Source organism: Fusarium coffeatum (genome assembly GCF_003316985.1).
Source record: "Fusarium coffeatum strain FIESC_28 chromosome Unknown BRIP53273_contig_125, whole genome shotgun sequence".
Taxonomy (NCBI): Eukaryota; Fungi; Ascomycota; class Sordariomycetes; order Hypocreales; family Nectriaceae; genus Fusarium; species Fusarium coffeatum.
The window spans coordinates 74-64,504 of NW_022157918.1; the positions used below are offsets into that span (position 1 = coordinate 74).

The 64,431-nt window shown below is 47.8% G+C and overlaps 15 protein-coding genes across 15 annotated transcripts; 8 read left to right on the forward strand and 7 right to left on the reverse strand.

The window, feature by feature from the left end:
- Positions 1–809: 809 nt before the first annotated feature.
- On the forward strand, positions 810–2,422 carry FIESC28_05791 (uncharacterized protein; the record flags this gene model as incomplete). The annotated part of the gene is made up of 2 exons (XM_031159936.1): positions 810–1,197; positions 1,245–2,422. The coding sequence occupies 2 exons, from the start codon at positions 810–812 to the stop codon at positions 2,420–2,422; spliced, it is 1,566 nt and encodes a 521-aa protein (XP_031015938.1).
- Positions 2,423–3,259: 837 nt separating this feature from the next.
- FIESC28_05792 (uncharacterized protein) lies at positions 3,260–4,396 on the forward strand (the record flags this gene model as incomplete). Its single annotated transcript, XM_031159937.1, has 2 exons — positions 3,260–4,161; positions 4,210–4,396. 2 exons carry the CDS (start codon positions 3,260–3,262, stop codon positions 4,394–4,396), a joined length of 1,089 nt encoding a protein of 362 aa, XP_031015939.1.
- Positions 4,397–4,476: 80 nt separating this feature from the next.
- Positions 4,477–6,466, reverse strand: FIESC28_05793 (uncharacterized protein; the record flags this gene model as incomplete). The annotated part of the gene is made up of 2 exons (XM_031159938.1): positions 4,477–5,513; positions 5,560–6,466. The coding sequence occupies 2 exons, from the start codon at positions 6,464–6,466 to the stop codon at positions 4,477–4,479; spliced, it is 1,944 nt and encodes a 647-aa protein (XP_031015940.1).
- A 1,291-nt stretch (positions 6,467–7,757) lies between these two features.
- On the reverse strand, positions 7,758–13,753 carry FIESC28_05794 (uncharacterized protein; the record flags this gene model as incomplete). The annotated part of the gene is made up of 3 exons (XM_031159939.1): positions 7,758–9,149; positions 9,346–10,000; positions 10,059–13,753. 3 exons carry the CDS (start codon positions 13,751–13,753, stop codon positions 7,758–7,760), a joined length of 5,742 nt encoding a protein of 1,913 aa, XP_031015941.1.
- A 1,653-nt stretch (positions 13,754–15,406) lies between these two features.
- Positions 15,407–17,014, forward strand: FIESC28_05795 (uncharacterized protein; the record flags this gene model as incomplete). Its single annotated transcript, XM_031159940.1, has 1 exon — positions 15,407–17,014. One exon carries the CDS (start codon positions 15,407–15,409, stop codon positions 17,012–17,014), a length of 1,608 nt encoding a protein of 535 aa, XP_031015942.1.
- Positions 17,015–17,429: 415 nt separating this feature from the next.
- On the reverse strand, positions 17,430–18,767 carry FIESC28_05796 (uncharacterized protein; the record flags this gene model as incomplete). The annotated part of the gene is made up of 1 exon (XM_031159941.1): positions 17,430–18,767. One exon carries the CDS (start codon positions 18,765–18,767, stop codon positions 17,430–17,432), a length of 1,338 nt encoding a protein of 445 aa, XP_031015943.1.
- A 1,024-nt stretch (positions 18,768–19,791) lies between these two features.
- FIESC28_05797 (uncharacterized protein) lies at positions 19,792–22,959 on the reverse strand (the record flags this gene model as incomplete). The annotated part of the gene is made up of 3 exons (XM_031159942.1): positions 19,792–20,908; positions 20,961–22,347; positions 22,392–22,959. The coding sequence occupies 3 exons, from the start codon at positions 22,957–22,959 to the stop codon at positions 19,792–19,794; spliced, it is 3,072 nt and encodes a 1,023-aa protein (XP_031015944.1).
- Positions 22,960–23,614: 655 nt separating this feature from the next.
- On the reverse strand, positions 23,615–25,283 carry FIESC28_05798 (uncharacterized protein; the record flags this gene model as incomplete). Its single annotated transcript, XM_031159943.1, has 3 exons — positions 23,615–24,968; positions 25,017–25,092; positions 25,139–25,283. 3 exons carry the CDS (start codon positions 25,281–25,283, stop codon positions 23,615–23,617), a joined length of 1,575 nt encoding a protein of 524 aa, XP_031015945.1.
- A 747-nt stretch (positions 25,284–26,030) lies between these two features.
- Positions 26,031–27,790, forward strand: FIESC28_05799 (uncharacterized protein; the record flags this gene model as incomplete). The annotated part of the gene is made up of 3 exons (XM_031159944.1): positions 26,031–26,317; positions 26,366–26,515; positions 26,563–27,790. The coding sequence occupies 3 exons, from the start codon at positions 26,031–26,033 to the stop codon at positions 27,788–27,790; spliced, it is 1,665 nt and encodes a 554-aa protein (XP_031015946.1).
- Positions 27,791–28,300: 510 nt separating this feature from the next.
- FIESC28_05800 (uncharacterized protein) lies at positions 28,301–29,339 on the forward strand (the record flags this gene model as incomplete). The annotated part of the gene is made up of 3 exons (XM_031159945.1): positions 28,301–28,364; positions 28,417–29,111; positions 29,163–29,339. The coding sequence occupies 3 exons, from the start codon at positions 28,301–28,303 to the stop codon at positions 29,337–29,339; spliced, it is 936 nt and encodes a 311-aa protein (XP_031015947.1).
- A 29-nt stretch (positions 29,340–29,368) lies between these two features.
- Positions 29,369–31,176, reverse strand: FIESC28_05801 (uncharacterized protein; the record flags this gene model as incomplete). The annotated part of the gene is made up of 4 exons (XM_031159946.1): positions 29,369–29,598; positions 29,649–30,622; positions 30,685–31,054; positions 31,107–31,176. 4 exons carry the CDS (start codon positions 31,174–31,176, stop codon positions 29,369–29,371), a joined length of 1,644 nt encoding a protein of 547 aa, XP_031015948.1.
- Positions 31,177–31,497: 321 nt separating this feature from the next.
- On the forward strand, positions 31,498–33,168 carry FIESC28_05802 (uncharacterized protein; the record flags this gene model as incomplete). Its single annotated transcript, XM_031159947.1, has 2 exons — positions 31,498–31,615; positions 31,673–33,168. 2 exons carry the CDS (start codon positions 31,498–31,500, stop codon positions 33,166–33,168), a joined length of 1,614 nt encoding a protein of 537 aa, XP_031015949.1.
- A 167-nt stretch (positions 33,169–33,335) lies between these two features.
- Positions 33,336–36,172, reverse strand: FIESC28_05803 (uncharacterized protein; the record flags this gene model as incomplete). Its single annotated transcript, XM_031159948.1, has 2 exons — positions 33,336–34,306; positions 34,348–36,172. The coding sequence occupies 2 exons, from the start codon at positions 36,170–36,172 to the stop codon at positions 33,336–33,338; spliced, it is 2,796 nt and encodes a 931-aa protein (XP_031015950.1).
- A 1,526-nt stretch (positions 36,173–37,698) lies between these two features.
- Positions 37,699–39,766, forward strand: FIESC28_05804 (uncharacterized protein; the record flags this gene model as incomplete). The annotated part of the gene is made up of 3 exons (XM_031159949.1): positions 37,699–38,657; positions 38,716–39,103; positions 39,179–39,766. 3 exons carry the CDS (start codon positions 37,699–37,701, stop codon positions 39,764–39,766), a joined length of 1,935 nt encoding a protein of 644 aa, XP_031015951.1.
- Positions 39,767–53,567: 13,801 nt separating this feature from the next.
- On the forward strand, positions 53,568–54,867 carry FIESC28_05805 (uncharacterized protein; the record flags this gene model as incomplete). Its single annotated transcript, XM_031159950.1, has 3 exons — positions 53,568–54,348; positions 54,427–54,438; positions 54,491–54,867. 3 exons carry the CDS (start codon positions 53,568–53,570, stop codon positions 54,865–54,867), a joined length of 1,170 nt encoding a protein of 389 aa, XP_031015952.1.
- Positions 54,868–64,431: the final 9,564 nt, after the last annotated feature.

Here is a 64,431-nt window from a genome sequence, read left to right on the forward strand (position 1 = left end):
CAGTATGGCAAGCTCATGCTATGACTGATCATACGATAATAAAAATGAAAATAAACTTGGCAATTGTGATAAACTTGAACGGACAACTTGGCAGATGGCAAAAGTACAGATGATCGCATTTTGACTGTTGTGATGTTGGATGTTGCACTTGAGAATAGATTCACGAAACAATTGAAGATGCATGTCTTGAAGAATTAATTAATTATTTGGAGTCAAGGTCAATTGAGGAGGCATACGCTTAGAACTAAGCATAATTAGGCGTAGACCCAACCACTTATCCTCATCAGGCCATGTCCCCGAAGCCTCAACCGCGGCGTGTCCTCCCCTTCAAGAGCCTCAACCTGAGCCGCAGACTAAACAAAGAGCCTCACCAACTCCAACGCCAATTTTGCCTCCAACATCAGACATCATCACTGAGATTTTAATCCGCGACCAGAATGACGGTGTTTTTAAAGTACACGGACTTGTATCCGGGGGATCGTCAACGGTAAGACATTATCGGCCAACCTCATTATATGGGGCCCCAGATTTGAGGGACCGGACCCTCCATCCCCAGTTTTCAACTCTCATCCTCGACGCTGTTTTTCTTGGTCCCCCGGACTTGAGGCTTGGCTTGAGGGGGATGGGATGGAGAACGGACGGTGACCGCGATGCGGGGTTTTAGACTGTTTCTGTGGTTATAAAACTTGGGTCCCGTTTTACTCTTCGTCCTGTCTGTGCCTCTCATCCCTCTCTGCCCTTTTGCTTTGACTATCTACTTGTTAAGCATACCCGGGCCACCTCCTCCAATTCTTTACTTCTTATTCTCAATGGCTACTCCCAATGAGAAAGTAGGCGGTGACGCTCCCGTCGCAGCTCCTGCACCCAACACCACAGGAGATGTCAAGGCCGATGACGCCTCAGCTATTGAGAAGGAACTTGCGTCCGTGGAAGAAGGCTACATGAAAGATGAAGGCCGACTTCCCAGTCCTGAAGAGCAGATTGATGCTCTGGGAATTCCGAACTGGCGAGAGCTGGAGAAGAAGATTGTTAGACGTCTTGACATGACGCTCATGCCTTGTGTTTGGTGTCTTTACTTCTTCAATTATCTTGACAGAGCTTCTATTGGTCATGCGCGATTGAGTTCTTTTGATGCGGACTTGGGCCTTGTCGGATCCAACTTTTCGTCTGCTGTTTCTATTCTTTCTCTCGGTTACGGTAAGTCGACTGTCAATTTATCAGTGTGACTGCGCTAACAATTTTAGTCCTTGGTCAACTTCCCAGTAACATGCTCATCACCAAGATCCGACCCAGTATCTACCTCTGTCTCATGGCCATTGTCTGGTCTGGTGTCAGTGTTGCTACTGTCGGAGTCTCATCTTACTCTGGTCTCATGGGTGTTCGTTTCGCTCTCGGTCTTGTCGAGGCTCCTCTTCTTCCTGGTGCCATTTACCTTCTTGGTTGCTGGTACACAAGAAAGGAGATTGCTTTCCGCATGGCTATTCTTTACTCTGCTCAGACTATTGCTTTCTGCTCCGCTGGTCTCATTGCCGCGGCCACCTACGCTACTCTTGAGCAAGCGCACGGTCTTGCAGGTTGGCAGTGGCTTTTCATCATCCTTGCCACTGCAGGTGCTGGCTCTGCTATGATTTGCATCTGGTTCATCCCCGATTATCCCACCTCTACTACTGGAAGTGCGATGTGGACTATGACTGAGGACATGCGAAAGGTCGCTGCTGCTCGTGTCATTGCTGATCGACCTTCTACCACCGAAGCCAAGACTGGTGCATGGGAAGGACTCAAGCTTGCTGTCCGCGATCCCAAGCTCTACATCCTGACTCTCATGAACATCACCATCTCCGCTGCCTACGGATTCTCCAACTTCTACCCTTCAATTGTTCGTGGTCTTGCCGCCGATTGGGGTTACGGTCCTGTCATCGCTCTCGTCCTTACTGCACCACCCTACATCTTCGCTGCCATCGGATCTTACATCAACGCGTGGCACTCCGACAAGGTCAAGGAGCGAGGTCTGCATTACGCCATCCCCGTTGCTGTTGCTTGTTCCGGTTTCATCATCTGTCTCGCAACCACCGACGCACGCGCTCGTTACGGTGCTTCCTTCATCTACGTGGGCGGTATGTACATCGCCAACCCTCTCATCATGGGTTATGTCAGCGGTGCCTTGGCCAAGACACCCGAGAAGCGAGCTGTTTCCGTCGCTCTGTGCAACTTGTTGTCTCAGATTGGTAACTTCACTGCGCCTTTCATGTTCGTTGCCAAGGAGGAGCCTCGCTACATTAGTGCTTTCATTGGTATGATGGCATTTGGTCTTGCTTCTAGTGCTTGTGCTATTGTTCTCAAGATTTGGCTTACCAGGTCCAACAAGAGACTTTTGCGGGAGGCGCAGAGGAATGGTACTGTTTACCAGCCTTATTCGACGTAAGCATTGGGTCCAGACTCCGTGCGCTGGAAGGTCATGGGGTTTGGGGTAGGAGGTTATAAAAGAGGTCAATTAGTATTGGACTTGGTCCATATGGAAAGCGTTTGCTTGTGGAGATGAAGGTATCAATGAACGACTATGTATCTTATGAATAAATGTCTGCCTTCTTTCTCAACTATTTTTGATGATATGTGACATGTTAATTCCTGGTGAAACCTAACCCTGCTGAGGTCGATACTGGGTTTGAAGTGTTGACAACCAGCTGTTAATTCCTGCATACCATCACCTTGTCGCTGTCAACTTTATACATTCAATTTAATTTTTACCCGATCCATTTACTTCAACAATCACACTCACTCTCATCAGCTTATCTCACAATGACCACAATAGTCGCTCCATCAAAATTAATTCCATTATCTCAGCAAGCTCACAACGTCACACCACATAATATAATAATGTCAACTGATATGACTACATTCTCACCAAATCCCGTCAAAAGACCTTAACATACCACTACCCAAACCCCCACGCTTATATCCGTCCCCAAACCCGAGTCTAGACTCTTCTTCCCCGCATTCAAAGTCGTCCCATCATTCGTGGAACCCTCTCATGATCGATCTAAACCAAACACAGTAATCCGATCAGCCCATCATCACACTTCATTTATACTTTGTGACTTCGCATTGCCATCTCTGGACTTGTTAATGAGGGGAACCTGGCATCTGCGTCACGTTTACAGCTTCGTGTTGCCGAGGGGGTGATTGTTTACTGCTTGCATAAAACCCCCTCTTCTCCTCTGCAATCTGTCTTCTACCATTTACTCATGAACTGAACTTCAATATGTCTTCGCAATCTATCAAAGCTGTTCGCTATCATGGCCAAAAGGATATTCGTCTAGAATCTATTCCTCTCAAGCCTTTGGAGCCTGGATCGGTCCGCATCGCGCCTAAGTTCTGTGGTATTTGTGGTACAGATGTGCACGAGTATCTTGGTGGCAATAACCTCATTCCCAAACCTGGCTCCCCACACGGCATTACTGGCGAGACAGCACCACTTACTCTGGGTCACGAATTTAGTGGCATAGTTGAAGAAGTTGGCAGTGAAGTCACACGTCTTCAGAAGGGTGATCGCGTTTGCGTGCAGCCTATCATTTACGACAATGAATGTGGTTCGTGCAAGCGTGGTCTCGTGAATTGTTGCGACAAGAATGGCTTCATTGGGCTGAGTGGTTGGGGTGGAGGTTTGGCTGAATCAACTGTCGTCCCGCAAGATGCTGTCAAGAAGCTCCCCGACAACGTCTCCCTTGAAGTTGGCGCTCTTGTCGAGCCGCTCGCTGTCGGATGGCACGCTATCAAAATCTCACCATACAAAGAAGGTGACGCAGCCTTTGTTGTGGGCGGCGGACCGATTGGTCTCGCTGTTGTTCAAGCTCTTATCGGACGAGGATGTAAGAACATTATTCTTAGCGAAGTCAGTTCCAGACGACGAGAATTCGCAAAGAAGTTTGGTGCTCATCACGTCTTCGATCCTACGAAAGACGATGTCGTGGCGAACGTTAGGAAGTTAACGGGAGGAATGGGTGCAGATGTTGGTTTTGACGCTGCGGGTTCGCAACATGCCATTGATGCGGCGTTTGATTGCTTGAAGGCTAGGGCGGTATTGGTGAATATCGCTGTGTGGGAGAATAGGGCGCAGTTGAACATGAATCAGATTGTGTTCCGAGAGAGATCTTATGTTGGATGGTAAGTTGTCCTCAATGTGCCAAGGGACCAATGCTGACAGTTTTGTAGTGCGACGTATGCTCTTGGGGATTTTGAAGAGGTCATTGATGCTTTGTCGAATGGCAAGATTACACCTGAGGGAATGATTACTAAGGTCATTAAGATGGATAAGGTTGTTGAAGAGGGTTTCTCAACGCTTATTAACGACAAGGATAACCATGTCAAGATTCTGGTGGATGTAAGTGCTGGGGTATAGCGAAAGACGAGTCTTTAGTGGTGCTTGATACATTTATTCATTCTAAATCTCGACCAACTTGATACCATTTTTTGCAGCGCCTAGTAATCGCTATCGTCAGAGGAAACCTCCTCGACGTTAATACTAACTGCCATCTTAGCGTCCTGTACCCGCTTCATCTGTTCCATCCGAGCAAGTTCTTCAAACTTTCTCTTAACATCATTCCTAGGGACAGGCGCTTTGCAGAGACCCAGCTTAGCCAAGGAACCCCAGAACAAAGTGTGCATATAGTAGTACAGGTTGACACCACCAAGGTAAAGCACTGGTATAACGACCATAGGGACGTTGCCAAACAGTCCGTGGCGGCGAGAGATGGTTTCCCACAGCTCACCAGTAAGAGTCTCGGCAGCGCGATCAGACTTCCATGGTCCGACGAGGCGGAATTTGGTGTTGAAGGCGGCACCTCCAGCCCAGATCCACGGTAGTCGCCAGCCCTTGGGTGTATAAAGCGCGATGCGGAGGATATCTGTGAAAGAAGGAGCAATGTCCATGTCCTTAGCCAGCTGGTACGCGTAGCTATCGTGCTCAACGCCATATGTTACACGAGCACTGGGAGCGTGAATCACACGGTAATGCCACTCGTCATCCTTGAGGAGGGGTCGAGGAACACGGTTGAGAAGATGAGTGGTGAAAAGCATAGACTGCATCTCAGCCAGAGGAGGAATAGCGCCAAAGCCAGGACGGATAAACCCAATGAAGCCGATTGTTGGATCATCGGTAGACCAGATCTGACGAACGTGCGCATCGTGAGATACTGGGTATGCTTCACGACCAGCGTTGTAGTCCGTATTGAGGAAAGGAAAGTGTGGAACATAGCCAGTTGCCAGAATAACCATGTCTGGTTTAACGACTGATTTTTGGATGAGTTTCGCTTCTGGACGGCCAGTGTCTGGGAAGTGTGCTACTCCATCAGGTGTAAAGTGCGATGGGAAAGGTGCGACGTCGATGGTGCGCTTAGCTGGTTTGATGGCCGTGTTGAAGAAGAATTGACGGATGCGCGTCGTTAATGGCCATTGTGTCGGTCTCCAAGGGGTGGAAACGTTGTTCTGGATACGTTGCCAGCCCTTGTTCCAGAATACTATACTAGTTAGCTATGTTCCAACAGGACAAGTAATTTGACTTACATCTCGAGGCATGGAATCGATCACTAAAGACCTGTCCAACCCACTGATCCACACCATACTCTGAACCACCACAAATCCAACACCCAGCAGGCAGAGCCAAAAAGTGATAATAGTCCCAGACAATCATGGTATCTCTCACCATAGGATGAACATACATGCTATCAAAAAGCGTGACTTGACTAACATCAAGCGGCAACTGCGGTTCTTCGAAATCTTCATCGCCGAACAGCCACGGCAAGAATCTTTGACCTGGTGCACGTTTGGGCGCTCCGATCCAGCCGTCGCGGTGGCAGAAGACTACGCGTTTGGTAGGTGATGTGATGGCGAGATGGCACATGTCGCATCCTGTTTCGCCGCTGCCGAGAACCATGATTGTTTTTCCTTCGCCGAGTTGCGATCGAGTTTTGAAGGATGATGAGTGAACAACTTCGGGAACGTGCTCGATGCCAGGGATTGAGGGGATGTGCGCTTTTGAGTGGACGCCTGAGCAAATAGCGATAGCATCACACTCCCACTCTACCTCTTCCCCATCAGGACCTTTATACTTAACAACATGCTCACTTGTATCTCCTCTCCTTATCCCAATGACAGGTGTACTCAGATGGATATCCTTCCAAAGATCAAAATGCGTGGCATACTCCTCAAGATACTCCCTATATCGTTCCGAAGAGAAAAAGTCATTGTCTTCAGGGCGAGGACGGAAGTCGGAGAATGTAGTTAGGAATTTGGACGATACGAGCTCGGCATCTTCGTAGACGTGGTGGAAGAAGACGCCGCCGAGTTTATCGTATGATTCGAAGAGTTTGACTTCGAAGGGTTCGATGGAGGGGAAGTGGTTGTGTGCTGTTTTGAGGGTTTTGAGTTGGACGAGGCCGGATGGGCCGCCCCCGATGATGGCGACGCGCATGTTGAGAGTATCAAGACTATCGATGCACAGGAAAGAAAAGAAGAACTAAACAGAATATCTAGCTTCGATCAGTCGTCCCAGACGTTCTTTCAATAAAAGAGCAAAAAACAGCAGAACAGAATCCAGGGTCCAAAAGACAGCGCATCAACCACCTCTTAATTTCCCTCCATCCCTACTAACCGATTGGTCTTTAGTCTTCACTCGGAGCATTAAAGAGGGGAGTGTGAGTTACATGACTGACGTGGAGCCGGACCATTGCTCCATTGCAGGATTAGTTCCAACGGACAAACGTTAATGTGGGTTGGTATTGTGGGTTGAAGTTATACTCGGTTAGGAATGGGTCGGTAGTGTTAGCCAGGCTTGTTGTTGTGAACCGGGATTGCCGAGCGAATGGCGGCAGTTTTTAAGAATCACATGTTAATCGGTCATTGGATGAGCTAGCAACTGACTTTTGTGTTATTGAGGCTACTGGAGATGGTGTCAACATAGGAAGGTCGGTCTTGAGATCGAGTTGACTGATTACTCAGTAATGGTTATGGTTCTCAATTGGCTGTCTCGGATATGACCCACCACGACCCGGGGACCAGGGTTCAGGGTTCCGGGTATGTCAAAGGCGGGTAAATGATTCCCGTATTTAGACAAATGGAAAATGCATGTGAGAACTCTCTGTCATTTGCATGAACAATTAAGTCAAAAGTTCATTTGTGAGACCCTTTTATTGATTGGTCGAAAAGAATTGTGGCTTCAACGTTGAGTGAGACGAAACCTTCGCCGCGTCACGTTCAGTCATTGAACCAACTCGGATCAAAATTGAGCTATAGCATGGATGAAAGCAATCTGGTAAACGTAACTTGCTACATGGAACCCAACTGCAGACTCGTCTCTCAACCAATTAGCGTCCGGTATGGTGTAGTGGCTAACATTTCGCGCTCTCATAACCTGAGGGATCAGTACCGCGGAGCCCAGGGTTCGATTCCCTGTACCGGAGTTTCTTTTTTACATTTTGCCCGCAATCGCTGCTCTTCAATTGGTCAACTCCACCTAGATAAACTTTCAACGCATACAAACAGGACTGCGGAAATGTCCACCAATGTTTGAATATAGGATCAAATTAAGAATATTAGCTTCTGACACATTGAGGTTGGAAACTAATTTTTTTAGGCAACGTAGTTTACGTATTAATTCATTTAAAGCTAGAAAGTATGATAAATTCTAATTACGCAGTTTCACAGTCATTTCTTCATGTGTATTATTATCAAATCCTCAACCCTGATAGCCGCGACACATCAACTCACAATCGAACACCTCCGAACTCCCTCGCCATCTCCTCAATTTCGACCGCGTGCCTTACCCCTTCAACCGATACATGATTCCTCCCACCAATACGAGCACCACACTCTGGACACAATGCCACCTCCATCGCCATGCCGCAGTTGTTGATAGTAAATGGGTGACCATTGGCGCAGGTGTACCAGTGTCCTGTGCCGGATAACTCTCCCATCGATGCCGCGTAGACTTGTCTAAGCTCCTCGGCTGTGACGGGACGGTATACCCCTCCGTTCAAAGCTTCCTCGGCAACATCGATATCATTCTCGAGAGCTTTGGCGGACTGGTTCTCCTTCACGATTCTTCTCGCCTGCTGAACGTGATCAAGGCCTTCATCTCGTAGTTTTTCTAGTGCACCAGGGTCGGATGCCGGGGTTGGCGATGGTGTTTCAGCTCCAGGTATCGCGGGGTTAGGTGGTGTAGAGGCGAGCGAACGGGAGAAAGCACACAATTGAGCAAAAAAGATATGACCCTGAGCCTCTTCGCGTGGGTATACCGCTTTTTTTGCCCCTTGGATTAAGGTGTCGCAATCGCGCATGAAGGGTGATAAATCGAGCTTGACATTCAGCTTAGTGAGATATGACTTCTGGTCAAGCAAAAGTCGAAAGAAATCAGAGAGGATTAGCACATCGCACTTCAACAGTAAAGTAGAAGCGAGAAGCGATCCTTTCGCTTGGATAACAGATTCATGGTAGTGAAATTCGCTTTGCCCGCCATGGTGGAGGTTGGTGTGCCTAACCAGGTCTGCAACACGCTGGAATGGCTGTTCTTCCTTTTGGACTTTGCTGGTGTACGACGCGACGTCCTTCCGCATGTTGAGCATGGAATCGTATCTCTTCTCGGTGTATTCTCTCAAGCATTGTAGCTGCCTCTGTCGCGAACCTCCCATTGTCAAGTTTCCGACTGCTCCAGACTTTGGATCCCGGATAGCTGTCGGCTGCATAGCGGCAAGGTGTTCCTGCTCGGTGATAAGCTTTGCGGCAAGTAAATGATACTTGGCATTAGACCAGGAAATGAACTTCTTCGTAGCCTCGTCAAGCATAGCCCGGCGCACAATGCGACCGTATCTTGAAATGCTACGGAGAGGTCCACGACACGTCGGACAGTTTTTGACGCCCTTATTTTCCATAGCGAACGGCTCTGAACTTCGTAGTATCAGCTCAGGGATACCATTAGTGTCGAGCTTGTAGTGTGCTGCCATATCCATTTGTCCATCCATGGATGAGACAGTGAGGAAGTGGCCACAGTCTGGGAAGATGCAGGGTTCTTGATCGAGATCTATCTCTTGATACTCTTTCATCTCGAGAAAGTCAACACAGACAGATTTCACCTCATCTGTTGCACAAACTTGGCAGAACTTCGAGGTCGGGCAAACTTCTCCACAAAGAGATGGGCCTGCAATGATTAGCGAGGGGACGAAGGTGCAAATCACAAGAATCACTCACACTGATGACCACACTCTAGTTTCATCTCGCACCTTAAAGAGCAAGGCACCCAGTTACAAGGAGCAGCACACGGGGCCGTACACCTGGAGTGAACACATCTTGACTCACAGGTTGCCTGCGCACAAGGATCACAAGGCTCGCTACAAGCCTTGCTACACCTCGAGTGGCTGCACCGTACTTCGCATCGTTCCTTGCATGGCTGACAAGGTGCATCGCCGTGACAGCTCTGAGAGCAGTTGTGTTGACAAGTCGAATATTTTCGGCCGCAGCGCTGGTTGCATATGCCGTGGTTTTGTTCCGTGATCTTTCCGTCTTTACGGGTGTTGCAGCGAAAGCAGCTGCTGGTACAGCTATGTCCACAGGTGCGATGATTTCCGCAGGCAGAAGTACATTTGTAATCGGAAGTAGTGACGTCTTGGTGACAATTGACGCGCACTTTATGCTCACAGCCTGGCACATCCTTCGTGACCATTTCCATACAACGGACAGCCGCTGGATCTTGGGCTTCCCAACATCGCGGCGAAGATAGTCGATGCCCGCAAGGGAGCAAAATGGCATTCTCCAGTTTGACAAGGCATTTATTGTGACAAGGGTCTCCGCAGCGAAGAGGACAAGCGTGGCTGCATCCTTTTTTGGGACGTAGACAGGGTGCAAGGCACTTGACAGCATGATGCAAAGTATCTGAGTGGCATCTCCCAGTGCAAGGATGCCCACAGGCCAATCTCTTGTCGCATGCAAGCGTACATCCACTTTCTGGAGAGAACTGCAAGAATTGCTCAGGACTGGACACGCTTATCGGGGTAGTCGGATGTCTGGCACACTGCAACTCGAGCTTTGTGCCCAGGTTCTTCTCGGAAGCCAATATCTTCATGACACCTGCCCACATTGGAACCTTCTTGTACGAGCTACTGTTTCCTATAATGTACATTCCATGCTTAGCGCGCGATAGCAGAACATTAATGCGATTCGATGTTTTGAGGAAGCCGCAGTCTCCTTGGGCATTACTGCGGACCAAGGATATGACCACAACTTTAGCTTCCTCTCCCTGGAAGTTATCGACAGTCGCAACTCTGACGCTCTTGAGGAGAGTTGTTTTACTGAGAGGAACACCCCGTGGTCTGCCAGTGCCACTGCCCTCGTCCTGAGCGGCATCGAGTTCATCTAAATCCCGATCATTGATGTGAATCTCAAACATGGATTCCATCCTACGGCGCAAAAGCTGTAGCTGTCCAAGATACGGCGTGAGAACCGCGATGTCACCTGGTTTGTACGCGCCTTGCTGAGAGAGGTGGGAGACCAAAGCAGCGGTCATGTCAACTTCGAAGCTATTGGATCGGGACGTGCTCTGGGAGCTGTTGGTCTCGTCCGCATTTTCAGGCTGATCGTGGTGAAACCAAAATAGACGACGCTTCATACCCATGACTTGAGGGTACTCAGCTACAGCGTCTGCATCATTGAGCGATGGATACAAGGTTGAGCGAACTAACTCGGCAATTGAGGGGTGCATTCGTCTCTGAGTCTCGAGCATACTGTAGGGAATCCGCAAGTCGGTGTCATGGGGAGGCTGAACCAGTCTCTCGAATAAAGACACGTCGAGCGAGTATTGTTTACCGCGAGGGTTTGTACTCTGCAGATCGTAATTCTGTATCTGAGGGCGAAGCTGCAGATGATCACCGATAAGGATGGCATGCTCAATGGAAGGTAAGAGTGCAGTGAGAATATGTCCCTCGAGAACCTCACCGGCTTCTTCGCAGAGCATGACCTTGCATCGCATTTTTCGAAGGAGGCTCAGGTTCCTGGCTAGACCAGTCGTTGTGACACCGACAATATCTGCATCGTTCAGACAGCGCATATCGACGTCGCCACGGATTTCGTCTCTGTGTCTGACAGAGTCGTTGTAATCTTGATTGAGCCTGGCGAGTTTGGCTATGATCGGATCTCTGATTGCTTTGATCCAATAACGATGGAGTAGAATCCGTTCATGGTTGTTCAAGCTGTTTAATTGAGCGCGCTTCAGGTGTTCAATTGGTCTGGGGTTTGTTGCAATATGTAAACCGCTTTGAAGCCATCGATCAATGACCATCTCTGACTGGTGAATGACCGTCTGCCACCCGTCCTGATCCTCTCCAAATAATTCAGCATGCTGTCTAGGATACTCTGAAGCCAACAGGAACTTGATTGCCTTCCAAGACTGGCAGTCAGCAAGTTGTTTGAGCAATTCTTTTCCATCCTCGACATGTTCGCGAATATCCTTTTCTGCCTCCCAGAGACTGCTCTTCTCCGACTTGGTGAGGGGCATTCCTCTGGCGATGGCGCGCAAGTTTAGATTCTGGAGCCGTTCCGATTTGGACCGAGATCCAATTCGAATAATTCTTTTAGTTCCGTCATCAAGGAGGTGCTCAAGGAGCTGATCCAAAGCGTGATTAGTGTAGCAGACACATAGAATCGGGCCAAGCTTTGCGGTCTGTTTACTCTTCAGAAGAACTTTGATGATCTTCTCGCCAGTGAAACTCTTGCCTGTGCCTGGAGGTCCCTGTATGAGAGATAATCCCGTGGTCAGAGTGTTCAACAGCGCAGCAGACTGTGTCGGGTCGAGGCTGGACTTGAGTGAGAGCGCCTGTGGGGTTATTGGTGACCGTGGGTCAATTCTGAGAGGAGTTTTGTCATTGGTAAGGCAGCTCAGATCGAAAGTAAAACCGGTCTTTCGTGCATACTGCGGTAATCCAATGTCAGCGTCAGATGGCGTATCATCTTTAGGCGCTAACAGGTTTGCGAAAGGGATGTTGGGCTTGTCATGCATCTTCTGAAGAGCTGATAGACTGTGCTTAAACGAGTCGAGCAAAACTCCAGGAAACTCAACCAGATACCTCGGTGGGTGAGACTTGATATCCTGATACCATTTCAGGGCTAGATTTATGTCGCTTGTTGTCGGGTCCACAAGCTTGAGATTGACAAAAAGAAAGTCTGCATCGCTTGAAAGATTTCTCACTTGATCATGAGGAGCATGACCTTGGTCATTGTCGTTGTCAATTTTTCGAGCATCTTTATCGTCTTTAGACCTCATCGTGGTGTCGGATACAACACAGAACAGCATCGAACCGGCGACATCGAACAGACATACGAGCGCTCCCGCTTGTAATCGCTTGGACTGTGCCCACCAATCTTTTCGTTTCTTAGCATTCAGCTTTCTGACGACTGGAAGCTGGTGGCAACAAATGGACATCTCCAACCCCCCAACACGGTGGAGATTGACGTCGATAGTCAGAGGGTTCTCGTAGGTATACGTTCTGAGAGTGTTGGACTGCCGACCTTTGGTGTGTTTAGGGTCTCGGGCAATTTCTAGTACGTCGCGCACAGCATCTCGGAGCTGACCGACAGTGTCCTCTCTGATGAGGCGGAACTCTCGATCGAGGCGACCACGAATCCCCTTGACATGCCAACTGGAGGGGTTGTTGGTAGGAAGATATTCCGCACGAGGGGAATTGATCTCATCGTAGGTAGGCATGATTTTGATCTTGGTGATGTCGACATGATCATTGTTGTGGCGAGGTCCATCAGCAGACAGTGTGCCTGGCAAATCATGTCGGAGCACAAAGTCTTCCCTTGTGAGTAAGACACGACGACTAGGATCCAAGACTGGAATATCCTTGCCGGTACCTAATCGTTGTTGCATGTAGTCGATATACTTGGAGGCTTGTAAATGAGAGAACTCGTCTTTCTGACCGTGGTTACTCTCTACGATCTGAGCAAAGAGCTCGACAAGCCTGTCGCATTCCGAATTGACAATGTTTCTGGTGTTGCAGTCGATGACTTTGGACAGCACGCTGAGAGAAAGCGCTAGTACCTCCATCTGGGAATCATTCTGCGTAGGACTTAAGGGTCCAGTGACAAGTCCAATGATGAAGTTGAAGGTTCTGACCATGCGTTGGCCTCCAACTCCCAGTATGCAGTTGAACACGTCCGCGACTTGCTGCTCCAATACAGTCGAGTCCACCACGCGAGGGTGCGTGATGAGGGTGAATAGAGGTTTGACCTCAGTCTCCCATAGAGTGGCTTTTCCCGAATTGTCAGCCCGTGGAATGTGGACATCAGCCAGGTTCCGGATGAATGCCAACCCAGCGTCTTTGGCAAGAAGCTTTATGACATCCTGCACAGCGCCGATGTCACCGTCCATCATCTCGAGGCCTAGCTGGAAGAATCGGCTGACAACAGCAGTTGTCAACTCCGATGAGTTCCAGCCTAAGTCCCCCAGGTTCAGGATTCTCTTCCATTGACGTAGTTTCCCATCGGGAGCAGCGCCAGGAGGGTGGGCCGAGTTCAGCTGCGATGTTCGTAGCGGGGTAGAAGCGTCGTGTAGGAACTTGCAGCGATTACCGAACTTGCAAGTCCCCTGCTTAAAGTGAAAGCAAGGCTGGTTGGGGTTTCGAGTCCGAAAGGCGTGAGGAGCGTTTCTGGAAGCGTTAGTGCTTATACTGTAGGTTTGTAGAAGGACAGCTTGCCGCTGGATGTCTGCCATCTCGATCTAGCGTATAGACTACTGCGCGATAGCAATGGGAATGGATAAGTATGACAGATCGAAGGACCTTGAGATAGAAAAAAAGTGAGATCAGTGTTGCGGTTTCTCTCGGTCGGATGCTTGTCGGGTGGTACGTTGTATCATCAATAAAGTGACGGAAAGAAGCAGAACGAAGAGGAACGAGATTCACGGGAAAGTGCAGTCTGTCAAGTAATTACAGAAGAGGGGAACTCAATTTTTAGGCAGTCATGGTGCCCAAATGTGTGTCGCGCAAGATGAATGGCTAGACAAGACATGTTGGTCGGCCTCCTGCATGTTACGTCGGTTGGCCTCCAACGTATGGTGTTGGTCGGTCCCCTGCTGATAATGTTGGCCGCTTCAATCACAATGTGTAAAAACATCCTAAGAATTCGCTCTTTCCATTGTGACTGTCTTGTATTTCCATACCCTATTATTGCTTCCTGTACTGATTTCCGGACATGTCTCGCTTTTAATCTGATTTCGAGGGCCATGATAAAAAACTACGACAGGGGCACTGTAGCTGTATGCCACATCAACAATATTGCCTGATCTTATTCACTCATCATTCTTCCCAAAGATGCCATCTGGATTCTAGTCCATGTAGCTGTTTTCAAGCTTCTTTTGGTTTAATAAATAGGGAAGCAAGAAAAGGAAGCATGACGGCGTGAAGTTTGTGGCTTACAACTTTAGCTTCAATTGGCTACAAGGTGGTTCAGAAAACAATAGTCAAGGCTGAGCTGGGGCTAAAATCAATAGTTTTGCGGATAAAAGGTAGAATGACTCTTGGCAATTAATTCTGGACAAAGAATACAAGAAGATGACTTTTTTCTTTCTCTCTTCCAGCTTCGCTATCGATTTTGACTTTGTCACTCGTCCATAGGATGGTTTCCTCCTGACCGGGACCTCTACTGCAGCCAGCGAGGCCACTATTTGGTCCAATAGCGAAACGATCGCGACTGCAGAGAGCCAGGTAGCCACTTTGGCAACCAGCGAAATTTCCCATGAGCCAACCACTGTCTCCATGAGTCAAACCACGACAGAAGAAACAACAGCCTCGACAACCGAATCCACACTTACACCAGTCCCTCCCTACCTTCGAACTGGTCGCCCGAAGCCAATCGATAGGCGATGTTGTCATGCACACCGACGGCCGTCAAGTCCTAGTCAATACGGGCCATTTTCCATCTTCATGGTCGAGTTCAATCACCTACGACGAAGGTACAGAGTATCTCGTCATTAGGCTGCGTAGCTTATTTGCGAGTATGCAACGCAACGTCCTTTAGAGTAGTTACATTAATTTTTATTTTGCCTGTAATATACCCGTATAGTATTACAAACTTGCGACACGAAACCATTGAGATGAATTGAGCTCTTTTCTTTCTGGTCATTTTACTAACAGACCGGCCCGTTGCAATGACATCTCATTGTTACACGAGGCCATAGTGAGGCTGTGATCATGGCGTCGCTGGCCCAGCCTATGAGACGCTGACCAAAGTGCAAGTGACAATCGCGACCCCGCATCTGACATTATATGCCTCTCAGCATCTCGACTCAATTGCCTTCATCAATTTATGGTTTCGCAGGAAATTCCCGACTAAAGATTTCAAGCTCTATACGGTTGTTCAGGCAGAAATGTGGCTCATAAACACCTCCACAATTAAGCTCGAAAGAGCCAATCCCGACGATTTATCCTCAATGCCATACGCGATCTTGTCGCACACATGGGGCAAAGAGGAAGTCACCTTCGAAGACATGACCCAACAAAGCCCACCCACTCACATATCAGGGTACATCAAGATCTTGAAGACTTGTGAATTGGCACGACAGAAAGGCATTTCTTATGCATGGGTCGATACATGCTGCATCGACAAGCGTAGCAGCGCTGAGCTAGCAGAGGCAATCAATTCCATGTTCAGATGGTACAAAGAAGCAACTATCTGTTTCGCACATCTTGAAGATCTAGAACCTGTTAGTGAGAGCGGTGAGGATTATTACCAACTATTGCGTTATTGTAGATGGTTCACGAGGGGTTGGACTTTGCAAGAGCTCATAGCTCCGGAGCAGCTTGACTTTTATGACAGTGCATGGGGTTTTAGAGGAACGAAAGCAGAGCTAGGTCGGGTGATCTCTGGAATTACCGGTATTCAGATGGAAGTGCTGAGGAACACAGCATCTCTTGAGGATATTCCTGTAGCAAGACGCATGTCATGGGCTGCTAGCCGAAGCACAACAAGAGTGGAAGACATCGCTTACTGTCTTCTTGGCATCTTCGATGTGAACATGCCCATGATGTATGGCGAGGGTTTAAAAGCTTTTGAACGATTGCAGGAAGAGATTATCAAGCAGACGACTGACATGTCCCTCTTCGCATGGAAGGCGAAAGAATTGTCGCAAGAGTATCGTGGTATCCTAGCTCAGTCCCCCGCCGAATTCGCACACTGCCATCATCTTTCTCTCGCGCCGAATATGAGGACTGGCTCCGAAACAGCCATGACAAACAAGGGTCTCAGGCTAGAGACTTGCTTGGGCACTGGAGATATCCTCAATCTGGCTTGTCAACTACCAGATCATTCTAATGTTAAGCGCAACATAGGTGTCTATTTGACAAAGACGGCGAACGGATATGTCCGGTCTGCCCCTACGTATCTTTTTGAGTCGAAGGACACACATATTTGGGCTGGCGCGCGTCGGAAAACCTTTATACGCAAACGCGTCACCCCGTTTGTGTCTGAGAAACTGCAACTTGACTTGGCAATGAACATTGTTATCTGCCTAATTGTTAGCCCGGGATACAAGATACATACATTTGCTGCAAAACCGGCGGATTTCTGGGATGAAACTGGCCAATCCTTCATCACGGCCAATCATCCCAGCTTCACCGGATTTCTAGATTTTCAGGTTTCTGATTCTTCTGGTTCTTTTGTGTCAGACCGAATCATTGTGGCATGTGGTCTGAGGAGCAATATCAAGGGCTTAGGTTCATGGGCGGCCGTCTACTCAGCGAACCATCAGGACTCAAAAGCCATTATGGATTGCGTCAACAAGTATTATGGGTCGTATGGAGATGAGCTATATCTACAGGAGCTCCGATCGAGGATCCCTACCTGGGATGGCGATTTGGTTCATCAAGTCAGTGTGCCTTCTAGTGATGGGTTGCATGATCTGGTCGTTTCGGGAAAGGTGCACCAGAGTTCGAGGGATGGGACCAAAAGTATCCGGGTTACTGTCCTAGGTCGATGATAGATGGAAGGCGACGTCTCGAAATGGATCGCAATCTTCCTCTCAATCTCACGTGCCGTGACACAACCCAATGGTATCATTGACAGTATCATCTGCGGGAAATGGATCACAGCGAATGTAGACAAGATGAGAAACAAAAGATATATATACTGAGTGTAAAAAATAAAAATGCTATTAAATATAAAGTCGCATGCATCATTCTAAAATCATAAAAAGTGTAATCTATGTAAATGGCTGTAGTCGTGAGACATGCACCGCCAGCTCGTGTGGCGCGCGTTGATATTTCTGTGCTGTGTAGGTAATATTGCTCCATGTTCTTAAAGTGGAGGGAAAGCCTGCCTCGACAACGGGAAGAACAGAGTTCTGGTGATAATCCAAGTCGCGATGGACTGGTGGTTAGTAATGGGGTATCTGCTTATTGCTGCTGCTGCTGCTCCTCAGTCTTGCCAGCCTCCGCCTCAACAGGTTCCTGCCCGACAAGCGACTCCAGCTTCTGTCGGAACGAGTCATCGTAGTAACTCATCACCGAAGAAGCGCGATGCGTGGTATCAATTGATGTTCGCGTCGATGACACAGCTGGGTTGCTGTCCGTGGAGAAGATACTCTCGCGACCGCGCGCGGAGTTGTAGGTGCTCGAGTATGTGCTTGAGTGACTGCTAGAGTACGTTCGTGTAGGCGCGAGAAGGTGCTGCTTGTTGGCGGCGGTCATGTTCTTCTTCTCAAACATGGCTAGCTTGTCGGAGACGCTGCCGGCTCGCTTGGGGAGCTCGGCTAGGTCTTTGTTTGGTCGGTCGTTGTTCTTCTCCTCGAGGTTCTTGATCCAGGAGAGGCGGTCGCTCAGCTTGGAGGGTTGTTTGGGTTTGAGGCGGGTTACAGATGTGGAGTATGGGGTATCAGAGTTGTTGTTGTTGGTGGTGGTGGTGGTAGAAGGTGGTTGCATGGCTGTAGGAGCTGGGGCTGGAGCGACAGGCTTTCGCGGGATGGATTGGCTAACGCGAGGTTGAGGCTCGTCTTGGGGAGTGGTCGTGGAAGTCGTTTCGGTCTTGGTCTCGTCGGCTCGTGTAGGTGATCGGTCGACGATGCGAATAGTAGATCGTCTTCTATGCTCAGCAGTCCAAGGAGAAGATTCCTGGAAAGAAGATGGAGAAGCGACGTCAATCTTGGTAGTGGTGTCGTTATTAGAAGTGGCAGTGTCGGAGGGTCCTTCATTTGATGCTGGTGCTGTAAACATCAACTCCAAAGGCAGCGACTTGCGCTTGGTGCGCTGGGCAGGTTGGTGTATTAAATGCCGAGGCTCAACAGGTCGACCACGATCCAGCACACTGCGCTCCTCTGTGGGAGCTGTGTCTGAGGCAGTAAGATTTGCCAGCGCCGAAGCACGATCTTGCTCCGTCTTGAACAAAGCGGAGACATCGCCAATAGTCAAAGGCCTTGAGATATCCTTGGAGATACGACCTCGCGATCGCGGGGATTTTTGTGACTCGGAGAGATTGATGGCGGGGAGGGTAAGCTTGTCGTGGGAGGTAGCTGAAGGAGACTCGACGAGCCAGCTATTGGGAACGTGAAGGCCGTCGAGGACATTTGATCGGACCTCGAGGGGTTTGAAGTTGAGTTCGTCATTCTTCTCGTCAATGTCGATTCTGGTCTTTTGTTTACTGGGTTTTCTTCTGAGGATGAGCGTCGAGAACTTGTGAGCCAGAGGACGCCATATTGGCTTGTTGTCGCTGGATCTGACCATGTCGTAGCAAACCATAATTAATTGATGATAGATAAGATAGATAGAAAGAATAAATTGTTATATTATTAAGTGTAGGTACTGTAGCAGTAATAGCTGCTTGAGAAAAAAAGAACCGTTTGTTTACTTTTGGCGTGGCTGTGTGTGTGGAAAAAAGAGGAATGGAATGGGGAATTGTTTTGACAAAAAGGGGCGAGGAATGTGCTGCATTGTTTCGCTTAGGCGTTACCCCTTCATTGTTTCATTTCGCGTGTGTATTCTGGAGACGTTTTACTAGAGGGGGAATAGTGTCGAGCTTGTTCCTGGTAGAATGCGGGGCTTAGCGCATAACTCTGTGCGTCATTTGTTATGCTTTGCACCGGTCACGCCGATATAACGGTTGGAGGAACACTCTGGTAGGTGGTCAAGTTGTTTGGGATGAGGCAGTGGTGATACTTGATACGATACAGATATCAGAGGTGAAGCAACTAAAACATCAAAGCAACAGACATTTACAAACTGAGACCAATGAAGATATGCAACAAAGTGGGGCATATGCATACCTCGGTTAAAACATCTTCAACAAATAATTCACAGTCTGCTGTGCATTCAAGACATGTCATTCCAGAACACCCTAGAAACAAATCATCACCGTCGTCTAGCGAATTACTTCGTCTCACAGTCATCTCTTCTAAATGGACATGTCATCTCTTTTCCAACCAAACACTAGTCTAGTGATCAATTGCATGGAATGTTTAATGACTGTCAATCTTGTTGTCGTCCAAGCTCCAAATAATTCACGGTGGTCAGCCCTACGGTCGCAACGATTGACCCTGTTCATCCCGTATTAAGAGCGACCAAATATTCGATCTGATCGCATGAACATCTCAAGTTTAAATGCAGATGAGTTCATCGATCGATCTGTTCAAAGCTTTGAGTGTCATGGTGGTTAATTACCCTGAAGTGATGCCTGCTTGGCACACCAACCTAGATGAGGATCATCGCGTAATCAATCACTGTGACGAAATGACATTAGACTAGATTAGCTTAGAACTACCCTATTCTAGACTCTTTCCAGAACAAATTCATAACTGGTAGCTTCCACCTTAACCTTCAAGTCTTCCCTGACACCAGGCCCACAAGTCGCGCTTCCCACACCAGCAACCTTTGCACTCAAATTCAACAGGGTAGCTTCTTCCCTCACGAGATCAACCGGATGTTTCGCCTTCTCAATCGTCTCATCCGACAATCTTGTGCCTGCCCAATTGAATGTAGCTTCATCGCGTCTCGTAGCTTTTATTCCACGTCCTTGCGCGTTTGTGATGCGTACCCAGCGCGTGTCCATTCTGTTACCGTTACCTTGGGGTACGTCGTACGGTACTTCTAGCGCGTCAATTGTAGATGAGTAGATTCCAATTGCTTGGGAGGTTTGTTTGTCGGGGTAGGATTCGCCTGGTCCGCGACCGAAAAATGTTACCTCCGAGAAGGTTTTGGGGAGGCGGAGATTGAGACCGATGCGGGGAATGTCCTTGGGGAAAACACCTTTGGGTGTGAGATTGAGCTTCATTGACAAAACACCCGACGAAGAAATGTGGTAGTGAGTAATAATGTCGTAGCCCCATCCCAGAACTGGAGGCGCGAGATACGTCACCGTCTTGACAGTAACTCCATTGCTATCTTTCTGCAACTGGAAAGATCGCAATTGAGATGTCATTCGATGAACACCATAATCCTTCCACACAGCGACAGCGCTATCTTTGTCATTATCCGTAGGCGCGCGCCAGAAACAAGGATAAATTGCTGCGCGTGTTTTCGCGTCGACTTCAAGAAGGTCAGACCATTTTGTAATGTAGCCTCGCACGCGATCGAATTTGACAGTCCAATCTGCGCCCGAGATTTCCATCTCGGTACGAGTCTCCTTGACGTTGACATCTCCTGTGGTAATGACAGGAGCCGGGATGCTGGGTTGCTGATTGATGGAGAGTTTGTGCTGGAACCATGCTATCTCGTAACCGGCGGGCGCCCATTGAGCAGCATTTTTGAGTGTGAAGGAAATCTTCAAGAAGACTTCTTCGTCATGGTCGCGATATTGATTGAGATCAATTGAGAGAGGAAGCTCAGCAGTTTTCCACGGCTTCACGTCGGGAATGTCAACCTTGCCACTCTTAAGCACCGTCATTCTGCAAAAATCCACGTTAGCTCCATCTCAAAAATCTGGATCATCAAACTTACTTGTCACCCATCGCGACAACATCAAACTTCCCCTCCAAATGACCCAACCCAATAAAATCATACTCATTCGTAACAGTTACCTTTCCATCCAAAACTTCAAACCTAACAGGCTGAAACACCTTCCTCAATTCCACAAGACCAGGCGTGGGCTTATGCTCACTATCACAAAGCCCATCCATAACAAATGTAGAATCATTCGGCTCATCGCCAAAATCTCCTCCGTACGCATAATACCCATCTTTGTGCAAAAGGCCGTGGTTCGCCCACTCCCAGATGAATCCACCCTGGAGACGCTCGTATTTTCGGAATGCGGCCTGGTAATCGTCTAGACCACCTGGACCGTTACCCATCGCGTGCGCGTATTCGCAAAGAATAACGGGTTTCGTCCACTTGCCATCTGTAATACCGTCTGATTCGACGTGGCGCGACAGACGTTCTTGGTCAGGATACATGTACGAGTACATATCCGTCAATTGAGCCTTGATGTCGCCTTCGTAGTGAATAAGACGATCATCCACACTTCGCGCGTATTCAATCATGGCGACATGGTTAACACCGTAAAAAGACTCATTGCCCAACGACCACGAGAAGATACACGGATGGTTCTTATCTCGTTGAACCATCTGCACCATTCGATCAAGGTACGAATCGCGCCACTCCGGATTATCAGAAGTAAACTGCGCAGCCTTGGGAAAGAACTCTTCTTTACTTCCCTCATAGTCCAGATACGGTGCTGGCTCAACATGTTGCGTAACAACGTCGTAAAAACCATGACATTCGAGATCAGCTTCGTCCATGACCCAAAAGCCTAGTTCGTCTGCAAGATCGTACAGCCAAGGTTGGCCTGGGTAGTGGCTTGTTCGTAGGGCGTTGATGTTGTGCTGTTTCATGAGGATCAGGTCTTGCTTGACGAAGTCGTAGGGTACGGCGCGACCGTGGATTGGATGGTGATCGTGTCTATTTGTGCCGCGGAGGAGAATGGGTGTGCCGTTTACGCTAATGAGGTTGTTCTTCAATTCGATTTTGCGGAAGCCGACGTTTTGCGTGATTTTCTGGAGTTCCTTGTCGCTGGGGCCGATGAGGGTGATTTCGAGCTGGTACAGATATGGACTTTCGGCTGTCCACTTCTTAGGGTTCTTGACGGCAATCTCAAGTTTTTGCGACGAAGAATTGTTGGATAAATCCTTTGGAGTCCTGGCTACTTCGGTCTCACCATCGCGAAGAACGAGAACGAGCTCGAGAGGCGGACAATTGGCAGAGCGATCCACGGTCGCGGTGAAGTCGAGAGTGGCGTCCTGGTATTTCTCATCAAGATTCGTCTTGACGAAGAAATCTTCAATCCTGGCAGTTGTTGGAAAAGCCAGTAGCGTGACATCGCGAAAGATACCTGCTCTCGTTAGATGCATGTAGTCATAAAGGGAATAAGCATACCTGATAACCACCACTGATCCTGATCTTCAATATACGACGCCTCGCACCACTGATAAACTCTCACAACAAGTTCATTCTCACCATCTTTCTTCATAATACCCGTAACATCATACTCAGCCGCATTCCGACTTCCCTGCGAATACCCCACAAACTGCCCATTCAGCCAAACATGATACGCACTATCAACACCATCAAACCGAAGTCTAAGCTGCGACTCACTATCCCAATCACTAGGAACCGTAAACTTGCGTCGGTATGTTCCCGTGGGATTTTCAGTGGGGATGAATGGTGGTGTAGAGGGGAAGGGGAATTGAACGTTTGTGTAGTGAGGATGTCCGTAGCCTTGAAGTTGCCAGTGGCCTGGGACAGTGATGGAAGACCATTCCTCAGTGGAAGATGAGTCCTTGGGGTAGTCTGATGCTTCGAGGGGTGTGGGCGCGTATTGAAAGTCCCATGTTCCGTTGAGGAGGATGTGAGTTGGTGGTAACCAGTAAGCTCTCGCCGGAAGACGGTTTCTCTGGATTACCTCCAGGTTTTCGTAGTCGGGCTTCTCAGTAGATGCATCCATTTTGACCTGCAATTGAATTCAATAGATTTAGGGTTTTGCTCGATTGTCGCGGGGTAAGACATGATCCTGTTAAATGTTCTATCCAAAGACCATGTAATGGCGCTTACAGTGCTCCTCGCGCTAAGGTAGTGGATTCAGCGGGTGAACTTTCGGGGAAGTGATAAGACGAGGTCCACTTTCACCGGCGTTGACCGTTTGGATGGGGTAATATTCGGACCTCGGCCATGTCTCCGGGTTTCGGAGCCGATTAATTTTTGACTCGGTAGCAATTCTTTGAGAATTCTCTGGCAGGTCAAATTGCGGGCTCAATTCAATTGGTGTTGCCCACAGCCACTGAATTCTAACCATTGCCAACACACTCACGCGCACATAAGTCTGCTGTGCCGTAGCATTTCTTTTTATTTTATTCTATGGTAGTCACGAGATGAAAATATCGTGTAGGTGATATAATTAGACAGTGGTAGGTGGGATTGTCAATTGCGCGCTTGTTACACGATGTAAGTGTTGACAATAACACATGCGTAGATATAAAGGCGTACTCAATATGACTTCAACAATTGGCAGACAAAATCGCGTCATGGTGAATTGACAAGAGATTGTTAATTAAATCATTTGATCATACTAACATACTGCAAAATTAAACTAATACTTAAACCTACGCAAGAGCAGAACGCTTCTCAGTCTCAATAACATGAACACCCTTCTCCGTATTTCTCAGCACCTCACCAACAAGCCTATCACCCATCTCGGCACCATCCAACACCAAAGCCGTCTCCTCCAAACTCAATCCCCTTGTCTCAACAAACAAGAAATAAACAACAAGAGCCTCTACAGCAAGCCAAACATCATACGTGATGTAGTACTTCCACTTGGCATTCTCAACACCAATTGGATTAGCATATTGGTTGAAGATAAGCGCGCATGCGACGAAAAGGTTGTAGAGTACAAGACCGCGCGCGCGTAGGTTGAAGGGCAGAATTTCCACGACGTATGTTACTTGGAGAACACCCCAACCAGCGGTGAAGAAGACGTTGAAGAGGAAGATCATGGCTAGAACACCCTTGGCAATGCCACTAGGACCACCGGTGCCGTCTTCGCTTACGTCGGTTGATTGCTCGTATGTTGCTTGTAGGGCTGTCCATGTGATGTATGTTGCCAGCGTACCGAGAGTTGAACCGAGGAACAGAGTGCGTCGGGGGATTTTGTTGACTAGGAGTGAGAAGACGACACCCCAGAACAGACCCCAGATTGTCAACAAGGCGTTGATAAGGGTTTGGGTTTCTTGCGATCGGTAACCAATTGAGTTGAGGATGAGAGTCAGATAGTAACTGATCAAACCGTTACCACTCCACTGACTGAAAAATCCGACCGAGAGAATAATAAAAAATCGACGACGGTTTCCCTTGGTTTTGAAGAAAGAGAGATAGCTAGTCGTCGCCATAGCTTCATTCTCAAGACGAATCGCAGTACGGATTTCTTCCATCTCAATCGCAACAGCAGGATTACTGCTATCGCCATTGGCATGGTACTTGACCAACAACATCTCAGCCTCAGCATCCCTCTCCTTACTAACCAACCATCTCGGCGACTCATCAATGACAAAACAAAGACAAATCTGCAACACACTCGACAGCGCCTGCAAAATCGACGGAATTCTCCACGCCCAAGAATTTCCAATTCTGAACGTTCCGTACGTGATCCACGCAGCAGACAAAGCACCCAGACCCCAAAGAGTGTTGTAGATGGAGACCATGGGGGCGCGCTGCGTGGGGTATGCTAGTTCCATGATCAGAACTGGCGCGGCTGTGATGTTGAGAGCAAGACCGAAACCGAGAATGCCGCGGGCTGCGATAAACATTCCTGTGTTTTGGGCGCCGCCTTGGAGGGCGACTCCGATTAGCATTATGAAGGCGCCTACGACGAGGGCTGGGCGACGGCCAAATTTGTCACAGAAGCCGGCGCAGAAGGGGAGGGCTGCTAGTTGGCCGATGTTTTGGATGGCGTTGAGACTGATATGTTAGTTAATTGTTTGAAGAATTTATTTGGAGTGAACTTACATGGCGAGTCCTTGGGCATCGGGATGGTTGAACGACTCTTTCCAGGTATCCAGGCTCTGAAGGCCATTCATCATACCTAATTTGTTAGTCGTTGAAAATGAATGGGATGTTGGGGTACTTACTTCCATCATAACCAGTCGCATAACTGGAAATAAGAGACAAACACAAAATAGCATTGAGTTTCAAGATCCCCTTATTCCTAAACCAACCAAACCAGCCAGCAGCCAGCTGGTCATCCAGAGCAAGAGTAGCCTGTGTTTGAACCATCTTGTCAAATTGAACAATCTTCAAGTTCAAGTTCAAGATGTTTGAAAAAAGAGGGGAGACAAGGTAGTATTATCTATCAATGTCTCTCTGGTGGAACCGATTTATCCCCGCGATAGGGATTGACACTTATCCCCATGGGGGTCTCCGCTGTGCACGCGACCTGTGGCAGGGGATATGGGGGCCGGTGGTTTGGCCGGTGTTTACCGGGTGGTGATACGAGTCGGGGAAGAGAGGAGGGAGATCAAGGGTCCTGTGGGGGCCGAAGAACCGCGGGGATGGGTTGCTAAATTAGTTAGTTTGATGGATCAATTGACTTTGCATTATTTAATTTATTGCCATCAATTTCATCTGAACTGATTCAATGAGAATCAAGTGATAAGGCATATCGATTGCCACGAGGAAGATTGGCTATCTTCTTATCTTGACAGACACTCAATGACTGGTTCTTATCCCGATATGCAGGGTCAAGCACCTTTGACAGCCGAAACTGGGGACCGGTATCAAATGTGGAGAGCGACAATGGCCTGTTCCTTAGCTCGTACAAACGAACCATGCTAGTCATGTACAGATTGCGGGGGAATCCCAAGATGGGAAGATTAGTCCGGCGAGTGTTTACCGGTTTTGCCCATCACAATAACGAATGTCCGAGGCATAAGAGATCAATTCAATTAAGAGGTGTCGAAGTCCCATCTTATTTGTCAATTGGACTTTATCAATTGTTTGCATATCTTTTGTGTGGCATCAATCATGGGTCTTCTTACACTGGCTACTTCTCTATTGGCGCTTGGCTCAACAGCCACCGCAGCCAATCTTTCCCAACGCAGTAACAACCACAAGTTGACTGCACCCGCACAAAGTCTATTCGACTACTCCATGCAAGTATCGGATTCGCGATATGATGCTAGCTATGGATATGTCTGGTATCAAGATAACGGTCAATGGTCTGTTCGTTTTACAGCTTGGTACATCGCGGGTCTTTTGCATCGTGCGAAGGGTGATGATGTCAAGACTGCTGTTAAAGCAATTGAGAACGTGTATGTCAATCCATGTAAATTGATGGGCAACTAATTGACTTGGCATAGCTTGGCGAATCAATTGAATAGCGACTTTGATTCTGCTTGGTATGGCACTTTTAAGCTTGCGCCTGATGAGCCTGATCCTACGCCAAATGGCATTTTGTATCCTCCCTCCATCTACGGGACATATGATCCCAATTGGAGAGAATTCGTTGGGTAAGTATTTTGCATCGAGACTCAATCGCCCGACTAACAATCTGCAGCACTCAATTGATTCAAGTCGTCGAGGAATTTGGCCATCTCCTCCCCAAGGGCCTGGAATCCCGCATTGAGAATGCCCTTGAAGCCGCCGCAATCGGCGGTATGCGTCGCAACGGTTCTTACCCCCAAGACGACAACCTAATCCTCGGCTACTCCAACCCAGCCATCATGCGAGCCCTCACAACCGGCTGGATCGGCAAGCGCAAGAACAACAAGGAGCTCATCACCTTTGCCAAAGAGCAAGGCGACGATCTCCTCAAGCTGTTCAAGAAGGATGGTCAGAACGTGCTGGCCGAGTACAACGCGCCGAATTACTACGGTATTGATATGTGGGCTCTTGCTGCGAATATCGCATACGGACCCAAGGATATGCCCATGACCAAGAATTCCAAGTTTATTCTTGAGAAGCTTTGGGATGATATTGCGGCGCATTATAATCCTTACCTTGGAAATATGGTGGGACCGTATGATCGTGCTTACAGTCGCGATGCAAACACTCATTCTCAGATTCTTTCCATGGTTCTTTGGGGTTTGTACGGGCGTGGTGTTGGTGGTCAACCACCGCTTGGAGAAGGTGATCTTCTATACGATGTCGCACAAGGTGCTGCTATCGCTCTGGTCCTTGATGTTGTTGCGCCTACTGTTTCCAAGAAGGCGCAGTCTATCATCAAGACCAAGGGTAAGTGGAAGGGCACGCGATTCATCAACAAGACTGTCTACGAGGAACTTGACTCCGAGACTCCTCGTCATGTTACATCTTGGCTTAGCGCCGAGCTCATGATCGGTGGTCAGACCGTCGCTGAGGAGAAGAACCGAGGAAACCAATACGTTCCCGCTATCGTTCAATGGGCTTCAGACCCCGAGCACAAGCCCTACCCATACATGGGCTTCTTCTCACTCTACCCCAGCGCCTCCACGCTGAGCGCCAAGGCAGGACCCAAGACGCTGACGGTTTCTTATCCCAACACTACGCAGGAGGGCACTGACATTTTCACTTTTGCACTGACTGGCATTCCGCCGTCTTGGACACTTGGAAACAAGAATATTGTTACGGGATTGGAGAAGTTGCCTTGTTTGGATGTGAATGTTACTGCGCCGGGGTTGGAGAAGCAGGATGTTGTTTATGGTGCTACGTTGAGGAATCATTGGATTTACAATATTTCGTATGTTGTTCCTGAGGAATTCAAGGGAGTTCCTACTGTTACTCTTGATATGGAATATACTTGCTAGAAAATACTGGCATAGGACCTTCTTAGTTACCCTTCGAATATTTTTGAGTAAATAATTTATAAACTTGTTGATTGACAGGATATCGCACGACAGCATTAAGATTCATTCACAGATGGCAGTTGTCAAACCGTCGTCATTCAATGGCTGTATTCTTCCCCAGATTCAGCCAGAGGAAGTTAGCTGCAGGTAGTAAGTCCTGGCCAACCAACTCAATGTCTCAAAATGACCGCATTATGCCGGACTCAAAGCTAGGCACATCACAAGCAATCCGCCGGTAAAGTTCGGCCATTCTCGAAACTCTGTCAAACAGGATAGTGGTTATGCTAGATAGACTCACTTACACAATATGAGTCAAATGGTCGATGACGCAAGACGTGTTGAGATCGATAGTATAAGACTTTTGCATTCATAGAAAAACTTGGCCAGTGTTATTGCAGACTGTTCTCAGTACCATATCCAGTGAAAACTTATCTTATCACACCATTTTCTCTTGCCTTGTATCAATTCAATATGCGTCTAGTCATTCGAGACAGCCCACAAGAGGCATCCTATTACATCGCAGAGTACATCATCAGTAAGACGCCGCTGCAAAGGTTCTGTCATCACACAGCTAATACATCATTAAGGTCGCATTGTCGCCTCCAACGCCTCAGAAGAAAAGCCCTTCGTCCTCGGTCTTCCCACCGGAAGCAGTCCAATCCATATATACAAAGCCCTCATCGCCGCATACAAAGCCTCAAGAGTATCCTTCCGCCATGTAGTCACTTTCAACATGGACGAATACGTCGGTTTACCTCGCGATCACCCGGAGAGCTATTATTCCTTCATGCACCACAACCTCTTCAAACACATCGACATACAAGAAAAGAACATCCACCTTCTCAATGGTAACGCACCAGATCTCTTCAAAGAGTGTCAAGAATACGAAGATAAGATCAAGTCCTTTGGAGGTATTGAGCTGTTTCTTGGTGGTGTAGGAACAGATGGCCACATCGCTTTCAATGAACCAGGATCTAGTCTGGCCAGTCGCACGAGGGTAAAATCTCTTGCGTATGAGACGAGGATCGCGAATGCGCGATTCTTTGATGACGATATTAATGCTGTTCCGGATATGGCTTTGACAGTTGGTGTACAAACTGTCATGGACGCTCGAGAAGTAGTCATCATCGCGACTGGTGCCTCCAAAGCTTTGGCTTTGCAACAGGCTGTTGAGGGTGGTGTAAGCCATCTTTGCACATTATCTTGTCTCCAACTTCATGCCAAGAGCATGGTTGTGGTAGATGAGGATGCTACTCTTGAAATGAAAGTCAAGACTGTTAATGTGAGTCCTCCCAATTGCATTTCATAGAAGGAGGTGGCTAATTGAATCTAGTACTTCAAGGGCGTTGAAAAAACGATCAAGGAAAAAGAAGTCTTGGGACAACTTCCTCCATCGCCAGCTCTCTCCGCCGATGATAATGACGATGGTGACTTGAAGCCTGATAACATGGCCTCTCGTATATCACCCACTACACGAGTCCGATCCGTCACTTTTCCCATCGGCATGTAACCCGCAATCAATACCCACAGAAGAATATCTCAACCAGGAAATTGGATATGTTGCAAATTGACCTGATCAAAGATCTGCCAAGTGTAGTCGAAGCTGGGATCCATGACCGATGGATGCGCTGGTTGAACATACGAGAAATCAGGCGTGCTGACTTCTTGGAGGCTTTCTTCCAAGCGCGCGATAAGTTTGTCGCAAAGGCTTGGTTTTGGCTCATTCTTTTGTTTCAGGATGTCGAGATGGAGTTTGATGTTTGTCATGTCTGCATAAGAGTCAGTTTAGAAAACAACCAATTAAAGAAATTTCGCTTACCCTCCATTTCTCCAACGCCACCTTGTATACCTTGCAGAACGATCAAAGCAGCCCAAGTAATAATGATCAAATCCCAATTGGACCAGATTGAATCATCATGTTGATGCAGCTTAAGGGTCGCGCGAGCTGACAAAAGTAATTCTTCTTGCTCATGAGATGTAATACTCTGCGCCCATAAATTACCACTTCTAGCAGGATGGTAAATTGACAGTACGAGAAGTCGGTGTAAAACATATTGTCGGAGAACGAGTTTACTGCTTTGATCCGGCTCTGGTGTCTTGCCATTGAACTCCACCAACCAATCGTCTAGCTGTTTCGCCCAGTCTCTAATGAGTACACCGTCGATAGCTGTGAAGCTGGTAGTAAAGTTTTGATTGTCAAATGGTGAATCTTCGAAGCATGACCATATTGTTGGCAACCTTCGTCCCGTGAAGTGACTAAGACCTGTGTGCATCATACGTGATAACTTGTATAGTTGATCGAGAGGGGACATTCGTAGTGTAGCGAGTGGTGCTTCAATGGGTATGACTGGATAGGCGAGATGAATTGACGAGTGTTCGAGGTCAACAATTTGTATACCGCTGAACAGCTTTCGCCATTCCCTCGAAGTGTCGTCGACGTGCGCAGGACAATAGTCCAGCATTAGTCTATAGCCCACAGATATCCAATTGCCAGTCTCTCTTATGTTTCCTTCCGTAAGTAGACCGGCCAGTACTATTCCAAGTACAGTTTGGAAAGACCATTCTTCGCGAGATACAGAAGCCTCGATGGGTCGTCCGATCTCACTACATGGAATGCTCAATTGAGCAATAGCTGTGCATAGGACTGTGAAGAAATGAGGCGCGATGTCGACCATATCTGGTGGACCTCGTGTACTTGAACAGTAGAGTATAGAAGCGAGTAAAACGGGTTGCGGTGCTGAGAATGTCTGTTTGTCGGGCATGAAATGCAATCCGGGCATTCTATCATGGAACCTACAGCACCGAAATGTTATTCATAAAGCAATTAACCAATGGGAAAATAAACAAAGACGTACGATGACCATAGTGACTCCACAGTATCGCGGTGCCATATTTCAGAAGGCAATCCACTGCAACACCTCTGCAGCTGTAGAATCGCATTCCAAAGCGGTCCATCACCAGCCTCAGGCGATTGTTCCTGTACACCAGAAAACATGTCCATACTCATACTACTCTCACCCATAAGACCCAATCGCTCTTCAACAATTTTAAGTCTCGAAAGAACATTATTCTTGAACTCTAGATCCAAAGGTTCAGACGCAGATGGTAATTGCGCTGCATTCGCCCTAGGCACAAAAACACAAGGCAGACCTGCGCGACGACATCGTCTGCACGTTTCGTTATTACCCTGAATAACGCATTTCATCTTCTGCTTGCGACAATTGACTAGGATCTATAATTAGCGCATGACATCTACAAGGGTCTGCTGTGTACGTACTGCAAGCCTTGCGCGCTTTGAGCGCTCCAGACTCGTCGCTTTGATGCCGGGAATCTTCGCCGAAAGTCATTGTGCGTTTTGTTTCTGGTCGTATGTCTGCGAATGTAAAAGTGGATGATGCGGGGGAGAAAACAGCGGCCAAGTGGCCGGATATCACCTTGTATGTTTCGGTTGGTGGTCTAGTACTAAAGTGGCTGGGAGCCGAGGTTGGCCGGAGTTCGGACCGTACATCGCCGGATGTGGGGCCATACTTTTTCAGGATACGGCGATTAACATGGCTCCGGAAACTTTGGCAATTTTGGTGTTAGTCCTTTGGCACTTGTACTCTGCATTCTCCAAATACCGTTCATGTGATGTTTTTGTCATTTCGTCTCAGTGATCGGAATTAATTATGTTGGAAAATGACTTTGGAGATGGCCATTTGGCGACCGTTGATTCTATCATCAAACAACTTGAAATTGATGGTGACAAAGTTCAAAAAATCACGAATCACTTCGTTCAGCAAATGCGTATGTTTAATGTACCTCTTCAATATCGTCAATTGTCTTGCTAATCAGACCTATCAGAACATGGTTTAAAAGCCAAGCATTCTTATCAGATACCTTCATTCGTCACAGAGATACCAACTGGCCACGAGAAAGGATTGGTTCTCGCCGTTGATCTTGGTGGTACGAATTGTCGCGTCTGTGCTGTGAATCTACATGGCGACTCTACCTTTGATGTGTTTCAGAGAAAACACATTGTTCCCCCCGAATTGAGAGTCAACGAAAGCTACAAGCCTCTCTTTGAGTTCATCGCTTTAAAAATTGGAGATTTTCTACACGAGTATGCACTCGAAATTCGGAAGGGGGATTTGAAGCAGCAGACTTTTAAGCTGGGATTCACGTTCAGCTTTACTTGTGAACAAACTTCATTGTCTCAAGGTACACTCGTGCACTGGGATAAAGGATGGGATATTCCAAGCGCTGTAAATCAGGACCCTTGTTCTTTATTACAAGCAGCAATTGACGAAATCGCGTTGCCAGTACGTGTGTGTGTCTTGTCGAATGATGCTGTCGGGACGCTTCTCACAAAAGCATATACTGCGAAGAAGTCCGACGCCACGTTGGCAGCTATAATCTTGGGCACAGGCACCAACGCTGCCTATGTCGAACAAATCTCACATATTCCAAGACTGGGACTTGATGAGAAGACAATGGAGAATGGAGTCATGGTCATCAACACAGAATGGGGATCTTGGGACGATGAACTGGCGGTTCTTCCTCAGACGCGTTTTGACAAGCTGATAGACCAGAGCTCTTCCGACCCTGGGTGTGGTCTGCTAGAAAAGATGGTCTCTGGTATGTATTTGGGCGAGCTATTACGATTGATGCTTCTCGCATTGATTGAAACAGGAGACCTCAGTCTTACCCTTGATGAAAACAGCCCGGCGCATCGACACATGGGTATCGAAACAGCATTCTTGACAAGGATTTCTGCATTCACAGCAGAAGATACGCAAGGTGCACTGGCATACGTGACGGAAAACCTTGTGACGAAGGATGCGACAATAAAGGACTTGCGACTATTGCAGACGCTCGCGAATGCAATTATCATAAGGTCTGCTCGATTAGTCGGTGCAGGTCTTGCAGCAATTCTTATCCAATCTGGAAGACTGCAGCCAACAATTTCCACACCGAAAACGACAACCATAACACATGCGCAAGAGATTATCGCAAAGCCAACCAAGCAAGGAAACAATAGTACAATTTCCTCAGTCGTCAGATTCATCAAAAGCCTTTGCGGTTGCATCGCGCCCGACGCAGAGCCGTCGCTGCCCACGAGCAAATCATCATACGAGTCGGAAGAAATGGTCAACTCGACAGTGCTGATGGATGAGGAAATTAATGTCGCTGTTGATGGCTCATTGTTTGAGTTTCATGCAGAGTTTGAGAAGTTAATGCGTGGCGCGCTAAGAGATGTTGCGGAGGTTGGACGGTCGCATGAGGGAAGGATAAAAATAGAGCTTACGAAGGATGGATCTGGAACGGGTGCTGCGCTGATTGCGGCTGTTGCCAATTGATGATGGAATCAAGTCTAGTGCATTATTCTATCAGAAGTTATCTAATGAGACAACAGCTATATTAAATTCCCAGCATAGTTTAGACCCTGATACTTGTACTCTCGACCGCGTATGTTCTCATGGCATTTGCCCGAGTTCTTGTCTTGAAGATGCTGCCTGTCAAAAGCTTACATAGGCCACGGCTGCAGTGGGTAATCCTTGTCTTTCATCTGCTGAAGGGTATCGTCGACCGACCGCACAGGAGAGAGGATACGCCCCTGTGACTCGAGATATTGATCCCCTGACTGGATGTCATAAATTCGAGCCACACGATCAGCCTCACTAAGACAATCGGGTAGCTTGACAAGACCCAGGTCGCGTGAGAGGAACCAGTACTCCCATACACCATGCCCCATCTCGATACACCTATCACTAACTTTGTCCAATGTATTTTGACGGTCGTGAGGTAGACCTGGATTGAAGTCGCACCGCAAGACGTTTGAAGACTGATTGACCAGCTGCATAACGGCTTCCTCGAAACCAAGTTCTGAAGCGTACGCAAACTTGCGTATCAAACATCGAACTGCTTCATTCGATTCATGTCTTACTAGACCTGCTTTGAGACTGTACTCCCAAGCTTGAACGCGAGCAATGCTACCATGGACCAGCTGGTCAAAAGCCTTCGTACAGAAATCTGCATATGGACCCGAATCCAGTTGCAAGGAGAAAGAGTTGGAACGAATGCCAGCATTAGCCACTGAAAGAGCATCAAGTAGCCAATATGAGAGGTTCGACACAAATCTCTCGCCAACATATTTCGAGGGCAGCCCTCGGAGAAGACCGTTTTGAACAAGCCTGATGGGTGGATAGAGATCCATCATACAGTCGACGATGCTAACGCGACGCTGTACATTCAAGTTGGTGTACTCCCTCAGCAGAGGAACCAGCCCATGGCCATGAAGCGACACTATATTGACTGCGGGGAGGTCTTCGTGCAGATTAATCGTACGGAGCTGCTTGCGTTGATGATGCGGTAGTAGTCTAATGAATCTGATAGCGGCGGCAGCGGCAGAGAACCTACTCCTCTCGCGGATGCGAAGATGAAAGTCGACTGGAGGGTTCTCGTAATGGTGAGGGCAATGAGTTGTACCTACGACCTCTATAAGGTCCTCCATGAATTGATGAGCTCAAGACAGGCACGGAAGATGATGGTCAGATAAGCTGCAATTATCTCTCGACCTAGCTTGAGAGCATCAGCAGGGATAAGATCGACACCGGGGGTCTTCTTCTTATTCAGGCCGCTGATGATCTTCTTGATCTCCGTGTCCCCCAACGACTTATCCATTTTAAGGACCTTGCGATCGGGTGGTAAATCTGGCAAAGGAACGACTTCTGGCTTGTCATTATTGGCCCATATTGACTTGGCCATCAGAGCGATCTTGGCCTCGGGAGTAGAGTGCTTGTCGCCGTGCGAATCGAAAAGTGCGGGCATGTTCTTGATGATTCGTGGCTGCGATCGCACTTTGCCAATTTTGACTGCCTGCCAAGTCCCGTTTGGAGACTGCGCAACCTTATCAATGAAGGTTTTCTCCTTGTCCCTGTCACGTTTCAATGCTTCGCGATACTGTTGTTGTGCGACAGAGTTTGGGATGGTGTGAGCCGGAGCGGGAGCAACACCATTACCATCGATAACCTGCCGTTCGGGGAGAGACATTGGTTTGTCAATTGGTGGTGGGAACGCCAAACTCGTTGGGACAGTCGTGTTGATGGCATGCATTATTGTTGCCGTAACATGCTTGAGCTGTTCCTCAATAACCGCTGGAGTGAGCTTCAGCTTCTTCAATTCTTCAACGTTGAGTTCTTTTTCCAAGATCGCGTTGAACTCCTGCTTGTCCGTATCCTCGTAATGGAATTTGAGTGTATCGTCGCGTTCCACTTGCAGATCGAGGATGGTTCGTATCGGATGATGGTCGGTGTTAGGCCAAGGATTGTACAGGCTGCGTGGGCTTGCCGTGGCACCGTCTTCAGTAGGCTTGGGTGGGAAAACCGAGCATGACTTGACGGAACTCTTCAGTGAAGAGCTGACAAAGGTGAGGTAGATGCATGAGCGAGTGACGTTGTTTTTATTCTTCGCAAAGAATGTCTCGGTACCAGGGTCTGTGGCCAAATCCATACCAGTGGCCTGCATACCTTCATGAAGCGTTCTTGATGTACCTGAGACAGCTGCGGGATCGCCTCGGTAAAGTGAGGCAGACCAGGACGGGTGGTGAAGGTTGAAGTCGCCCCTCACAATATCACGTCCAGATCGCGTGGTTGTTGCGAGCAGTTCTTCAATGTGTTCGATCGTCATGGCCTTATCCGGCTGGTTGGGGTTGTAGACAGCATGTATGGCGAGATCTCCTCCATTATCTCCAAGAGCAAGATGTAGAGTTGCAACCATGCCAGCATTCTTGCCCTCATGCCACTCAACATTCCAAGATTCTCTTGCGATGGATTTGTGAACAAGGAAAAATACTCGAGCCATTTTGACAGGAGAGCCTTGAGATTCGTCATCGGCAGGATTTGAAGACTTGGGCTTCCGGCCTTTCCCTCGACCCTTCTTGAGGTGTCGATTTGGGTCGTCTGGGTTGTCGCTTTCAACAAGTGCGCGATCAGCCTGCATCTCGAGATGGTATTGCCCTGTACTCTTCCACGCGGCCCGCGTGGAAACGTCGCAACCGATGATGATGTCGGCATGTCTGTTTGTAGATGCCTGGAAGTCGAGAAATAGTTTCTCTCGACCACGAGAACCCTTGAAGTTGGCTTGATCGAGGACAAGGCGCCTACTGCCAGAGGCCTTGTTCACTTCCTTGTGCTCTAGTCGAGCAGCACGAGTCGCCCTGGCAGCTAGCTTGGTTCTGGGTTTGTTTCCAATAATGGAAGATGTGGTGGTATATGGTGGTGGTCGCAAAGAGGATTGAAGGGTGGGGATAGCGTTTGGAGGACGAATGAAAGCCCGAGGACCGTTTTTGAAGCGGATAATCATGGTCGTCTCATATAATGAGTTAGCAGAAGGATCCAAGGTCGGATTGAGAGACGAGATAACCCTTACCGTGAAGCTGCAGCGGTGTAGCAGCAGATGTATTTCTTAATTGCATTGAAGGGTATAAGCGGTGACAAATGAGAGCTCGTGGCCTGTACAGAAACCAGTTCGGGACAGGGAGTGACTTAGGGTAGGTTGGAGGGAAGCACTGGCCGGCAGTTTAAAGGAAAGCCTGGGGTAGTGAGATCGGTGTTTGGGCGGTGCCAAAGTAGTAGGAGAAAGGATGTTGGAGTAGTCGGGTCATAAAGATCGTAAGAGAGAAAGAAAAAAAAAGATGGTCTTGTAAGAGAGATAAGAAATCAATCAGCAGAAGTGATATGATGATGAACGATGGTAGAGAAGTAATAATGCTATGAAAAACATATAATGAACTGAGAGTAGGAAAAACGACGCGCCCTAGTAGAGGTGGGAAAAGAAAGTAGTGGTAATGGAAAGAGATGCATTGGAAAAATACATGATGTATTGGATGAAGAAGCGAGAGTTGAGTTGGGAAACCATGCCGTTTCTAAGCTGATTCCTGTGATAAGTGTCGAACCTGCCTTGTTAATTCGAAGTCACACCCTCACACAGGAAAGAGACAACATCAGTCGATGTTGTTGTCGACCTGTGTTTGCCGCTCTTGCCAAGTCAGCTGGCTTCTCTTGGAGTTCACGATGCTGGCAGGGAGTAAACACAAGCATAATCCCTAGTCCAAGTAATAGCGTGAGCCTCGAACGGTCGGCATCTCTTCTCACTCCACTCAGGCGTCATGATTCCATTCCATCACCAGGGCAATATGGTTGTTTACCACTATCCCAGAACATCGAATATCACCAACATGGTTCATTGCCTCTTGCTTGAATGGAGGGACTTACACGCTGGGGCCTAATCGGGAAAATTTGTCGTAATGTGGAGCGATCTACATTTTGTTAATTTCCCTTATGGAGTCCTGCGGTGCACCGATAATTATAACCCTGCACGTGTTCATTGCAGGGTTTAGCGAGGAACCTAATCCGCTGCCAAGTTAGTGGTTACGCTATTGATGCAGGGATACTGATGCAACCTTGCAGCTGCAGATCAACGAATGTTTGGTACACCAACAGCAATCAATTGAAGCAATTCCCAAATTGCAATGTCGCACTACACATGGCACGTAGATTAATTGATTCCGAGACTGATGGACTCCAAAAGACGGACGCAATTCTCGGGCGACCTGAGTTTCCCTGGCGACACGTCTAACAGGCTCTGTGACATTCAGCGACAATTGTCGGAACCTGCCCATCTACTGACGCTAAGCAGGACATGTATGTCCGCCTTCGGTTTGGTCTATCATTTACCGTGACGACAGTATCGTGCCTCGTCAATGTCGCTGCATAAAATAGTATGAGATAGCATCTCGAGAAGTCCCAAAATCTTACACAAGACATCTCAATCAACCAGCTTATCTTCAATCTTTACTATCCTACCTTTTACTATTCTACCCTCTCAATATGTCATCTCTACCATCCTCTCAGACCACCATGGACTCACCGGACCCTGCATTCAATTATCCTCAAGGACTGGAGAAACTATATATCACCTTTCTCGCGCCCCTCGTGGACGAACTACGTCGGCTGCGTCTTTCGCAGGAACAACACAGCCAGCAAGTAGCAAGCCTTCTGTCACTGGTCGAAGATTGCAATGCCTGTGCCCACGAACCTTCCCCAGCCTACGAGACGCAAGAAAAACTCGAAGCTCTTGATCAGAAACTGGAAAGCCTCAGTTCCCGCCTCGAGAACCTCGACATGGGAAGCGTCAGCTTCAGCGGTACAGACAAGACATCACTCGTCATGAATGAAGTCAAAGGTCTCCGCGATTATATGACCGACTCCATGGGTGATATCCAGTCGCGCCTGTGTGCGCTTCGCGAGGATCTCCCCGAGCCAGAGGAGCACAGCATCAAAATTATTATTCGAGATCCTGCTGAGAAGATCGATAGCATGACAGTACAGGAACGTCTTGACGCTGTTCGTGAGCTCGGCAATGCTTTCGCCGATGTCATTTCTGTTCAGTACCACAATAATGGCGGGCTAGTTACTCCTGATGCAAAGCGCCGCGACGAATGCTTTCTCCTCATTTATTTCGGAGCGTTTGAAACCGAACTTGATGCCCGAAAGGACATGAGTGGCGTTCGCAGTGCTTTTGAGCTCACCGACAAGTCCACTGTGAAGCCTCCAATTTATGTCGTCGAAATTGAGAACGGTTTCCAGAAGGGAGCAAACCTACCTGGCGTATCGCCACAGGCGAAACTGGAAAGCATTGTAGACGGCGTCTTCCCTTTCGAAATATACGGACATTTGAAACCCGTGTCTTCTTTCAACCACTGGTATCTGGAAACGGAAAGTTTGCAGATCGTTATGATGTTAGCAGACACTACAGTGAGATTCAACAACGGATACCATAAACTCATGTAAGTATTGATTCTCTGAACTTTCTAGACACCTAAGTCACTGACATATCGTTTCAAGCCCTTCACTCCGTCAGGCCAGACCTGAGTTTTGCTATAAATGCGGGAAACCCGGTCACAAGAAGTCCGAGTGCACGCAGGATGAACGGCACTGCATGAAGTGCGGGGAAGACCATGACACTGCCAATTGTCCCCTGACAGACCGGAAGACCTTCATCTGCTCTAATTGCGGAAATACGGGCCACGGGTCCTTTTCTCCATTTTGTCCACATACGGAATCGGTGCAGGAGCACCACAGGGCAAGAACGTTCCGCAAATATGGCCCTTACTGGGCAAGAATGAATGCCGGGCCTCGCAAGCGCGGCAGACGCTCCAAAGCTGAAAAGGCTCTGCAAGATGATATCGATCTGAAGCGAAAGAGGATAGACAATGAGGGTATTAGTCACGGAGTGTCTGAGGAGCAATCAACCTCCAAGCGTGCCAAGATAAAAGGTCACCACGACATCAAGGACATGTTTGCATAGAAGGAGATCGCGAACGCGAAGTCTGCCGGTGAACCTTCTTCTTCTCAGACGACTGTGGCATCCAGCAGCTCACAGGGTCAAAGCCCGTCGCAAGACACCATTGGTAGCTCAGACGGGAAGGGTGCCAGCAATAAGAGCAAGGGTAGATCGAACGACAATACGAAGTCCACCGACAGTGAGGAGTTGAAGGCAATTGCTCAGCCTGTCATTCCAATCCAATCCCAGGCGGTGGTGAATCCGGAGTCCCAGATCCCATCTGCACCTCTTCCTCAGGCAGCAATTGTGGAATCCAGCTCTACGCTACCTCCACCATCTGGCTCCAGCTCTCGGTCCAAAAGGAACAACAAGAAGCGCAAGGCGGGTGACAAGAGGCAGGCGAAGTCGGGCGAAACAGGTGAGATTGGAGCTGCGCCTTTAAACGCTGGAACAGGATCCCAGGCAGTTACACTTCCCTCAGAGACTGTTCCATCGTTGGTCGACCAGGCGAAGAAGAAGGAGCGTGCGAAGAAGCGCGCTGGGATCAAGCGCAAGATGGATGAGTCGAAGTCACCAAGCGCTGCTGTGCCTGGAAATGCAGGCAATGCCTAATCGTTGTCAGCTTTTCCCTTTACCTGTCCACGGCTAACGTGCCACGTTCCGTTCTTTTTACCTTGAGCATATTTTCTTTATTTGTTGTACAAGTCGCTCTCTTTCCGATATTTTTTATTCCTTTTGTCGCATTTAGCTAGAGACTAGCCTTGAACTTTTTTTTTTGGTCCTTCAGAAATTGTTCTATTGCAATTGCCTAATAAGCATGCTGTTTAAATCCCAATCACGTCTGTTGATTGTTGTATATCCAGAAACATACTCTTCGCTTCGGGCGACAGAGGTTGTTCCGGCGTGGGCGTGTTCCCGTGACTGTTCAGTGGGTTATAGTGGGATCAGGGTGGTCTTCCAACACTCGCACGCCAGCGTAGATTATCCAGCCAATCAGAGGCGCTGTGACCTGTTTGGTGACCTCATTTTACAAGAGGCAATGTGAAGATGGACCTCTTCACCAGCAATTGCATCAGCGTAAGCTGAAAAAAAAAAAAGAAATAAGACACTGTGGAAGGCCAAGTGTTGACTTTATTGAGATAGACACTCGCGACCGGACGGGCAGAGATGGTGAGGGTATTGAGGATGTACAGTAGCGTCAGTACGTACCCTAAATGCCTGTCGATCGTACCTATCAGCATACTGATTAAAAGAATACATTTAAGTTTCAAACTTTAATATTAGAGAATAGAAAGTAGTAATATAATTTAAATTATTTCCTCTTTTTGCTTTCCGTTCTATATTCTAGATATTCTTTTGCTATCTTACAAAGTAAAACCAGTATGGTTGAAGGGTGATATCATTGTAGCATTGTTCCCTTGTATATACACGCTTTCAAGAACCGAGAATTCATTTACCTATTGACACAACTCCGATAAAACATCCGCGACGCATATCGATTGCAATGCAGAGTGCAACGGAAGAGTGCCTGTACTAAAGCTTTAATCAACACGTAGTCATTATGTCCATTTCCGAGGAGGCCAGGCTGCACTTGGCGACGGCGCTGGACTCACAATCGAATAATTATCGGGAGTGAGATAAGATAAGACGAGATAAGATAAGATCTCCATCCTTATGCCAGGTACAGGGGTTTCTCCAATAAATCGCACCCCATCAAATGAACAGAGCTCGACAGTTGAAAACCTTCTATGTGACGAAAATGAAACTCAAGAGCTTTGAAGCTGTCATTTGAGCTGCAAACCTGCACATTAAGACGACGAGTTTATTCGAATTATAAAGAGCTCGTACCTAAACTGGACGATTACTCCCGAAACTGTAGTCCTGAGCTAACGAACTGTTCAATATACCTATAGGATACTGGATAAAGTCATTCTTTCTACCATACGCTGTCCTTGAAAGACTGACATCGTCAACTGTGTCTCCCAGTCGAGCTGAAGGTTTGATGTCGCTTACAGAGGCTGATATTGTTTTGTTGGACTGAAGGGGTACACAATTCAGATGGAAGTATGGAGTGTATTTTCTGCCCAAACTAACCTAAATATCGCAGCAAGGTCAAGCAGAAGGTCCTGCGTGAGCATTGAATTTATGGTGCTCGAAAGAGTGTTATTGAAGATAGAAAGTTTATTACGAGCTGTCTCCCGATCATCACTTGGTGTTGCAAATACTCCCTAGGCTCAAAATCAGAATCTCTGACAGGACTAGTCCGTGGAGAGCTGGTAGAAAGACCAACCTCGTCCGAGCTGTGACCGGCAGATAATGTTCCTGTTTCAAGTGTCGCTGAGATTGCTGATAATGGCATGCTCTGATTGTAAATCGTCGTAGAGCCTTTTCGATGAACGAAGACGGCTCTAAGCTGTCCAAACCCATCTCAAAGCTTGCGAAATCCCTCAGTCTCGTCGATGACCAGACAGTAAGGACAGTTCATAGTGCTTAACAATGTGAGACTGTTGAGTTGCATGTTTCGAATTGGAGTCCAGCGATGAGCCAAGAACTGGCGCTTTTCAAGGCAGAGAAGCAGGTGCACCTCCTTCTGGCCTCGACGCCTAAGGTCAACCCTCAAAGATAACTGTTAAAATAGAGTTCTTGCACCCAAAAAGAATTATACCTACGTGGGACTGTGCGATTATCCACTGAGGATATTGACGAGGCCTTTAAAAAGCTGGACGAGACAGAACCATCGTTGGAAGATCCGGAGTTCGATCGGGCAGCTTCCGTCAGCAATCATCAGACAGTAAATGCAGGTGGGTTTGGCCAGCAGAATTGGCCTGTTGCAGGCCACGATACATTTAATTTAGGTCACAACATCAGTAGCGGAACTGTGAACAACAATAGATAACCTCCTTTTAATAAGCGAAAAGAAAGGAGAATAAGGGCTTGGGAGCGCAGTACCTTATGATCGAATTTCAACTATAAGGTTCAATTTATAGTAAGCTGTTTGTAGTCAAACTCTACTTATTGGAAACAGAAATGCTATGCTATTCAACTGTAGATATGGTGAGATGCCGCCGCAATTTCTCAAAAACGATCTAAGCAAGGCTGACGGTAGCTTTCGATGTTTGCACAGAACGGGCGGTGCCGGACGCGGCAGGCACTCATTCCAGATGAGGCAAAATCTAACCTAGGCCAGTTTGTAGTCGTGGGCCCGGCTGGTGTTGAGGACTCCCCGCCGACTCTTGCAGGAAAGAAAGGGTCCCGCCCTTGAGATATGTCGCCCGCGTTCTTACTGATTATCGTAACAGACACCAGAGACCAAGACAAGTTTTCGACGAGCTTGGGTCAAAGTACAAACAAGACAATGATGTAAAAAGCTCGGATAAGTTCCGTAGATGATTCAAGAAGACATGGAAGGGTGTAAAAAGACGTCAGGTAGAGGGCCTAATAAGCAATGTCTGGGCTTGTATGGTCAACCTGGCGACTCAGCAGGACATTGAGGGAATCAGGCAGGCACTTGAAAATATTTTTCATGCAGAGACATCTTTAGACGATGTAGCCACGGAGTCATCAAGCTTGATCTATGCAACGCAGAATGTGAACATAGACCCAAGTTGGACTTTCTCTATAGGGTGTTACATTCCACTTTACAAGTAATATCTAACTCATCAAATATTTCAGGTCTCGAATAACAGCCACTCTGGAACATCATCGTGATGGTATGCTTAACCTTGTTAAGACTGCATGTCTATATATACAACTTGTTCATTTTGCTATTACTGTTCCTCAGGTTGTTACAGAAAGGATTCACAAGGAACCCGAAATTAGCTTCCGTGGAAAGAAAACATATTATTATCCTTGTCAAGTGCTACAAAAAGATGATAGTGACGTGATGGCAAAGAGACAGAATTAGCTATTCGGTCTATGAAGCAACTAGTAGTGCAAGAAAGCTGACGGCTGCCCCGATGTCTGTGAACCTAAGCCGCGCCGGACCCTGACATTTCCTGACGAATCTCCTAGAGCTCTACATTGCAGTTAGAAATAAAGCAGGCCTCGACTTCATACCCTTCTCACTTTCTAGCGTTTAACTCAGAAAGACGGAATGCTCCAAGACGCCAGCTAGGTCATGTTGATCCAAGCAATTTTATCGTGCCCATCATCTGATATTGGATCCCTGTGAAACCTTGGATAGCCTGGGATATCCAAGTTACAGCAACTGACGGTATAGCGGGCTCATGAAGTGGACGTCAGCCACCTGCGTTTAGCTTCAGCTGAGAAGCAGGCGTCATCGTGGTAAATTTTTCTCTGGGGGCTGGCAAATCCAAGTGGTATCTTCAGCTTCTGTTAGCTGGAAAAACGGAGGTCTATCTTCAAAAAGAGCTGTCATACGCTCACACAACGATGGTGGCCGCGAGGTGAATGAGGTGTTAACTGCATGCGTATAAGCATCGAGAGGTGTGCAGGAAAACGGCCGTTTTCAAACAAATTAAGTATCCTGGTCAAGATGTGTGGAGATTCCAACTTTGAGTCAACAGGCGCCACGGACGACGCACTACGGCCCGCCGTCCCTCCACTAGGTGCTCCGACCCAGGTTAATCTCAAATAAGAACATCTCCGTCCAAATACATCGTGCCAGCTAGCTCATCTCTGGTGATTGCACAGCACTCATTCGCAAAAGGACCGGGATATTTTGCAACTCGTTTCTGTCGTCCAGTGATGAGTGGAAGCCGTTACACTTGACGACGAGGCAAACGAGTGCGATTCGCTGGGTTTCTCAACTTTCCACGACCTGTATTGATATGCAAGGACAAGTCGTGCGGGGAAAATTGCGACTGAGCGTTCCTGAAAACGATGCCAGCTGTGCGGTAAGCCACGCAGCCGACGACCCTCTTCCTAGCGAGACAACGAGGTTGGGCTCTAGTGCTGAATGCGAGCCCGTCATGTCGAAAGCTGATATCGCTCACAGAGGTACCATCAGGATGAAAGCTTGCGGCCGGGTCACCTTTTCTTCTGTTATTGGCTCTTGTGGCTCAATCAATGGGCTGCAGGAAGTTGCTTCAGTGTCAAGGACTTGGTCAAAACTTCACTGATTAAGGGGCAGCAGTAGAGCACCCTCATCCGGACTAGACGTTGGGAAATGAATATTCTATACGCTGCGCTGTATTATGATAACGTAAACACAGCAAAAGGAGATATTACAGACCAAGAAGATACTGCATTATTAAGCTGAACCTTTTGCATAGCAGAAATAAGGTCCATCTTAAACAAAGAGGCAGAGGTTAAACACCGTTCTATTGATAGAGAGTGATAGTCGGCAGGGAATCGATCAATATCTGGCCTCCATTACGCCAGAGCTTTTTAATAATTGTCAGGTTGCACTTGCGTCTATCGTAGGGCCCTGCCGCAGCGCGGTTGTGGCCCGCTGCAAATAACGGGCGCATTGACGGGCATCTTATTACCAAAAATAACACAAACGAACGGCCATAGAGATGTGAGCGCGTTCTGGGTGCTCATCCTTGCCTCGATAACTACTATCGGCTGTAAAATGTGTGCAAATGACCGCTGCTGGCTCAGTGTTCCTTGCAACTATGACAGGGAGACTGCCCGGTATTGGCTTGTGGACCGAAGATCTGGAAGAGACATATTCAACTGTGCTTTTTGATCCCATGATGGTCAGAGACGTCAACTTCGAAGCATGCATCACAACACGTTTCATCTGGACGTACGAGCATTGGGGTCTCCTCCAGTGAAAAAGCATGAACTGCGAACGACACGCGATGAACCCATCCTAGATATGTCAATTATTCACGACACTTACTTGTTATTGGAAACTATTTTTGAGTTCTTCTGAGGCGTAAATCCCCAGTATACTGGTCAAAACATAGCATTGATATCTAATAGAAGAAACCCTAACTAGGCGTTGATATTGATGGATACCAAAGGTCTGAATACAGCAGGCTTTATTGCCAAGGCCAAGATCTATGACTGATAAAGTTTTATGACTACTCCCGTGGGCCATGCCAAAATTTGCTGGACTGAGTTTATCAGATCCCCTTCCAGATCTTTAATGGCGAGAGAAGGACACGTCATTGCGACAAAGTTGTCGTGGTCCATTGAGCTTACAACACTAAGTCTTTGCCATAGCATCCCACCATCTCCATTGATAAGAGTGATCGATGTCCGCTAGTATGGTACGTGCGTTCACCATACCGTTTTGGAAACAGGTACATAGCCTCAGAAGTACTAACGAAGGGCGCGGTTGTCCGTTTTGTCTGTTCGTATGTCCATCCTTCTTCGCATATCGATTGTTATGATAGCTTCGTCTCAGGTATCTCTTCCTCCGGATCCCACTGCATAGAGGCAACGCATTTTAATGGCGGGATGCAAAAGCTTTTCCGGGTAAGCAGCATACTGAAATGGATCGATAATTGAGCTTTGAAGGCTCATTTGATTGTTTTGGAGCTCCCTTGTATTCCTTTTCCGGGACGGGGGCTACATGGTCAAGTGGTTTGTGTCTGACCTTGTTCTTGGATAGCAGTGGAGGATCTTTGCCATTGGTCTATAGTAGTTTCGAGATCTTCTTGGCAAATGTTCGTCCAGACAATCCTAGTTATCAAATGTTTTTTATCCACCGTCGCGGCCTCAGGGTAGTTCAACGCTCTATCATAATGTTAGGAAAAGAATGCAATTTCGGCTCTCACAAGTGAATGTAATGGGCTCCGTTATTCCCCTCCAGAGCACGGCGGGGATCAAGAATCTCAACCAGTAATCTACCGAGAGAAACATTTTGAGAAAATAAAACACACTACACAACGACATTCTATTGTACAACCAGAGATGGTCGAGGAGCGTCCGTCTGCGACCAAATAAATGGGAATATCTGAAGTAGACTTTAGTTAGAGGGTCAGTGGATGATGAGACGAAATCTGTCTTGAACTGATGGTATGGCAGCGGTGTGGTTGGGTGCGAATAGTTCGACTATCCTCTATGGATTATCCCCTCTAAAGTGACAGCCGGCAACTGACTTTCTTATGTAGTGGTCAAAGGTTTTTAAGTTCCTGTAAGCTGGCGTGTTGAGAGCTTTGCCGAGTTTGTTTCAGTGAAAGCCGTATGGTCTCCTAATGTTCTTTTTCTGACTAACAAACGAGGCGTCTGAGAACCGCAGGTCGAGATTAGAATATTCGGGCGAAGGTGCTGGTCATCTTATTGTCTTTTGAATGCTTTGCAAGCCGGAACTGCGGTCCTGTCGCATCATGAGTAGTAATAAGCGTGCGACCACTGAAGAAGCAAGAAGGGAGGAATGAACGGAGCCCATATGAGTGTTATCAGCGCGGGAGGTGTTCGTGATCGTAGAAAGTTTGCAGGCACGAGAGGATCAGTTCCCATATAATCTAGTGTCAGGGCTGTCGGAGTGAGTGTCGGAGGTGATTTGACTCGAGCATATACCCGTGGATTAAATTCAGTTCGCCCGTTTTGGTGTCGGCGGCATGACATTGCAATTTTCTGTCCGTCATGGAAAGATTGTGAATCCGCCCTACACCTGCAGTCCAAATCGTGGAGAATGGGGACACCTGGAAAATTAGAAAACAGCCGCATCGTGATGTGAGGATGCCCTGGAGAGCAGGTAACAGGCCGTAGTCAGGTGATCGTGAAGAAATCAGGGGCTGAGTGAGACGCTTATGAATGAAGGGACGTGAGTGCCTCGGCACATTTCGCGAGTGGAGACAGTAACGGAGAGGACGAAAGATCGAAGGGTGAAGAGGAAAGAGATCAGAATGCACAATCGACCACACATTGTAAGACAGGGGGGACGACAGGGGGGACGACAGGGCCGGAAGCCACATGTCGTCTTTTAGACAAAGTACTAGGAGACGACGAAAGCCATGGGGATTTTGTTGGCAGCAGGGCCAAGATAAGTATTTGTTTTCAACTATCTCCCATTGAGACCTGTAGTAGGTCAGATGTCGCTGGATCAGGCTACCCAATTGTATTAGAAGCTTTCAATTCAAGCTCTCAAATCTGGTACTATAGGTGGAACAGTAGGACATAAATGCAGAAAACAGATCTGATTTCGTCGTTACTCTCTCGAAGGAAGCAATGCAAAAATTCCATAGCGTCAAAGAGAGACGCCGCGCAAAAGTGAGTGATCGCCGAGAACCAGGGACAAAGGGAGGTCGAACAGAATAAGTGGGGCGAGCGAAGAGCGAGCCGTATTCTTGGCGGAGCAAGTGACCGCTCAAGGGGAGCATAGTGTTTTGATGAGGTTGTGGTAAAGGTAGGCACTTTCTATCAGGTTCGGGAGCAGAACGGAAATCAATGTCTCTTGTTATCATTGACATTCGACCGGAAGTATGCCAGGACGCTGGCAAAGTGAGACGTCGATGTATCCTCAGGACCAGCCGACCAGGTAGTCTGTTCATTTGCAAGGTGGAGGTATCGAGGGGATATTGTCAAACGATACCGCTGCAGTCCATTAGACTTAAGCAACAATTCCGTGACTACGGGACCAGGAAGCAATAAGGCGCAGCAAGACAAGCCAAAGGCTTTGTTCCGCAAGAGGGTAGATCAGAACAGCATGGGCACTTTCCACCCTTTAGGTAGGATCTTAGACGCGACCTAAGCGGCTACTCAGGTTTGGATCGTGGCCTCCTTTTAGCGTCTTTCCCCTCAGATGGTCGTGACGGGTGGGTAATGCAGATTCAAGTAGCCGAAGGGTTTTGCGCACCCGATGTAGATGTGCGCAGCGCCAATAACCCTGTAGAATGTCATATGAATGTTGAGCCGGGAGCGTAAAGCATTTTCCCCTCTGCTGGGACACGCGCTGGTCTGTTTTTTTAAGGTCATTCTGTCGACAGAAATGGATAATGGATGGGGAAGATGATCAACGTGTTGGCTGCATACTCTATCTCAGATTTCGGACTACCTTGATCCCTCAAACGACAACTGGGCTGTAGAGCCAGCTGCCTTGAGGTTTACTCCGGAACCTACTAGAACTTTATAGATCGTATCGAAAGTATGTAAGGCTTCGTTACTCATGAGTCTTTCGTTTTGGTGTAAGTCAAAGGTCTGGAACTGATAGTCCTTGGTACAGCAATGAGCGAGATGATATGCCGAGACTCAACATGGAGGACTTTGCGTCATCCTGTCAAATCCGATTGCTACGTAGCGCTGTGTCGAACTCAACTCTATCAGTTCGATCTACCTTGCACTGGAAGCCATAGATCTCACTATCAAAGACTTCTTGGGTTAGGGTTCCATAGCCATCTTTACACATGTTGTGATCAGATCAGAGTATCTTTGCTTTATTTGCTTAAGCAAGGATGGGATTTCTAAACAATTAGGAGTATGTAAGGTCTCAGGTGTAGTCAGGGTGATCCAAGATAAAGGGTAGCTCTATTCCGTATAGTTACTTCAACCTGTCAAGTCCTCTAAGGGGCTCGACTGTAATTTCTGATCCAGGGATTCGGTCCGGGTAAACATTCCTCCGGTGGGCCGTCAGCTTATCCCCGGCGCATCCCCGATATCCTTACAGAGTAGTGTAGGTAGTATTGAAACATCATGACTGGTATATATGGAAACAATAGAACGGTGCTCTCTGTTCTTAACGCACCTTGACAATGGGACGACTCGCTATAAGCTTGCGTATGTGCTCATTCCTGTACACATTGGTTCTTTCCGGGACAGGCTTACGTGAACGTTGAGGGTGTTGATGTGCTCCTCTTAGAACACCAGGTTTAGGTGTGTTGCCACTCTCCATTTCCCCCAGTGTGTTGGCCGCAGTCGACCAGTGCTTGAGCTCCATGGCATACGTATCTTACATTGCTAAATCTATCAAGAAGCAAGCACGCTATTATTGATCGAGTAGTTTCTGCTTCATCCGATTTGTGGTAGTACCTACCAAAGTGTGTATTTTATTATGCAATGCTTGTACGCCTAGCGGCCGCCCGAATCATCCACCTCCAGCGCTAGTGAATGGGTGCAAGGAGGAGACAAGAGCTAGATGGAAGCAGGAAAAGAAAGGGCATTTATATGATACCTAACCCTGATGTATACGGCAAGGCAAAAGAAAAGTCATGTGTCAGTAAGGGGGTCATAATGCCCCGTGGAAGATTTATATATCGTCCAAAGCCTTATCCGATGGGGGAGATATTAACATCGGGGAGAGCCAGTGACAAAGATTTTCTTTGAGGCAATACTGCTGTATATATCGGTGCATGCTCTTTGCCCGTTGATTCCGACATCTCGTTGATGGAAGCCAGCATCTCTCCGTGCTGTCCTTCGAAACAAACTTTACTGTTAAATCAGAGTGCCAATGATAGCATGGGCACTTCTTCCTGCTACTTTGCATCATTTTTGAAATTGTAGTTGATCTCGGTGAGGACCTGTCTTGCATAGAGCAGTACTGTAGAGATGTATCTGTCTTTATTGGCAACACATTATCTCTTGGAAGGCTTTTACCTTCACACTTCACACTATCATCGGAGGTGACTAGACCCTGAAAGCTCAGGCTATATTGCCGAGCCTTTATCGTCTCATGCGTGCATGGTGGTCCCCTCAGAAATAGGTGTAAGATTTCGGGGTCAGATCTCTCATTACACTATTCATACGAGACGCGTCCAGCTTCATCCCAGTATGGTGTGGGCCTCTAAAAGCATCGTCGCGCCACGTGAAGCAATGTGAAGGCTCACGATTGCACTCGCCCCACGGCGGTTAATGCCGGTTGATGCTATCGTCTGATGCTCATCAATAATGTCAAACATTATGACGACTGCACGCACCCTGATTGTTTTCCGTACCAGTGCATTTACAACATTGGTAAGAATGCATCGCATGAACATCGCCGAGGACTCGTTGCCGTGCAGAGCTAACTTGAGTCACTTGTGCTTTATTCCCATACCCCTGCAACATGTTGCTTGAAGCTATACGACTGCAGTCCAATGGCTCGGTTACAGGAGGTCTAGGCTTTGCCGCAGTGGTACCGAAAGCGATATGTGTAACGAACCTGAGCTCAACGCTACCATCAGAAGACCCAGGCGATTCGTTCGATGCATCCGAGGGCTCTGTGCTTGTACACCAATGCGATGCAGCTGGTTCATGGTGTGCCGGTATTGCGCACGAGCTCCTGCGTAGATAAGCTAATGCGTATGGGAAATATGGCCGCCTGAGGTTCGAGACGGAGTGAATAAGTGAAGGCTTCTCAGAGGATTCGCTCAGCATGACGGTTCGAGGGTCCATTACAGCATCATCTGACACAGACAAAAATGGGAAAGAACAAGTCACCATCTCGGACGAATGAAAGCCCAATGGAATAGTCGTCATTTCTCGTCAAGAGCACCGCAACAAGACTAACCCTGATTACTCTGACTGCAGCATGCCACAGCCAACATTCCTGAACAGAGCCACCAGGACCAGGAGCGGAGAACCGCAGGATCGACATGGATAAAGTCTGCAGCTCGAAAAGCAGTCCTCGTAAAGGCCATCTGTTCCATCAAATCAACAAAGTTATGGTACTTGTTGCTGCAAATCTTGGTGAGATACTTGCACTACTCATATCTTGATTTTTGGGCTGTGACAGAGTTATCCACATAAGCTCAAGGTGCTTATGAACCACTGCAATGTGGGGAGAGAACGGGTGTTCTTTGATTTAACCGAAAGTATCGACAAGCACGGATTCATCGCCCGGATCATCTATGCCTACCGTTAGTGAAGCAGTCCCCGATATGTTCAAAAGGTTTAGCGATGCTATTGCCTTCACACTATCGACTAAGAACAGTGAACCTCGGCTCTCTGAGAGATTGAAACCCTACGTGGCTGATGCTCTTCGTTTGACTTCTCATAGGGGCTTGGAAATACACTTGGACGTTGCATTGTCTTCTTAAGAATTGGTAATACTAAGAAAAAAGACAGAAGCTTCCGGCAACGGCTTACAGAAAGAGAGTAAGATACAATGGAGAAAGAGAACAAGATTCTCAGAGATTGTGAGAGGCAACGTCATTCTCCGATGCAGGCAGCTGAGGAATGGCAACCTCAACAAGTGAGGCTTCAGCTTCTGTCTGATAGCCATGTCAGCACCACGACTGGGATTTGTGACAAAGCGTAGTGCATCTCCAGTTGCCCTCTCCCTACGCAGAGAGAGCTTGATGCTGTATAACATTAATGGTCAGCTTCACACCATGCTCAGTCTCGACGAAGACTGCATCAAGGTCTCTGGGACCAGAGTCTCCAACAGCATCAGCAATAGGAACGCCAATCCGACTGTTACTGTTACCGTTGTTCATCGTCGTCCATCAATGGTTTTCATCATATTGAGCTTTCTGTTCTTCAAAGATGCGACCAACATCTCTTAATGTGCTTCAGCGACTGTAGCATCGCCTGCACCCATGTTGACTCTGACAACAATGTATTCATCACCATAGGTACCGGATCTCATAAGGGGAACATCAGTCACATATCTTGACAACCCACTGCTCGTGCCATCCACGCTTGAACTTGATAAGTTCTTTCCAGTATCAGTTCTTGGGATACCCATTCGGGGTAAAGTGACTTACAGTCTCCTTGACATCATAACGAGAGAGATGAATCGGGTGACGACGGAGAGAATCTGACGCTCAGATCAGGATCGAGTGGAATTCTGTTGCACACTAACTATGGAAGGAGAACCTATAATGCGATGGCAAAAGTCTTATTCATCAAGTGTCATCAGATGACTGTTATATCGTTCAGAACAATGAGTCTACAAGTGCGACTCACAGTGGTGAAGGAGGATCAGAAAGGTAGGCTACGTACGGCAAATTTGCGTCCTTCATCAAGTTCTCATGCATGATTTCACTTTCCCCTCCGTTCCAGGGCAGTTGTGGCTTCTCTATCCGTTTATTACTGAAGTTGACAACCTGGGCTTTCTATTGCGGCGCCACCGTCAGATTGACTGGTTACTACCCTGTAGCAACGAGAAAAGCACGTAGGTTGGGAAAAATTAAAGCGACCTTTTAGTACTATACCGTATATATAGATTACGTGTCATCTCACAGGAGTCCAGTAAGTGAATCGATCCATTCGTCTGGCCTATTTCTACTCAAGTATATCCCAATCTAACTGGATCTTCCCAGCAGTCCTTCAATCTCGAACTCCTTCGACGCTGTGACAACCGCCAGGTTCGGAGCGGGCATGATTCTTGGAGTCCAGAAATGATGTTATTCTCGGACGGAGGCCTTCAGCGAAGAAAGAATGGAATAGCCAATAGAAGGTTGTGCTGAATATCAGCAAGATAAGAGAATGTGTGTTTAAACAATACAAGCAGAGCTTCCAGAGAATTGCTGTGCTGTGCCAAGATTTGACTGATGTCTAGCGCCGTTTGAAGTACATTTTTCCCACCCCGCATTTCGGAACTACGCGCTAGACAGCAAGCTTTGCCCCGGCCGTCGAGTCAGACTCCACACTATGAGCTTTGAAAGAGATTCGTCCAAAGGAACAAGGCTTCATTGTAAAGGCCGGTATCTGCATACGCTCTTTGCGAAAGGTCTGATTACAACCCAATGTACTATATAAGTGGTCTCAAGAACAGGCAGTTGCATTTGCAGTGTAGAAGAGTTGGCAATCATTGAAATTGTCCTTGACAATGTTCCGTCAATCCCGACTCAGAGGTAGTTTGACCGTCAACTCATCGCTTCAACCAGCGCCTTGGACCCTATAATCAACTGGCATTAACGCGTGTCTCTCATCGCCGCATCAATACTCTTGTCAAGTTGCAATAGAAGTCGTCTTCATACGGATCTATTCAGAATGACTCGAATTTAGATCCTATTTCGAAGTGGGCAGGGAAGGGGTTGAGTTTTAGGCCGTGGCGTTGCTGACAGATTGCCGAGCCGTGCGGATCGAGCCCGACTCTCGGACTTTTGCTAACACCGTCTTGCACCAAGCTGATCGGTCGAATTTCAGGGTGGATCGAGTGTCTCTTTATTCTCGGGCGAGGGTATTGTATTGTAAATAGATTATATGGATAATTTAGTGTGTTCTGATTATCTTCTTGCAGGCCGTCCATGTCGGAAGCTTGTTACAATCTTTCAGTAGAAGGGGCCCACGCGATTCAGATATAAGTCACGCGACCTTATGACTGACTTCTGCGTGCTTTGACACAAGACTCTGGCAACTCACAATGTTAACCCCGCATTTCGTCCGATTATCCGCTGTTTAGCCGGACCAACAGTAACTTCAAGGAAGAGAAGCGGGGTCAATAATGGTGTGGTCGGCCTCCTGCAGGACAGCTCATCGCTAACAACAACTCAAAAAGAGGGGTTCGCCTTCTCCCGGTGAGGCCATCGGTTCGTTTTTGCTATCCCCATCAGACACAATAACTACATTCAACAACTGAAGCTCTATCTCGTAAACGCTCGGTCAATATCTCTTGATCTGTTCGAAAACCGACATGCCGAGAAAAAAAGACAAGAAGATGGTTGAACACGCCTCAAACTCTGAGCAAGACTACAAGCAGCAAGGCTTTTCAGAAACCCCGCTCAGCAACAAGCCATCGACCTGTGTCTTTGACCCCAACGGTGATACATGTATTGTTCTTTGCACAGACATTGCGCAGAACTTCGAGTGGTGGGCAGATGAAATCTGCGTAATAGAAGATGCGCCAGCCGACGAGATTCAAATAGATTTGGACAAAGTAACTTTCACAAATCTTAGTATTGAAGAGCCTTCTGTTCCGGATTATCAAGATGACGAGACGGATAGTGGGCATAGAGAGGCTGGTACGAGTAGCGATAGCACAAACCTACCGGGAGAGGACTCGCACGATCAAGAGATATGTGCACCTAGACCTGAGAAGACCGAGGTTTGCATGCTTGTCTCGGGAAAGCATTTGGAACTAGCTTCCCCAATCTTCAAAACCATGATTACTGGTCCCTTCGCAGAGGGACAAGCAGATCCATCAGGCATCCGAAATATCACAGCGAGCGACTGGGATCCCGAAGCTTTCAAAATTATCCTTACTATCATTCATGGATACCATCGAGATGTACCAAGATTAGTTAGCCTTGAAATGCTTGTCAAAGTGGCTATGATTGTGGACTACTACCAATGTCTTGAGAGCGTCGAGGTATACACGGACATGTGGCTTGAGGGTTTGAGGTCAGACTTCCCGAAGGTCTATGGACGGGACTGCATACTTTTCCTTTTCACATCTTGGGCTTTATCAAAGCAAGGTATGTTTCGAGACATGACTAGGCTGGCCTTGAGGCACAGTCAGAAATTGATCGAAGTCCACGATTTCCCAATCCCAGCTGATGTTCTTGGTAAGTTTGAGGATCACATTAAAATATATGCATATTCTGACACAAGTCGCAGAGGAGATCAACGTAGCACGCCAAAGCAGCCTGGCCGAAGCCTTTTCAGCAATGTACGAGCTCCTTGACCGTCTTCAAGAAGAAGACGAGTGCTCTTTTGAGTGTTCATCTTTACTTCTCGGTGTTCTAACCAAAGAACTAAAACGTCGTGGGATTCTGCATCCGCGACTTGACCCGCCGTTCGAGCGTTTCAGTATTGAAGGGTTCAAAAACATGATAGATGCATTGAGAAGACCTCAGTGGTACGGCACTAATTGTTACAGATATGGCTGTTGCATTCAGAACAAGTTGTCTGAGCCGTTCGAAAAGATGGAAAGTAACCTGCCTACCTTCTCTCTGCAGGACTTCCAGGTTGTCAAGCGGCCTGCTCGCGTCTAGAAAGCACCATTTTTAGGTGGAACAAATTAGAGACGCGGCGTATTCTTTCCAAAGGCAATTGCAGGAAACGGACATGCTGTAGTCTGTCTGTCCACCATGAACATTACATGACACATTTATTTTGTTACAGATGGTTTAAAATGCCTTCAAGAAATGTATTCGGGCTGGCCTCCAGAAAGATCGAGTCACCTTTGGAAGGCTATGGACGGACTTTGTAGCGAAGTTGTTTCACGGTATTTCTGATACGTACTGCCGCATGTATCATTCCAGCGGACGACATCAAATGAAATTGCATGGTTAACTGGTACCGGGGCAGCGCGACCCCACAGACGTTCATCTCATCATATGATAGTCGTTTCTATGGTCGGTTTGTTGCTAGATCACCTTTTTGTGGGGCATAGCTCCGATACGATGTGGCGGGCGTAAAGCCATACCAGACTTGCAAGAGACGTCGCCCACTTGATTATTCTGCCTGCAGTGTCGCCTAGACCTCGGTTATTATGGACGTTATAATTCTGGGGTAATGGTGTTCAATAATGGAGATTACTAGGGCCATTGCAATTGCTCTGTGCCTAGGTATTAATGTTCACCAAATTGTATCCCTACGAGAAGCAGGGACTAAGTCCCGGATACCACTTCGCTGAATCCTGCTGTGATAATACCCGATCTACAGAAGGAAAAGCTCCCGATCGATACGTGGGACTTTGTGACTTTGGGGCAGACTCATACCACACTGGTTGGCCGAGCCGGATGAGAATAGCTCCTTCGGTTACATTCCCTCAGGTCTGTGTATGGCTGTAAGAAAAGTCGCATTTGAGAGGTCCTTCACTACGACTTTTAGGATTTTGTAAACCTATTGCGAAGGCCCTTATCACGAGATGTGTTACCAGAGAGCCCTGAGTTGTGCATGCGCGCGTGCAGAGGTGATAAGTGCTATAAACGGTTCAGCTCCGAGGTCCGGCGCGATACTCGCGAGAGGCTTGGGAACCTGGTCGGGGCGTACCTCTTTATAGATGAGAAAAAAACGGCTGTCGCTAAACGCGTGCCCGACCTTTTGGTCTCGAGAAAGCGGGCAGAAGGGATGTGATCAGGGGAGGTGACGTTTGACCAGGAGACGGATGAGCCTGGGTAAACGTCAACGTCGCGCGAGGGACAGGAACCTGACGTTGGATGTAGACCGTTGAAGCATTAACGGACGGACATCTTGCAGGAGCCAGACAGACGGAAACGACGTCACATACGTGTTGGGCACTCCAAAGAACTGTTCGGGCCCATACCCGCTTAGCGACCAGATGCGCGTTAGTCACAATAACTACGGGCTGAACAGGTCTAACTCGTCACCAAGACCCTGGGCAACTGAATCTGACAAGTTCGGAGTGAGGACGAATACCAACCGCTCTCCGACGTGCTCGAGACGCTTAGATTCACGAGAGCCCCTGTCGTTGCGACTGTTGCGACGGCTACGATCCGCGTCTCGGGCTTACCCACAATACGAAACAGCGAGGTGGTCGTCAACGGGAGCAGGGAACAATCCAGCATAAAATCGCACAAGATGCTAAGCATCCTAGAAGTCCCCTCTCCTACTACAGCCCGTCAAAAGGTCCGCCCACTTAAATAAAGATTACCGAGGGCATCTTTAATCAGGCCGAGGGCCTGGCCGCGTTCACGGTCTTGAATGATCTCGCCAGCGATTCCAGGCCCCAGAACTTCAACACCTCGGCTTTCGAGAGCACTGGCTTCAACACAGACAAGAAACCCAGTTTGATCTTGGAAACGATGACGATCATGATAGACAAGCATACAACAATAGACCAGGATAAACAAACGCTGATCGCCACGGTGACTTTTGTGCTTCGACATTCATCTTTAGTCGGACCGAAATCTTGTCCCGTTCCTCCACGTCGACCCGCCTCTTGGGCAGGTATCCTTGATCTGTGATTCTAGGTTTGTGTACATGTTGCTGACCCTGTGCCTCTAGATATTCCTGCCAGCGTCGTTATCTGCACCACTGACGCGATGCTGGATCTGTCTTTGGCGTAAGGGAGGTACGGACCCCTCCTCGTATTCGGAAATAGCGACAAGTATCATCCACGCCCCCGCTCGAGCTTTCGAAGCCAAACGAACACAAAAATGACGTCCGTCTCCTTGCTCGGTTGCAACAGCCGCTGAAGGCAATAAGGCCGGAGTGATTCTGGCAATGGATCAGGAACTGGTGCCCGTGTCGTTTTTTGCAGCGTACGGTGTAAGGGCATCCCGGACATGCACCTGGGCCTGATTGGTCCCGTGAACTCTTACGGTTCATAGATTCGGGACATGCTCTTTCTGTTTCGCTTTGTAAGCTGGGCGGGAGCTGCTAGATCGGCCCTTATGCTTGCGTACAGTCCACCTACGAGGTAGTTTCAAGGACTGTACGTGCTGTTTTGACTATTGCTCCGGGGCTGCTCGAGACTGCCCACGATCCACCAACTCTGGTCATGAGGACGGCTGTGGCCGAATGTAAGCCGGCGTGCTCACCCAGAACTGACCACATTAAGGCGACCCAGCAGGCCTCGACGTGTAATGTCAAGAGAAGTGTTGATGTGTCCGACAAAGACTGAGGTCTTGGCAGGAGATCTGTCGTCGACTCTGTTGGGAGCTGCGTATTTAAGCTTCTATGACCGATGTACCACTGACCCGCGGTCAGTGAGCACCAGGCTTGACCAACGGCTTATTCTGCGGTCCGAAAGGTAGCAGGTCCGAGTCCTGCAACCCCCTGAATCTGCTACCTAATGGAGAAATAGTTATCCCATTTCTAGTTTAGCCTGATTAGGAGGAATCGCTTGATCCAGCTAAAGAGAGGGTTCTCTGATGGACTGCAAACAAGGAGAGTTTCAAATTTATACGAAGATTTCTGGCTACCTTGGGTTGTTAGTTAATCAACTTGAGTCATGGTAGAGGAAAGAAGGACCATTTTACAGATGAAACACACTTGCACCCGGTGGTCGACTGAAAGCTCGGTTTTGAAGGGAATACATTTCACATTCCTACTTGGCATTTTACCTCCTTGAAAGACTCAAGCTACCCACTACAGTGCACCAGCACTTGTGAGCTCTTTCATGCATGACAGGACGACTTGAATCATGGGCTCGACTGAGCTCTTTCCAAGCACTGTGCGGCCACACTGTGTGGAGCAGGCGAAGAGCAGAGGAGCGATCATCGCTCGTCGCTCGTAGATCCTCTACGATGAAAGGAGCTATGCCGGCAATGGCCACCGGCATTGTTCCAGGCCCTGACTGTCATGATGGAAGGGCGCAACGATCATCCCCACAGCTAATTGCTACGGATACAATGCTGCATTTAGAGTTGGCGAAGAAAAGGGCAGAGTACCTGACCTGCGGAAGAGGAGAGAAGGGTGACGATCATTGGAAACATCTGCTTAATCGAAGGCAACCTGGAAACTCAGATCTCCTAGAGGTGTTCGATGGTAAAGGAAGCGGTGCAAAAGATTTTACTCTCTACCAAGTTCCCAAAGCACAAGACACATGTTGTAGGTCAAGAGAGTTATCATCACTGGCTGCGCGCTCCGCTTACGATGTAATGCATGCGGCAGATGCTTTGCTCCTTAGACATCGTGCTTTACGACTTCTAACTGCCCATAGGTCCGAAATTCTCCTTCGTGGAAGGGACTACGAGATGCCAAGCAGATGGGTATCGCAGACACTCACAGGGTTTGTAGCAATGCTCGGACAATTAAGATTGTTATGGACTTCAGTCGCAGCGGGGACGCATCAACGTGCTCTGTTGCTCCAACGATCCGGAGTAATGCGAACCATGGAAAATGTACATGCGTTATTTCTGCACTGCTACAACCGACATTTGTCGTTCCGCGCCTGAGTCGTCCATCAGAAGCAAGCCTGTCCGATATAGACGACGGGGACACCGGGTATGGGACGCCCCGTTTTAGGATGTAGTTGCCGCGAGTATATCCATTTTTCATGTTGAGTCGTTCGCCGACCACGACACGCATTGGATATGTTCCGATCTTATTCAGACTTTCGAGCTCGCAAAAGGACTGTCCACGAATGCGGTGTCAGTCAGCTACCCGTCACGCGAATTCTCCGCGGAACTCGATGGATAAACACTGCTTCCTTCTTTGGGTGGTTGTAAGCAAAAAAGACTCTCTTTCTGGTGCTACTTTCAAGAAAGAAGCTCGTCTTGAGACCAACTGCTCTAGACAGTCGACTACTCGGGGTTTGCTTATGGCACATCTGGTCATAAAGATGTCCGAAACATGTACTTGATAAAACCTGGACAGTCAACGTCGAGGACCCCGTCAGGGAGACCCAGACAGAATGTGTTTTCCACGCGGATTGGCAGGATGTACAAGGGTCACAAAACAACTACAGACGTCAACCGTGCACAATACTGCAATTTGCGGGCAGAGCATTGACGTTCAGATAGTGGATAAACCATTGTCAGCTTGAAGGCATTGCTATCGAGCGTAGTTCGATTGTCTTCGAATCTGATAACGACGCTAGTAACGGGGTCAAGTTGAGGCTTCAGATCCCAGTTATCCATCTGTAGCATGAGACTTGAGGTTCATCTAACCTTTTAAACATGGCGCATCTGTTCTTGAAAGGAAAGTAGGGTCGCCTGATTTATTTAACTTAAACGGAAATTATAATAGTTAGATTTTCCAAGTGATAAACTAGTCTATTCTCAGTTTATAATAGTAGATTGATAGATTATTATATTAAGTAGATAATATAGCTTTACGTTTCTTAATAATAAATACAATATTTTAAGCATATTTAAGTAAAGATATCCTATTAGTTGCTATTAAGCTAAGTATATTAACTAATACTAAGAAGATGTATATATATCTATAGAGGCTTATAGTTATAAGTAAATCTTATATTATAAGTTTAAGCTTACTATATAAGTTATATTATAAGCTACAAGCTTAAAAGCCTAGTATCTTATATTGTAACTAATCCAGTATAGGTAGTTAATACTATAATTAATAAGGAAATTGTAGGGGCTACGTAAGCGTCTGTTAGATTGTGACAGAAATGATACGGCTAAGGACAGCGACTTGATAAACACCATTCCGGGGCACAATACCTTCCTTTGGTGCAGGAAGTGTTTCAACGTTTACCGAATGGTACGCTGAAAGATCTGGTAAGCTTTCGTAGTTCGATTGCTTCAGGCGCAGACCAGCCGAATGTATGCATATGTGTACGGTATCAGATGAATGCAGACTCTTCGACGCTGTCACGCGGGTAGCACTTGGGTTGAACATCGCGTAGCTGTACTTTGAAGTCATGAGCCTAGCAAGAGTTTGACCATCATTATGGTAGTGGGATCTTGATCGTTCCGGGGAGTGCTAATCCGTTGCGTTAAACCACAAAGATTGTTGGTGCCGTCCTACTACATGCCTATACAAGCCAGTCATGGGAAGCTTATGTTTCACTACCAGAGTTGCATCAGATGAGCAATTCCAGAGCAGCTATAACCTGAATATGAAACCACTCCGGTTTCTATCACCCTAACGACTACGTACCTGCTATTCACCGTCTCTGACTGTTGCGCTCCATTAATATCTCGGTCTTGGAGACACACTGCGCCTCCATCGAACTGATGATCATCTGTTCACACTTCCTTTGGAATTGAATACAGGTCATGCTCAGACAAGCCGGGATTGAGTTGTTCTCCAGGGGAAGTGCCAATGGCACGCGGAAGCGCACGCGTCCATTCCGAAGGCGGATAGCCAAGTGCGGCTGTCGAATGTGCTTGTGAATCCACTGTAGTCGCGGAATCGTGTCAACCAGTGAGTGTAGAGCTTGGTTTGTTATCGCAGGACACCCGTGCTGTGTTCTATGCACGATTTACGATCTTCTGCCCGCCCAGGCGGGGCACCTGGCTCTGTTCTGCCAACGATGGCGAGGCCATCTGCAAGATCAAACAGTTTTAATTGGCTTTTCAAGGTTTGTGTCTTACTATCGGTTGTTGAAGGCTTTTCATGCATATCTCCAGATTGGACGGCGACGGTTACTTGCACCGCGACCGGAACCCTTGCATCCCAGCGGCTGCGGTGATATGAGGGACGACTGATGAACGAGGGTAAATGGAGTGCCTGCTTGCTGGCCTCAGTGAAAAGCTTGGTGCTAAGGCACATGCGGAGCCTGGGGGACTGCTGAAGCGGCTGCTACGGTGGGAAATGGATAATAAGTAATGTTTTCTTCGCGTAGTGGTTGAAAACGCACAGTATGGAACAACTTGCAAGAGTGAGCATCGCTACTCTGCTAGTGTTACGGTTAGAGCGGTTACGTCACGTGTACCCCACATTTTTCATTTCCCCACTCACACCAATCTTCAACAACACAACCAATCATCAAAGGACCGACACTTACATGGACCGACGGCGGCCCAGGACCGCGTCACTCCAGCTCATCGTCGCTCCTCTTACGATCACAGCAGTATATATACATTCACTTAGCATTAGTTAGTACACTTAGCTCAACAGCTATCAATAACACTTCTTTACCTGAATACCTTCTATTTACTATTAAGAGATGTGACACCAACGCATTGCTCAGTACTACGCCCTACGACTCTGTCAAACATAAACTTAGAACGGACTAGTTTACCTGTTTGGAAACCCAACCGTCACAGCTAGCTTCCGTCTTCCATCAGCGGTGACATCGGATGATGTGGCTCGGCGGTGGAAACAGCTTCGTACGGCACGTAGCGTGTACACTCGTGTTAGATTGAATCCATTTGTCACTCTGTTTCCACTATCTTTGTCCACGTGACATGGCACCTTGCGACTGCTACGGATATTTTGATGCCGGAGTGGTTCTACATGGCACATTGTAAGACGAGGCTTCGTTGAGCAAATATTCCAAGCTGCATCGCCGTCTGGTTGTTATCAATAGGGCGACAGAAACCCTACGCCGCCTTCGGTTGTCGCAGTCCTCATTGGCCAAGGGTTGGGGGCCGCAGTGTCGACAGCGAGGACAAAAAGCGAAGCGGGACTGCCGGGCGATGGTTGTCGAATGAAATGTTCGCTTTTAGATCTTTAGCTCTCACGAGGCTCATAGAGCTTTGAACAGGGGCAGGCTTCACACGAGGGTAAAGATATTCACCTCGATAGCCTTTCTCTGATCGAGTTATTTATCAGGGCTGAGCAGACAGCCCAAGCAGATCCAATCAAATACCGGATTGTTTGACCTGGCGGTAACGTGATTGAAATGCGTCGTGTTACAGGGCCAGACGGGACAGAATGCAATGCAAACGTCCTGTCGTCTTTTGTAGGCTCTACCTCTGTCATCCAAACTCCGTCAATCAAGCCATCGACCGAAGTTGGAATGGAAGCATTGAATGTAAATGAAGGTGATGACGCGAACAGTTCTTGTGCTATTAGTACCGCGAGGTGTGGTATGTAAGGGTTGTATTGGGTTGGTGTGATTGAAGCTCAATTATGAACAAGGCCGATGGCTTCTTGCAGTATCGACTGCACGTAGAGAGGGACATTGTAGTTCGGTAGCGAGGGGAATAGTTGTCTTGGGACTGAGCACGTTCCAAAGAAGACAACACGGAAACCAGCGCCTGGGGTATACTAAATGCGATTCTGGACTGTAAAGCAAAGATCTTTGTCCCCCGGGATTAAATTTGGGGACATTGGACCAGAGGTCGAAGATTCGGGTTTGTAGGGACAGAATGGAGCTGAAGGGCTGCAAACACTTTAAGCCTCTCATGCGACGAGACACGCGGGAAGTCATCCTAAGACCTCTCGCTTTGACTTCTCCGTTGTACCTAGTAGCTTATGGAGCTCCGAATATTGCTGAAAGGTACACAGAGCTGCTGGAACGCCAGGTCACAGATCACCGGAACGAACATGTAGGCCCGGGATTGGGGAGCGTATTTGGAAAGCAAAAGGACTAACCCAAGAAACAACAGACGGGGTGCCCTTTCATCTCACGATTCAGTCAGGAATCTCCCGCAAGTTTAGCACTTGTACGTGAGAAGCTGTTGGTGATACTTGTTATATTCAAGTATATCCGCGGCTCCCCTGGTCTTCGAGAAACGCTTACTCGTTGTACAGCGTTGAAAAAAGCGGAGATGGTAGTTGGACCTGAGAAGGACGAGGGACGGTCCCGAGTTAACGCTGATTGGGACGATCCTGATACAGACACTAAATCGTTGGGCTCGGCAGGCTCGGTAGAGTCTATAAAACAGAAAGGCATGATCACGACCCGTTCCCGATTGCGCTTTGAGTGTTAGACAGGTCTCCGATGGCAAAGCTCGACTTTTTTCGTGGTACAATCGCATGAGGCCATGGACACCGGCTCAGAATACCGGGCGTTACACATGTCGGGAGTGAGCTCGGCTGTTGTCTGTACGACATAAGAGGAGTTATGGCGCGAGCGATGCGCTTTGATTCGGGCTGTACCGCCGGGACGGGGTAGAGCGGAACGGCCCGTTCATCAAAGATGCGAGGATCCTTTACGTTGAAAGTTGTCGTTCAATATCCAATCAACTCATCAGGTTGAGCAAGATCTGCGGATACCTCTTGGAGGTTGATTTAAACTTATGACTGTGGCTGATTGGCTGTATCCCGCAATTATCACCCCAATAAGCTACATATTGCCCGTATAGCCATCTGACTACGACGAAAAGCAATCTTAGTAGCTGGAGTCCACCGGGCTTCCTCAGTTTGACGAGTTGCTAAGGTATTCTGGACCGAGCTCGTGACTTCACCTGTCCCATCTACCTGAAGACCATATGGCAAGTCGCAGCGGTTGTTGCGAGGGAGATGTGTGTCTGGTCATAACAGGTCCTCGTCGCATGAGCAGATTTGTGGTTGCAAGTAAACTCTTTTTCTTAATAAAAGGGACGCACAGAGATGTGCCCGCATGAAATGTCTTTAGTCAATGCTCCATCATGAAAAAGATGTGGCAGAGACAGATGAGAAATAGTGTAATCTTCTTATTCCGAGACGTGAACATTTTGCGGGAAACGTGAACGGTTTAATGAGGGTTTCGGATTTTAATGAGTGGACATGAAATAAGTTTTCGAGGTCAATGAATAGTACTTCAGGTCCATACCGGTAAGCTTTCTACTCTAATGATTTACGGAAGATCTAGGAGAGTGGATGATAAAACGCACAAGTTCAAAGCAGCAACTGTACCACTCGATGACTAGCCTTAAGAAGCCTTAAGTGAAATTCATAGGTGTTTAGGTGGACTACAAACACAAGTAACTCATACCTCATACACCTCGGCTCGGAAGGCCAACGCCAAACCGGAAGCTTCGGTCAAAAGAAATCACCCGCCTGTCCCACCCAGCTCTATGTTCCCACGCCGATAGTCTCAGCTGCGGTGGTACGAGCGGTGTGCGTGGCCTGGATCTTTGAAGAGAAAGTTCACCTTGCGGCTGTATTCTATAACCACTACCACGACGTGGTCCTGCGCTCTAGTTGGCTGAGATGCAATCGTTGTAGTGATACAAGCTTTGTCAGGACCACTTACCCATGACCAAAGTTCCATTCCAAGCATCAATTAATCGCCCCAGGAAATTGTA